The sequence below is a fragment of the Lathyrus oleraceus genome, chromosome 3 (assembly GCF_024323335.1).
Source record: "Lathyrus oleraceus cultivar Zhongwan6 chromosome 3, CAAS_Psat_ZW6_1.0, whole genome shotgun sequence".
Taxonomy (NCBI): domain Eukaryota; kingdom Viridiplantae; phylum Streptophyta; class Magnoliopsida; order Fabales; family Fabaceae; genus Lathyrus; species Lathyrus oleraceus.
The window spans coordinates 193,116,183-193,188,271 of NC_066581.1; the positions used below are offsets into that span (position 1 = coordinate 193,116,183).

General features: G+C 38.2%; 2 protein-coding genes across 2 annotated transcripts; one reads left to right on the forward strand and one right to left on the reverse strand.

Annotated features, from left to right (window-relative positions):
- Positions 1-27,001: 27,001 nt before the first annotated feature.
- On the forward strand, positions 27,002-29,676 carry LOC127126205 (uncharacterized). Its single transcript, XM_051055093.1, has 2 exons — positions 27,002-27,895; positions 29,230-29,676. The coding sequence occupies exons 1-2, from the start codon at positions 27,322-27,324 to the stop codon at positions 29,427-29,429; spliced, it is 774 nt and encodes a 257-aa protein (XP_050911050.1). The 5' UTR covers positions 27,002-27,321; the 3' UTR covers positions 29,430-29,676.
- A 2,378-nt stretch (positions 29,677-32,054) lies between these two features.
- On the reverse strand, positions 32,055-39,269 carry LOC127126206 (uncharacterized). Its single transcript, XM_051055094.1, has 8 exons — positions 38,779-39,269; positions 37,520-37,888; positions 37,184-37,443; positions 35,765-35,906; positions 35,205-35,576; positions 34,945-35,076; positions 34,735-34,863; positions 32,055-34,625 (listed from the first exon to the last, which is right to left on the reverse strand). The coding sequence occupies exons 1-8, from the start codon at positions 38,887-38,889 to the stop codon at positions 32,346-32,348; spliced, it is 3,795 nt and encodes a 1,264-aa protein (XP_050911051.1). The 5' UTR covers positions 38,890-39,269; the 3' UTR covers positions 32,055-32,345.
- Positions 39,270-72,089: the final 32,820 nt, after the last annotated feature.

Sequence of the window (72,089 nt, forward strand, 5' to 3'; positions counted from 1 at the left end):
CTCAACAACTGGCTCTTCACAGTCTTTCATCTTGAGGAACATGATGTCTTCATCTGGAAAATCAAACTTCATCGGCTCATAATCATCAATCGGCTGCTGAGCAAGATAGTCTGACAGAATACTCCCTTTGATGGCTTTCTGGGATGTATACTGGATATCGTACTCTGTCAGTACCATTTGCCAACGAGCCACCCTTCCGGTGAGAGCTGGCTTCTCGAATATGTATTTGACTGGATCCATCTTGGAGATCAGTAGGGTTGTGTGAGACAGCATGTATTGTCTCAATCGCTTAGCAGCCCATGCAAGTGCACAACATGTCTTCTCAAGCATTGAGTATCTCGACTCGCAATCTGTGAACTTCTTACTCAAGTAGTAGATGGCATGTTCTTTCCTACCTGTCTCATCGTGTTGACCGAGAACACAACCCATAGAATTGTCAAGTACTGTCAAGTACATAATCAGCGGTCTCCCTGGGACTGGAGGCATAAGGATAGGAGGATTCTGCAAATACTCTTTTATCTTCTCGAAAGCCCTTTGACAATCTTCATTCCACCTGATAGCCTGATCTTTCCTCAGCAATTTGAAAATTGGCTCACACGTGGTTGTTAGGTGAGAGATGGACCTTGCAATGTAGTTCAACCTCCCTAAGAAACTACAGACTTGCTTCTCTGTTCTTGGCTCAGGCATTTCCTGTATTGCTTTCACTTTGTCAGGATCCACCTCAATCCCTATTCCGCTAACAATAAAACCCAGCAATTTTCCCGATCTCACCCCGAAAGTGCACTTGTTCGGATTAAGTCTCAGTTTGAATTTCCTTAACCGTTCAAACAATTTCTGCAAATTCACCAAATGTTCTTCTTCTGTCTGAGATTTGGCAATCATATCGTCCACATAAACCTCGATTTCATGATGAATCATATCATGGAACAGAGTCACCATAGCTCGTTGATATGTTGCTCCGGCATTTTTCAGACCAAACGGCATCACCTTGTAGCAGAAGGTGCCCCATGGGGTTATGAAAGTTGTCTTTTCCATGTCCTCTGGTGCCATCTTGATTTGGTTATAGCCAGAAAAGCCATCCATGAAGGAGAATACCGAGAACTGAGCTGTATTATCCACCAAAACGTCGATGTAAGGTAATGGGAAATCATCTTTAGGGCTAGCTCTGTTCAGATCCCGGTAGTCGACACACATCCGTACCTTTCCATCCTTCTTAGGTACTGGGACGATGTTTGCAACCCATGGCGGATAATTGGTGACTGCTAGAAACCCTGCATCCAACTGCTTTTGCACTTCTTCCTTTATCTTGACAGCCATCTCTGGTCTTGTTCTTATGAGCTTCTGCTTGACCGGAGGACAACCTTCTTTGAGAGGCAAGCGGTGTACCACGATGTCTGTGTCCAGCCCGGGCATGTCCTGATAAGACCAGGTGAAGATGTCAACGTATTCTTGCAACAATTCAATCAGCCCTTTCTTCACATCATCTCCCAAAGCAGCCCTTATCTTGATTTCTCTCTTGGCGTCCTCGGTGCCGAGATTAATCACTTCAATAGGCTCTTGATACGGTTGAATAACCCTTTCTTCCTGTTTTAAGAACCTGGCAAGTTCTTCAGGGAGTTCACAATCTTCATCACCCTCTTTTTCATCTTGAAAGATTGGATTTTCAAAGTCGAAGCGAGCCATAGCAGAACCATTATCAATAGGATCCAGTGACGTGCATCTGCATGAGCGATGGTATGTGCTTATGAGTGTGAAAGAAAAAAGTGGAAACTAAACAAAACATTGCCATTTTTTTTATTTTGAAAAACTGCAAATATAGAAAGACAGGGAACAAAATATTTGAATGCAAAAAGACGTCCTTTATTTATGATAAAAAATGCAAGTGTCACATAAATGAGCCCTACAATGAGTCATTACGCCCTGGGCGGAACGTAAGACTTGGACATGCATGAATAAACAAAGAAAATTACTCCTTCAGAAAAGTGACTTGGACAATCTCCTCAGAAGACCAATTGTTGATGACTTCACCCGGGATCCTCGGACGCACCCAGTTGTCGATGTCACAATCACTATCCCCATCTTCATTGTTGACCGCAGAGACCTCACTGGGAATCACAAAATTAACAGGAACAACATCTGCGAATTCATCAGTAGCATCTTCAAACACTTCTTCCTCAACCCCTTCCACAGACTCTTGGACAGACAAATCTTCAACCTGGAGGATACCTTTGTCGAGCAAGGCCTGGATACCCTGATGTAGCTTCAAACAACCTCCACTCTAAGTGGCACAATCCAAACAATCCTTCCCACAACCGGGGAAAACATCGGCCTTCAGCAAGCATCCTTTGATATCCAACAATGGAGTCTTCAACTTCAACACATCCTTAATGGACTTGGCTTTTCCTTCCATCATATTAATGTTTGCACCACCATGCTGCGGCATGGGATTGTTGACGACATTAGGAGCCGGTGCAAGGTTAATGGCTTTTGAATCTATGAGGTCCTGAACTACGTGCTTAAAAGCTTTGCAGTTCTCAATGTTATGGCCAGGTGCCCCAAAGTGGAAGCTATACCTAGCGTTGGCGTCGTAACCCACCGGAAGTCTACCAACAGGAGGAGCCAGAGTGCGCAATTGCACAAGTTGTAGTTGTTGAAGACTAGAAAGCAACTGAGCGTACGACATTGGAAGGGTGTCGAAACGCCGGTCCATCATCCTTTGCCTTTGTTGATAGGCGGGTCTGTTACCCGGTTGTTGCTGCTGTTGGTACTGAGCTGGTTGAGGTTGTGGTTGTTGTTGTTGTGGTGCTGCAGCTGGAATGGTCACAGCCGCAACATACGGTCGTTGATGATAATTCTGGAAACTGTTCCTTCTAACACCTTTGTTCTGATAGGAAGTCAAAGAATTCACTCCCCCCTCTCTCTGCTTATGCCCTCCAATGAACGACTTTTTTACCCCTGATGAAGATCCAACTCCATTTTGGATCTTGCAGGTCTTCAGGTAATTCTCCACCCTCTCTCCGGTAGAGACCACATCAGCAAAGTTGGAGGCATTGCACCCCACCAGACGCTCCAGATAAGGCCCAGGGAGCGTATTTATGAACATGTTGGCCATTTCCTTTTCCAACATAGGAGGCTGAACACAGGAAGCTATCTCCCTCCAACGTTGAGCGTATTCCCTGAAGCAATCATTGCTTTTAAGAGACAGATTCTGAAGTTGAGTTCTGTCCGGAGCCATGTCTGCATTATACTGATACTGCTTTACGAAAGCCTTTGCCAAATCCCTCCAGCAGCGGATATGGGCTTTGTCCAGCCTCATATACCATTCCAAGGATGCCCCAGCTAGGCTATCCTGGAAAAAGTACATAAGTAGCTTCTCATCATCAGAGTATGCAACCATTTTACGGAAATAGGCTTGCACGTGAGTTTTGGGGAAAGAGCTGCCATTGTATTTGTCAAATACCGGGACTTTGAATTTCGGTGGCACTCTCACACCTGGGACCAGCCCCAAGTCAGCAACATCTACTCCCAGAGGATTCTGTCCTTCCACAGCTTTCAGCCTCTCCTCTAATCTTCTAAACATGGGGTCCATGCCATGGCCCATGCCAAAGTCTTCCTGAAGTAGGGGGAATTGATCATCCTGATCATCATGGACGAGTTGTTGATCAAGGTTGACATGTGGGATCGGGATAGGCCCCGGTCCATTGGGACCATTAGCCTCTCCAACTGGAGGATCATCCAATGTCTCTGGTTGAGTAGCGACGAGATTCCTCTGCATCATCTGTCTGAGCTCTTGCTGTCCCTGAGCCACCCCTTGAACCACATCCATGAATTGGGTCATGCGGATCCTCATCTCAGCGAGCTCTGCTTGTACACCTTCCATTGCTCTCTGTTGATTCCTTCGGGTACCGTATCGGTGAATGCCTGAGTCAGCTATCCTGCTAGTGGAACACCAAACAACTGAGAACACTGTGGCGGTACCTGTTATGCAAGAGATGCTGACGGATATGCCAATGCAATGACATGTTTATCAGTTCCAAAGGGTATTCTAACCCCTTGATTCCAGTCTCACATTTGATAAACGGTGTAAGAAGAAAACCCCGACTAGAATCAAGAAGAAGATATAAACCCCCTAGAAATGGATAAACATGTGTTAAATGATGTGAATGCAGAATGATGTGATGCAATGATGTGAATGCAATGCAGTGGCATGGAAATCAAGATTGCTGTATCTGCTTGAACATCTGTCGGGTTGCACTGTCTGAAGAGAAAACCCACTGAAGAATATAATATAAAATCAGATCTCTGCTCCAGAAAACCGGGTTGGTCGGAGGTTAAGGTTTCCTGAATTTAGCCCGCCCCTCACTGGTAGGTTCTAAGAACAGAAGTTTGTCAACTTCGGCCCTTCAGTCGCGAATAATACGTTTACCACTGGAGGTTTGGCATTATTACGGGACAAAAGACCTCCACTGACTCCCCTCAACAGGACATCCTAAAGCAAGTTCCCAGTCTCGGGGTCCTCGGATTGAGCAGCGAGAATGCGCCCACCAGAGCTAACATAATCACGTCTCGGAGGAGAGGCCTCGACTGAGTTCTCGGGAAATGGTCACCAGAGTCGACGATTTCTAGAGGAACATCCTGCCGTTACGGAACACCCGTAGGACATAATATATCCAAAAGAAACCTCGTCTAGGTGTGGTTCTTCATGAACGACTTAACGTAGCAACACACCACGCAAGCCTCATGATTATCCACTCTAAAACCTGTGTGTACACTTAAGCCTGGGTAATGGGCTTATCTCTCATAGAACACCCCATCCCAACAAACAAACAAACAGATCCAACAGATATAACAGATGCATGCAAGCAGGTAAGCAAATAAATGTACAAAAGCATGAACACCCAATAAACAAGAAATCACACAAGCTAGGAGGGACTCGCTTAGGGAAGATGGACCAGCAAGAGGTCAACTTCTTAGTTTCCCCAGCAGAGTCGCCAGCTGTCGTAACCTGAAAAATACATTGCGCGAAAAAACAACCGGCGAAAGAAAATGACAGAAGAGTCGCCACCGTGCGTTATTTATCCCAAAGGAGGGAAAGGAAACGCTCGAAGTAAACCTGAAAAAGGAAAGGACAAGACGGGGTCTCGCAACCAAATCTTGGGTTCGGGAGTCAGTTATGCGAAGGGAAGGTATTAGCACCCCTACGCATCCGTAGTACTCTACGGGATCCACTTTTGTAGTTCTTGTCTAAAGGGTGTGAGTTTATCTTGTGTTGTTTACCAAAAAAAAAGGTTAAATGAAAATGACTCGCGCGGATGTCGCATCCACTGCATACGTATCTCATCTGAATATGAGAATCAGAGTCTTCGTAGCTCGGCTGACCTATGGGTTGGGGGGATGTGTGCTCGCTAAGACATCGCGTCTTATGCCTACGTATCTCATCTGGAATGAGAATCAGAGCAAGCCGTAGTTCGGCTAACTACGGGGTTATGGAGTGGGTTTTGGACGAACGACATTACTACGCAATCTACCGGATGCTCGACCTTTGGAGACTTACTCACCTGTAGTAGAAGGAGTAAACGTGTGTTTAGGAGAAGAAGAATCAATGAAGGGTTAGGGTTTGGTGAACTCATGCAAAAAGGCAGTCCTTGACGAAGGAACCTGTAAAAAAAAAACACAAAAACATTGCCTCCTATCGAGGTCTTCCAGCTAGGAAAGCAGTAAAATGCGGGAAAAATGTAAAAGTACCACGTGGATAAAGATCCGAAGTAACAGCAGTTAGAGGAATGGCAAACCGAGGGATCCTTCCAAGCTAAACACCATCAAAGAAAGTGAGTCAGTACAGGTAATCGGAATGAAACCTCCAGGGGGTATCCCACAAATAAAGTGGAAAACCACACAAGTTATCCCTGAAAAAGTCATGTGAGCCCTCACAAAAACTCAACAAAAGGGTTAGTGAAACACGATAAGCATTTTTTTCATGGATAACAATATGGTTTCAGAAACCTCAAACCCTGTGGCATACACTTCAGAAATTAAACGATTAAGCATTCAAGGCATTATTTATACATTCATACATAATTATGACCCGTGGGCAAAGACCTAATGAAATTCATCCATCATACCTCAAACATTCAGATGATCCAAATTAAGAGCATAAAGGTAATGGGAATAAGGGCAAACCTGATTGGAGAGCTTGATTGAAATTAAGTGGCACCCGTGAGGTTTACAAAACAATCTTTAGGGTTTATGTGAGGCAGAGGTGATTCTGTGCAGTTGAGTTCCCTTCAGGGTTTGGAGGCTGCTCTGAGTTCTCTGTCAGGTTTTTCTCCAGGTTTTGTCCAGGGTTTTGTTTCAAGGAAACCCCAGAGTATTTTGCTTCTCTTCCTTTTTCTCAAGTGAAGCCTTGGTATTTATAGACTGAATTTCATGGCTTTGTGGGCTCAAATGAGAGAGACCCAAGTCCAAAAATTTTTGTTATATTTATTTATTTATTTATTTTTTTATTATTTTTTTTATTTATTTTTTTTTTTTTATTTTTATTTTTATTTTTATTTTTATTTTTTTATTTTTTTTTTTTATTTTTTTTTTTTTTTTTTTTTATTTTTTTTTTTTTTATTTTTTATAAATAAAGCTTCTTGGATCTAATTTTGATTGACATGATGAAATGCAATGTATCTAATGTTAAATGACCTAAAAATGAATGCATGCATGAGGTGTAAAGCGTATGCTTCTAGGAAAAATGAAGGGTAAATTTTGGGGTATTACACTCACAAAACTTCTTAATATGTTGAGTTGAAATCACCTCCACCATTCGTTCTAAGGATCAACCTTTATCCACTTTGATTTTCAGCATTCACTTTGAACTTCTGGAACTCAGCAAACACCTCATGTTTGAACTTAATGAGTCTTACCCATGTCATTATTGTGAACTCTTCCATAAATTACACAAAGTACTTGTTCCCTCCAAGTGAAGGTACCTCAATGGACCACATACATCATAATGCACCACACCCAAAGCATGAGTTGCTATTTGATGTATTTCTAATAAGAATGAAAGTATTGGTTGCTTACCTTTCATGCATACATCACATGATTTCTCTGGTGCCACAATCTTAGGAATTCCGTGTACCATATTGTAGCAGTAAATTCATGACAATTAAGCTATGGATAAACTTAACGTCAATAAAACCAGAGTCACCACCGCGCTTTTATTGTTTCCAAAGGAAAGGGAAAAGTACGAACAAAACCCAAAGATAAGAAGTTTTCAAATCAAAACTAATAAAATGCCAGAGATTACAGGTAAGGGGGTTGGTTACACAGAGGGAGGGTGTTAGTACCTAAAGTGTCCTAGGTACTCCTAGGGAGCCCTTTTTTATGTGTGCATGTGTTTTTGGTATAAAAGATTTTTGCAATAAATAGAGTGTGGGGATGAGAAAAGAATTCATTAATTATATTTTTTGTGTTTGACAAGACCTTCGGACTTGTGCCTACGTACCAACATAAAAATGAGGGATCAAAACCTCGTAGTTCGTGGTATCAATTTCAAAATAAGTGGATTGCTTTTAATCAAAAGTTAAGTTGAAAAGAGGCACAAAGGGCCCAAAAGTTTGAATGGGTGTTAGTTCTTTTTGTGTTTTTGAAATTTTAAGTCAATATGATTAGATTCATTTACAAGTTTGATTTAAGAAAGGAGTTTAAAAAGTGTAATGGCATAAGGCCAAAGTTTCTAATTTGCAATAAAGTATATATTTTGAAATCACAAGCCAAAGAAGATTTTTGAAAAGGGGGAGAGATTTTGAAATTTAAGAAGTGGGAGGAGATGAAAAGACTAATCTTAAGCATAAAATTAAAAGTTAAGAGTTGAAAAGATCTGATCAATGGGATGCAATCCAACAGACAAGAATGTCATATAGAAAACCCAATTTCCCTTTGGACTTTGAATCAAGCAATATCAATAAGCAATTAGCAACATGAAGAGTAAAGCATCAAATAAAGATGGCCACATTCAAGCAAGCAACTCCATAGCTGACAGTTTTCTTTGTCTTCTCATGTATTAGATGGAATACTCCTTGATCAACTCAAAATAAGGCATTAGACACAGGTTCAAAGTAACAGTTGCATCAAGACCATGTAGCAGATGAATTCATGTTGACCCCAATACTTACATCAGATGAAAGTTCATAATCACAATAACTTGGTTTCAGAAATGTTGGCATTGGCCAAGTTCTTTTGCATAGGGGATGTTACCTAATTCTAATTCCAAAAGCTCAGATCAAATCCAACAGTCCCCACGAACATTTTTTAGGATTTTTGTTGTTTATTAAGTATTTTAAGGTCCTAAGACCACAAACACAAACAAATATACACAATCACAATATATGACTCAAATGAGCAAACTGAAAATCACCTAAACATAAACAGGTTAAATGATATGTAAATGACAAATGAAATGGTAAATGGCTTGAATTTAAATTGCATAAAGTAAATGACTTGAAAAATAAAAGCACTATTAATAAAAGTTAGTCAAATGTTAGTTGATTAGATGTTAGTGGTGTTTTGCTTTTCAATTGATTAAGTCATTCTTTGGAGAACACTCAACCCTCTATTCACAAGCATGGATCCTTGAACCAAGACATCTTCCAAAGGAAGGAAAAAAGGCCAAGTTTCCACACAATACCATGAAAGGGGGGAGACTTACAATCTCACTTACTATAATGCTATGCCTTTAGGGTCAAATTTAGCTCTATGTTAAGCAATCGTAATTGGACTTATGTAGAAGTCACAACTATCTGAGGTCGGGCAATAGAAATTTTGGTGTTAATTCATGTTAGAGATATGGTATGATGAACCAAACTCCTAAAACATACCACACACAAAAATAAAAGAGGTCAAAGGATGGATATATCTCATCCATACTTGTATTGGTTCATCGAACACAAGGTTATTAATGAACCAATTAGCCTTAGGACATTGAGACTTCATTGGTCAATGGAGAGGATGGGAGAGAATGGGATTGAAGATGAAAAGGGAAGGGAGATGAGAGAAACACAAATTGGTCATGGGAGGAATTTCATCAAATTAAAAGCATTCATTCATTTTGGGAGATGAAATGTACATTTCATCAATCCTCTAAATCAAATGATTTTAACTTAACAATAGTCAAATTAACCTTGACCAAGGCCCAAACAAGTAGTCAAACATCACAAGTCAATCAAAACGGCTCAGCATAATTTCTACACAATTAATCAATTAAAAATCAAATTAAAAATGCATTTAAATTAAATTTAGTTTGGTCAAAACCTAAAACCTCTTCAAAACACCAAATAAATGGCCACAAGATTTATCCTAGGTCAAACAAGGTCAAAGGACCTTAGACAAAAAATTTCATAATTTTTGAAAAGTCAGAAGTATTTTTAAACAATTAAAAATATGCACAAAAATAATTAAATCATGAAAAACATCAAAATCAATCCAAAAAATAATTTTAATTAAAAAAATGAAAGAGGGAAATATTTATAGATTTTTGGTGAAAGTCCCATATTTTTTGGATTAAAAATGAAATTAATATGAATTAATCAAAATAAATGGATTAAACATAAAAATCAAAAAATCAAAAAAAAACAAGGGTCATCAAATCTCCCTCATTAATTGATGTGGAAGATCTGATGACCAAGCGCGCGCTTCCACCAAACTCAGCAGTCAATGCGTGCACACGCATGGTAATCACTTTGGACGCGTGAGATTAGAACATGAGAACCAAATCAGATGGCCTGGATTGATCCAGCGCACCACCGGAGCCCTAGCTCCGGTGATCACCATCGTTGTGGTTCAGGCTCAACTCCATGAAAAACGAAAAGTGAATACACTAATTTGAAGGAAAAGTGCTCAGGAGCACGAATCTGGCCTCAATTTTCTCCAATTCTAAGTATATAAAAAGATACAAGGATTTGAATTTTGAGGATCATGAACTGAGTTGCTTCGATTTGACCTCGAAGAAACTCAATCTTCTTGCCTTCAATGGAGCTTTAAACTTGCTCGATCTTGATTCTAATTGTGCTTGGTCTTGCTGCAGATGCTTATTGGAATTTGGAAGTGATTAGGATCAAGAAAAGGTCTGGACTCTTGGAGTTTCAATCTCAAAATAGATGGAGATTTGAAACTCGATTTTCAAAAGAAAACCTTCAAGATTATCCTTTAATGGAGAGGGTTTGGATTGCAGGTTCAAAGCTTGGGCATGAGGTGCTTAATTCTGAGCAATGAGGGTCTTATTTATAGCCAAGGAGATTCATTTCCACACACTTCCAATTTTGGAAAAAAATGAGTAATTCCTTTGCATGCTTGCATGGGCATGTGATAGGTCCGTCAAGTGATGTAATCAGGTCCAAAAATGAGTAAGGATCATGCTGAATTCATGTCATGTGGCCATGCAATTGTGTATGAAATGTGGAAGTGAAAATCATCCAAATGGTATCTCACATTGCACCCATGCGCAAGTCCTTCATCCTCTGGTCAAATGAGATGATCTTGGACTTTTTGGAAAGGTGAGATCAAGGAGAACAGCTTTCATGTTAAATACTTTTCATTTGAACCTTGGATAATGATGAATTTTTAGGTGGAAGTTTGGGAAATCAAACATATTTGAAAATTTTCTAAGTCCCAAGTCAAATGTTCACTTCCTCCACCTTGAATAACTTTTTCTATGGACGTAAAATGAAAATAGTTCCTTCATAAAAGTTGTATCTATTTAAAACCTATTCAATTTGGTCACACATTTGACCTAATTTGAATTTGGCATGAGGCAGTTATGCATTTTAGAAGTTGAGGAAAATCACTTGTTCAATAGTATTGACCCAAAATGACCTATAATGTTTCCTCTTGACACATGCATTTTCCAGTTGAATTTGAGCTTCTTCCAAGCATCAAAGTTGAATTAGACATATTTAATTTGATCATGGAATTTTAATGGCTTTCATATCATAATAAATGAGTAAGTTATGGTCTTGGGAAGTTGACCTTCAAACTAGGGTTCAGACAAAATGACCTATAATCTTTCACCATAAAAAATGACTTTACAAGAAAAACTAGCTCTTGACTTAAACATGAAAGTTGTTTGGAATGCCATTTTGAGTAACTTTTATCTTGGAATCATTTTCATATGACAAAAATTGTAGGAGATAGGGTCTAGGGAACCCCAGTTTTGACCAGTTGACTTTCTCTGGTCAACCACCATGAACCATCTTGGTAGCTTGACATTCTCTTGACTTTTGGGACTCATAGAGGATCATATATGTGTAGGATTATGTAATGAAGTATACCTTGATATATTTGATCAATTTTTAAAGAAACTTGTTGAAGAAGTCACACAAGATACCCAGATGAATTAGGGTTTCCAAGGCAAACAAACTTCAAACTCTTGATGATTTCTTGATCAAAATGACATGTGAAGATCACGGGGATCCATATATGATGTCTAGAAAAAATGTGAACCATTTCTTGATTCAACTCCTTGCATTGAGGGTCTTAAACCCTAGATATGAGCTTGATAGAACATGGGTGAACACACACACTACCTACAAAGAAACAAAGATATACATAGACATATTTTTTGCATTTTTTTTTAGTAAATAATGAAAAACAAAGTATGATATAATCAAATTTTCTTGGTGACCTCTCCGAATGTAAACCTAATGGATAAAGGGGTAAGGAGGATGCCAAGGTGTGATCCCAATGCTAATGCATATGATGAGATAGCATGAGGGGTCTTAGGGTCAAAATTGGGGTCTTACACATATTCTTTGAACTCAGATGCCCTAAGCTTTTGTAGTTCATATACTCTAATCTCTTGTGCCACAACTCACTTTCCCCTTCAGTACTTCTTGCACTAAGGCATTGAGTTTCTGTTGTTGCAACATTCACTTTGAATGTTCTGTTTCTTCTCAGTTCATACTGCATAATCAGCTTTTGATTACAATCATATAACTTCAAGAGATTGTCCTTCATGGTTACTGAAAATCCTTTTTTAATCAGCTGACCTACACTCATTAGATTGTTAGTCATGCCAGGAATATACCATACATCCTTGATCACTACAGTTTTGCCATTATTCAACTTAACTCTAACATTTCCCATTCCTTTAGCATGCAGATACTCATTATCATCACATCTAATCTTGGTCCTTTTACTATAGTCAAAATCAATCAGTCATTGCTTGTTTCAAGTTAGGTGATTTGAGTAGCCAATGTCCATATATCACTAGTCTACCATTGATCCACCTACATTCTTCGGTGTCATCAATAGCACGGGTTCATCATCATAATCTACTCTAGCTATGTTGGCTTCTTCACCCTTGCTAACCTTGTTTGACCAGCAATTAGCAGCAAAATGACCAAACTTGTTGAAACTATAGCACTTAACTTTTCTCTTGCCAAACTTCTCCTTTTCTTCTGAACATTCTGATGTTTCTTATCATAATTTGAGAGTTTTGACTTCTAAACACCACCATCATACTTCTTCTTGTTCTCTATCTATGTTTGCTTCTGGTTCTTCTGGCCAGAAGAAGCTTTCAGAGTCTGGGCTTTCAGAGCCTGTTCCAACTCTTATTCAGAGTTTCTTTCAGTCAGACGCAACTCTTATGCCTCTAAACTAATATGAAGCTCTTCAATTCTCATGGTGCTAGTATCTTTAGAGTGTTCTATGGATATAACTATGTAATCAAACTGAGGAGTAAGTGATCTCAATACCGTTTCCGTCGTTTATCTTTGTTCTTGTGCAAAACACCCAACTTTCACCAACACTTGAGTTTTTCAAACCCTGAGAATCAAGATTTGTGATTCTCTCCGATTTCGAGCTTCAATTCAACAAAAATTTCAGAACTGAAATCAATCACACACATCACTACACTCGTGTTTCTCTGTGAATCGAATTAGGTTCTGATACCAATTGTTGGAGTTCAACAATGAACCTCCATTAACAATGTACAAGAACTAGAGAAGATGAGATGAAGAATGAGAGAGAGAGAGAGTCTTTTAACTAACTTTTTCTTAAAATGGAAGAATCATTACAATATGTAACTAACTATTGGTTTATATACTAACCAAGTTCTCCTGCACTAAATGCAACTGAAATTAAACTCAAATACAACTTCAAATGAAACCAAATATATTTTTAAATGAATTATATTAATTTTTGGTATCGGATTTTTGGTATCGGATGAATATCCATTATTAGGAGTGTTTAATATTTTTCTTCCAATATTTAATACATAGGCATACGCTATGGTTGAGAAAAGTAAAGTTGCACATCAACACTTAAAATGTGGTGGGTGTCATAAAAAGTTCCACAACAACACTTAAAATGTTGTGAGCTTCATAAAAAAAACTATACATATTAAAGTAGTTTTCCACTAGTATAAGCATAGTTTTTCTTCCTCTTCAATTAAAAATGATTTTTTTTCAAAAATTAATTGAATTTAATTACACAACAACGCTTAAATTGTGGTGTGCCCAAATCAAATTCTGAGTTACCTCTAGTTTTAGTTGGATACACATGTAACTGATTTAAAATTTTAATATTTAGCCTCCTAGTGTTTATGAAAAACCTAGCAAAATTTAGTCATATTTGGAAGTATATTTAAGGTCTAAATTAGTTTGTGAACAAAGACTTATAATCAAATCCCATTAAATTAAACGATAACACAACCATAATAATACAATAAATAATTCAGAGTTGGATAACTCTACTCTCGATTGTATGTGCATTAATTATTCAATTCTATTGTATATTGTAGATATTTACAATTGTGTATAAATTTTCTACTTTTTATATAGATATGTATAATTATGTATAAATTTTGGAATAAGTATAGCTTACAACACACCTGAATCACAAATTCTTTCCTTGGGACTATGCATATGACATACTCACGTGATTTAAGGTTGTCCAACTTTAATAAAATGTTCGAAATTTTCTTTGGTTAAGGCACTCGTTTTTCAATTTTATATTTATTATGAATAAGTATATTTTGTTTGTTTTCGATCACATTTTCTTTTAATTTAGTTTATTTAAATAACAATTTTATTCATAATTTTTATTTTTTAAAAGAAATCAAATAATGGATATTAGAAAATAAATCTTTTGAAAATAACAATGTCAAAACCCTATCGTGTAATTTGAATTCTCAATTATATTTTTCATTATTAAATACAAATATAGTTGAACAAGAGTTACAACTCAAGTCAAAATATGCTCTAGTTAAACAAACTTTGAGGAGGAGGAGGTCTTGACATGTCACTCAAAGTAAGATAATATGGATTTTTAAGCAAGTGAGAAAATATCCTCAATGACACGCTAATATTGTTCCAATCACGAATAAGAATATAAAATTTTGAACGTGGATCGACTATCGAAACTTGAACAAGGCTAATCCAATAGAAGATTTCCCTTTGTCTCATTTGGTGTGGTGGTAGATAATGTCATTAGTGTTAAAGAACATTTAGGCATAAAAGAGAAATGGTCACTCTCTTTCATGACACGATGCATAAGAGAAAGAAGTTTACGTGGATGACATGATTTCCAAGTCCCAAAATGAAGAAGACCATGTCATATAACCTTATAAAATTATTTGTATGGTTGATAAAAATTAGGCTCAAAGTGAACCCTGTTAAATGTAACTTTGGTGTTAGGTCAGGAAGACTTCTAAGATTCATTGTAAAATTTTGTTCCTTGGGGAATAGATGTTGGACCAGATGTCCGGGACAACTTGTCCAACTTGTCATGCCAGAATAAACGCTTTATGATAACAATAATAATTCAAGGTAAAAGCAATAAATAATACAAGAGAATTGGTAACCCAGTTCGGTGTAAAAAATACCTATATTTTGAGAGCACTCTACCCAAGAAAAAAAATCCACTCTTTTAATAGAATTAGTAAAAAGTGTCTTAGATGAACAAGCCCCTTGTTCAAGCCCTTATTCTTAATTCTACCCTCAACGTATTTCTATTTAGATTTTCCCTTAAATATGAGAACCCCCTCACTTCTCTTAATCACCAATCCCAAGTGATCAACATCAATAAACGCAATGATGAATGTTGAATTACGATTCAACTAAATAAACCATTTATTATGCCTTATGATATGAATTAAGCAATAGTATGGTGTACAGTTAACACAAATAAAATACTCAACAAAAACTTTGGCACAAAGATTTTAATCCTAGCGCACACGCCTTCAAACATGAGGTGAGAGACTAGTTAAATAGCAATGCCATTTTGGACTTTTTCTACTTGAATATTTGATCTGATCTCGTCCAAAATAATAGTTGATATTTTTGGATTTAATTTGTTCCACAAAAATCTCCAACGAAAGATGTGATTTGTTTTAAATTCAAATTCAAATTTAAATCTCCATTTAAATTGATTTGTTTTTTAAACAGTTGTCAAACAAATCGCACAAACATTGTTAAACGATCTGCAACAAATCTAATTGAATCAATCAGAAAATAATACACATAACACCTACAAAATTGGTCTGCTGACAAGGACCATATGTTCCAAACATGCTAGGACTTCTATTCCCACATGTGTCCTTCTTCATAAAAGCAGTTGGGACCAGATATGCCACAACAGCTAGAACATCAATTCCAACATGTGTCAATGCCATTTTGTTTTGCATAATGTAGCCAATCCAAAAAGGACCAACAACCTCCCTCTTTGGCATATTTTGGCAAAACAATATTCTTCAAAAACATCCAAGATGTGCAACACAAGTTGAAAATTAAGCACACCACACAGAGAGCAAATAGTAGCAGCAATAGTACACATCAAAGCGAACATACAACAGTAGCATAAGTCATAAGATATGTGATTTCTAACATCAGCCAATCAAACACACAATGATGCTCACATAAACAGTTAATGCATACAATCATTCAAGATCAGTTAGTCATGCATGCACACACCGTTACTAGTCAGTAGTCAAGATTCAGAAGTTACGGCTAACACACAAAGAAATCAGCACACACAATCACACAGAGTTAAGGACTATATACTTCAGCATGTATGCACACATTCAATTACAACATTAGTTAATACCAGTCACACCAGTCAGTACTAAGCACAACATAGCCAATCAGCAAATATCAGCACTCATACACCAACTCACAAGGCCAATAGTTAGTTTGTAGTCACATCACTCCACTACACACCAACACACCATCACTCCTCATTTTTGCTATAATTTGGCAAAGGTATGATCTATAAGAATCAGCCAGTCAGTACAAATGTCAGTATGTTAGCACATACATAGATCAGGAGTAGACAAACACCAACCAATATCACAGATATTGAACATGATGCTAGAGCATCAAAACTTACTTGATGTCAATACATATAAGTACCAGCATTAGCTAAAGTTATTAATGAACCACATGAATAAGCCAAAGATTAAAAGGCCACGTAGAATAACTTTAGCTTGATGAGATTACTAGTAGCTACATCTTGAAGACATCAAACTTCAGAGTTGGGCTCTTCTTCTTCACTTGAGGATTCTGAGTTGTTAGCTTCTCCAGCACTAGTAGATTGTTCTTCCTCTTCATCTTCACTGAGTTGTCTAATTTGGATCGAATCAAAATTTGTACATGATTCAAATAAATTTCAATTTTCAAAAATCATGTTTAATTCTATTTGATTTAATGCTAACCAAACTTTGAACATGATGTGAATCAAATCCATTTGCCTAAAAATCAAGTCAGTTTTATGTCATTTGATCTGAACCAGTATTTGTGTTTGATTCAAATCAGAAGGCATTTGATTTGAATCATATTTCCTCTTATTCGAATCAACTAGCACATTTTTCAAAAATTAGGTATTTCTTTCATTCCACCTCATTTTGCTCATTTGATTCAAATCATATTTTTCTTGATTCAAATCTAACTACCTTTTTTCAACCATTTTGTGTGCTTTATCTCAAGCAGATATAAATCATTTATGTCACCATCCTACTCACAAAATTTATCATTATGTTAAGATTTTTCAGTGTGATTTTGTGTGAAAATCAATATCCTTTATTTTGAGTGTTCAAAGTCTTGCTACGAATTTCTCACATCTTCAGCTTCAATTGAGTTCATATCTTGATAGCGAGAGTTCTGAGATTAATTGAAGGAGATGCATACTTGAAACTAATTGTTCTTGGAGATATTGTTGAGTTTTAGGGTTGTTAGTAAGAACAAGAGATTGTCAATGGTGGTGACAAATTCCATTGAAAAAAAGTAGGTTCTTCTCTCTAGCATTGCTTTAATAGTTGTGTGGAAGGCTATAGATAAGGCAAAGTTCTTCTCGGATCTTCAGAAAATTTTACTGTTCAAGAATCGGTAGAATCAAGGAGTTGATAGCTACACACAAAGGCTTGGAGCAGAAGTGGTGTTATTGGAAGGTCAAGAAACATATTTGAGTAAAAAAAATTGTAGAAGAGTTTGGCAAGTTTGCTAGATACAGGTCAAGATCCAAATTAGAAGATTTATTTTATCAACTTTAATTATGGATTGGTGATTGTATGAGCTCTTGGAAATATTTATCAAATAAAAAGGAACTGTGTAGGTTCTAATGGGAAACCATTGAAGAGTGCATGTAGGCCAAGCGAGGATGAACGCTGAAGCGCTCTAAATCTCGGTGTCATCTCTCTAACTCTTACTCTTGAATTTAATTTCATAATGATTACATGTTTAGGTTTTTCAATTCCTTTGTATTATATAGTTTTGTCTTGATGTCGATTTATTATGTGAAGCTTTAGGTTTTGTTGGAATTGGACAACTAGTCAAGCTAGTATTGTGATTGATACATCTGAAAACTAATTGAATTTAGGATTTCACATATTGAATCATTGTGTACACTTCTTATGACTACATAACTTGAATCAATTCATAACAAGCGTTTCATTGTTATAATCTTAGATATTTTTGAAACGAACTGTGTTAGCTTAATCATATTCATCTATATAATTTTCATTTTTGCATCAAACTTTCCGCTCGCAACTAATTTTTGAAACACTTTGATTTTGGAAAATGGCGATTACATTTTTTAATTTGGGTCTATTCAACACTTTATACCATTTTTCTACTTCCATATTTACACCTAACAGAAGACATGGAGCTCATGTTTCAAAAATTTAATGAATTCATAAGGCACTAAAAAATCCAAATTTTAGAAATAAAGTAATAAAAGATCAATTGTCGTTCCAAGTTGCTTCCAATGCGGAAAGAAATGGCACATAAAGCTAGAACGTCCACAAAACCAAAGAAAATCTAGAAGATATAGAAGACCGCAAAAAGGATCATAGAGAGCTTACATTAGTGGGACGACAATGACATGGAGTACTCCTCTGATGAATCTGGAAAGAAAAAAAAGAAAAAAAACTCACTTATGTCCCATGAAAAAAAAACAAAGAAAATAAGGTAAATAATTTAACCTTTGAATTTACTTATAATGAGTTATTCATCATCTATAAAAATCTAGATATTAAATCGAGTAAATTAGCAAACATTATTTTTGTCTCTAAGTCCATTATTTCTTCTCTTAAAAAAAGAAAATAAAAATCTATTAGAATAAATATATTGTCTGATATAAAATCCAAGTATTTCAATTCAAAACTCTCATTCTTCTTCTTCTTATGGAATCCTGACAAACATATCAAGTGTGAAAATGTAACCTTTTAGAAAATAAAATCGATTACTTACATAACACACCTGATAAGTTTAGCAAATGAAGAAATAACTTGAATCTCATTTTAGATAATCAAAGACAATCTATAATAAAGTTGGTCTAGGTTATGAGTCTAAAAATAATGCTAAGAGATTTAGTAATATTTGTCATGCTAATATGACTTCTAAATATAATACGCTTAGATGTAATTATTGTAATAAAAGTACCATATTTTGTTTTGTTAGGAAAAAAGTCTTGAAAGTAAAATTGTCTATCCTCATTCTTATTTCTATAAATAATATCATGAAAATAAAAATATATACATTTCATCTTACTTCAATGATCATAATTCTAGTCGAAAACCTTGATACTATTAGATTTTATTAGATTTAATTCATATTTAAATTGTATTATTTTCTTAGCCCTAAGTTTGTTAGAGGGTATTTTAGTATTTTATTATATTCTAGTAACCCTAGTTTTAGCTTATAAATAGGGTGACAATCATTGTAACTTTAATCATGTTTTGTAGTCGTCATTCTCTGAATAGAATATTCATCTTTCAAGAGGCAAGGCTTTCAGAAATGTGAGATGGAGTACGGTGTCTATGTTCAGCATACTTCTGAAGGAAATATTCATTCATCAATGTGTTGATGTAAATGTGTTTGAGAAGATTGCAGATTCAACGACAGCAAAGGCTGCGTGGGACACACTGGTTAGATGTTATGGTGGTGACGCATCAGTGAAGAAGGTGAAGCTTCAGTCCTTGAGAAAGCAATATGAGAATCTCAACATGAAGAATAATGAGAAAGTTTCTGAATACATCTCTAGAGTGATTCTGATCACTAATGAGATGAAAGCGTGTGGAGAAACTCTTTCTGAAGAAACAATCATGGAGAAGGTATTGAGATCCTTTACCTCTCAATTTGATTACATTGTGGTAGCAATAGAACATTCCAAAGATCTGAGCACCATGAGAATTGAAGAGCTGCAGAGCAGTCTAGAAGCGCAAGAGTTGCGTTTGATTGAGAGAACTTCTGAAAGGGAAGTAGAGCAGCAGGCTCTGAAAGCAACTTCTGATAGGAGGTATCAGAAGCAGTCAGAAGCCAGGAGAAGATCTGATGGTGGTCAGAAGTCAGAAAGCTCAACCTCTGATAGACAAAAGAATGCTCAGAAGGGAAAAGAGAAGTATGACAAGAAGAAAATCCAATGTTACTGCTGTAAGAAGTTTGGTCATTTTGCTAGAGACTGTTGGTCAAACAAGGAGAGAAAATCAGAAGAAGCAAATATAGCCAGAAGTTCTGATGACGAATCTGTGCTATTGATGGCCTCTGAATCTGATGATATGGATCTGATAGACTGGTGGTATATGGACACTGGCTGCTCAAATCATCTTACTGGAAACAAGAAATGGCTGGTTGACTTTGACTCTGAAAAGAGGACAAAGATCAGATGTGCTGATGACAAATATCTTAATGCAGAAGGTATGGGAAATGTCAGAGTGATTCTGAACAATGGGAAAACAGCATTGATTCAGAACGTGTGGTATGTACCTGGCATCAGAAGCAATCTGATGAGTGTGGGACAATTAATTGAGAAAGGTTTTTCAGTTACCATGAAGGACAATCTTCTGAAGTTGTATGACTGCAATCAGAAGTTGATTATGGAGTCAGAACAGGGAAGGAATAGAACATTCAAGGTGAATGTCAGAACTGCAGACTCAGAATGTCTTAGTGCAACAAGTGCTGAGAAGGAGAGTGAGCTGTGGCACAGAAGATTTGGTCATTTGAATTTCAGAAGCTTAAAACATCTGAATTCAAAGAAGTTGGTACATGGAATTCCTGCAATTAAGAAGCCTGAAAAGTCATGCAAAGTTTGCATGGAAGGAAAACAACCACGATTGCCATTTGCGTCAGAAACTGCTCCAAGAGCAAAACATGCCTTGGGAGTTGTACATTCTGATGTGTGTGGTCCATTTCCAGTAGCATCGATTGGAGGGAATAAATACTTTGTGTTATTTGTTGATGAACTCACAAGAATGACATGGGTATCCCTTATTAAGTTTAAACACGAGGTGTTTGATGAATTCAAGAAGTTCAGAATGAAGGCTGAGAATCAGAGTGGTCAGAAGTTGAAGATTCTTAGAACTGACGGTGGAGGTGAGTATAACTCCAAAGAGTTCCAGAAGTTCTGTGAGGAGAATGGAATTGAGCATGAGGTTACTGCTCCTTATACCCCTCAACACAATGGTCTTACTGAAAGAAGAAACCGCACTTTGCTTGATATGGTGAGAAGCATGCTAAAGGAGAAGAAGCTTCCTCAGAAGCTCTGGGGAGAAGCTGTTGCCACTGCAACGTATGTACTCAACCGATGTCCTACGAAGAAGTTGAAGGAAATAGTTTCAATACAGAAGTGGACTGGAGATAAGCAAAGTGTTAGTCATCTGAAGGTGTTTGGTTCTGTTTGCTATAAACATGTTCCAGAAGCCAGAAGACAGAAGCTGGATGATAGAAGCAAAGTGATGATTCTGATAGGGTACCACAGTACAGGTGCATACAAGCTCTATTGTCCAGAAACCAATAAAATTGAATTCAGCAGAGATGTGATTGTGAAGGAATCAGAAGTTTGGAATTGGGATAAGTCTCAATCTGATTCTGATGTTAGAACTTCTGAAGAAAGGTCAGAGTTCAGAATTTCTGAGGTTGGAGTAAACTCTGACGTTGATTCTGACTCTGATGTTCCAGACTTTAATGTTTCAGACTCTGATGATCCAGACTCTGATGACCCAGACTCTGATGGTAATCCAGATTCTGGTGGCAATTCAGACTTTGGAAATATGCCAGAACCTTCAGATGGTCAAAGCTCTGGAGGAAGTCAACCATCTGAAGGTAGAAACTCTGAAGTTGAAGACTCTGAACAAGTTCAGAGACCACAAAGAGTCAGAAACATCCCCAGAAGATATGCAGAATTTGACATGCTGCAAGACACTGAAGTAGACTCTGAAGGAGAAGTTATTCAGTGTGCCATGTTAGTAGACTCTGAACCCATAAGTACAGAAGAGGCTCTTAAGCAGAAGCTCTGGCTGAAGGCCATGAAAGAAGAACTTGATGCTATAGAGAGAAACAAGACTTGGAAGCTGACAGAACTTCCAAAAGACAAGAAAGCCATCAGCGTCAGATGGGTTTTCAAGCAGAAGTTAAAGCCAGATGGTTCAATTGGCAAACATAAAGCAAGGTTGGTAGCCAGAGGATTTCTACAGAAACCTGGGCTGGATTACTCTGAAGTGTTTGCACCTGTAGCAAGACATGAAACAATCAGAATGGTGATTGCAATAGCTGCTAACAGGAATTGGCCTCTGATGCATTTAGATGTAAAATCTGCATTTCTGAACGGTCCATTAGAAGAAGAAGTTTACGTGTCACAACCTCCTGGATTTGTGAAAAAGAATCAGGAAGGGATGGTGTACAGATTATACAAAGCTCTATATGGATTGAAACAAGCGCCCAGAGCTTGGAATCTGAAGATTGATTCATTTTTCAAGAGGCAAGGCTTTCAGAAATGTGAGATGGAGTACGGTGTCTATGTTCAGCATACTTCTGAAGGAAATATGACTCTGGTATGTTTATATGTTGATGATATACTGCTGACTGGAAGTTCTGAACAGGAGATAGCCAAGTTCAAGAAAGTTCTGATGAATGAATTCGAAATGACTGATCTAGGCAAAATGACATACTTTCTAGGGATGGAATTCAGATACTCTGAGAAAGGTATTATTTTGCATCAGCTCAAGTATGAATTAGAACTTCTGAAGAGATTTGAATTAGAGAATTGTAAGATTGCTGTCACACCTTCTGATACAAATCAGAAGCTGGATTCTGACTCTGATGGAAAGGATGTGGACGCTACAACCTTCAAACAGTTAGTTGGTTCTCTGAGGTATTTGTGCAATACCAGACCTGATATTTGCTATTCAGTTGGGATGGTTAGTAGGTTCATGAGTAAACCTAAGTGGTCCCATTACCAAGCTGCAGTCAGGATTCTGAGGTATATCAAGGGAACTCTGAAGTATGGAGTATTATTTCCTTCTGGAAGAAAGGATGAGTCAGAACTTCTGAGTTATTCAGATTCTGATTGGTGTGGAGACAGAGTTGACAGAAGAAGTACGTCTGGGTACTTATTCAAATTTCTGGGAGGTCCCATTTCTTGGTGTTCCAAGAAGCAACCTGTTGTGGCGTTGTCAACTTGTGAAGCTGAATATATTGCAGGTGCTGTTACTGCATGCCAAGCTGTGTGGATTCTGAATCTATTGCAGGATCTGAAGATTAAAGTAAACAAACCTCTGAAGCTGATGATTGACAACAAGTCTGCAATCAATCTTGCCAGAAACCCAGTGTTGCATGGGAGAAGCAAGCACATTGAGACCAAGTATCATTTTCTGAGACATCAAGTTCAGAGGGGAGTGTTAGAAGTTGTACACTGCAGCACTCAGAAGCAGTTGGCAGATGTTCTGACGAAAGCTATCAAGACTGACCAATTTCTCATATTAAGGGATGGAATTGGTGTTACAAGTTTTGATGGAATATGAATTAAGGGATGGTATTAGATTTTATTAGATTTAATTCATATTTAAATTGTATTATTTTCTTAGCCCTAAGTTTGTTAGAGGGTATTTTAGTATTTTATTATATTCTAGTAACCCTAGTTTTAGCTTATAAATAGGGTGACAATCATTGTAACTTTAATCATGTTTTGTAGCCGTCATTCTCTGAATAGAATATTCATCTTTCATTCTACCTTTGCACCAACAGATACAATATGCATTTCACTAATGCAAGAGGAACTAAAATGATTTGGGTACCAAATATCAAAAACGAAAAATTTGTGATGCATATATCTTTGATAGTGTGAACTCAAAATGTCATATTAATAGTGTCTGTTCAAATCATATGATTAAATATATAAATATTTTCTCTTATTTTATTCCTACGAAAGGAGAAGTCAGTTCTTACTCTAACAATAACGATAAATATATTGGATATGCAACTACGGGTAAGAATACTAAACTTATCGATAAAATATTTTGATTATTGAAATTTTATAATACAATTTACTTAGCGAAAATGCAAACATATTATAACATAAATGATTAATTAATTCATATGAGAGAAAAAAAACATAAAATACTATTTTTTTTAAAATAAAAACTCATATATTGTTAAAAAGAAACATTACAAAAAGAAAGGCAAAGCCTAAGACCCATAAAAAAGAATAGAATCTAAAAGAAGTCATTCCTAGTCTATCTTGTATAAAATCATTCTTAATCCAATAGGAACGGACAAAAATGGTGAGGGAGTTACAAGTGAGACCCAAGTTGGCCATGAAATCCGCACAAGTGTTCCTATAAGTGTGTGATATGAAAAGATGTATATGTGCAAATTAGGATATACAACTAAACCATTGCTTTTTGAGTTGCCAAGGTAACAAGTAGTACTTGTGGAAAGCTTGAACAACATTGACCTATTCCGTTTCAATCCACAACTTAGACCAACCTCTATCCATGGCTATCTTAGTGGCAGTGATGACTGCATTGAACTCTGCAAGATAAGAGGATGTCCAATGAACTTATTAGAAAAGTCAAGAACAATGTTGCATGATTGTTTCGGAAGATTCCACCACAACCAGCAGAAAGAAGAGCATGGTTGTATGCACCATCACAGTTACATTTTAACCAATCAATAGAAGGGAGGTGCCAAAAAATCTCTGATATTTAAGGAGCTCTATGAGGTTTGACATAAATGCTAAAAGCTTTGAGGATTATGAAGTCGTCCAAAGAAGAAGAAGAAGTGGTCGTGGAGTTGGTCCTTGTTATCAAAAGTTGAGCTTTGATCTTATTGATAGCTTACATGATACTAGGAGTTTTACCTATGAACCTTCCAAAATACCTAGTTTTCCATAGGTTACTTAAGATGTAAGTTATAGCTTCATTGAGAATAAAAAAGCATTATCTTGATCCGTTAGTGATTCATACTGACCACCGGTCTTCTAACTGCTGAGAGAAGTTAGATATGTTGATAGATTTGTAGAACCAAAGTCATACCTTTTTGGAAGAAGGACCATTGAAGAAAAGATTCTTATATGTTTCTACATTCTTCTTGAATAGGATACACCTAGAGGTAATGCAACAACCTCTATGACTCAACTTGTCATTAGTTAGGATTTTATCCATCGTTAGTTTTCAAATGAACATTGATTTCGAAGGTGGGATATATTTGCACTAGATTATTTTGGCCTAAGGTAATGGGATTGAAGGGGCTATAAATTAATAAGAATTTTCAAAAGTAAGATTACTAGAGTGTAAAAGAGGCTAAATGATAGTGTCATCATAGTTTTTATTGATTAAGAGACCCTGGTGAATTCTTTGATGTGGAAAGGGAAATAGGGAGTTCCATACATTGAGAAAAAAACCAGGTACCATCAACAATAAAGTCCTCTACTCTAGAAAAAAAAAGAGGGATATCATGGTTTCTAAGCATATCTTGATTTGTTTCCAATATGAGAGGGGGGCAACACCAAGCATCCTTCTAGAAAAGAATAGAAGTGCCTTTGTCTAAAGCTCGGGAAGAATGGCTTTTTAAATTGTGCATCTCATTTTTTATGGTTGACCATAATGATGAAAAAATATGATATCTAATGGTGACATAAGACTTGAACACTCTACTCTTGAGAATGTGAGCCCAAGCTTCATTCATGGTTAACAATCGCATCCCAACTTCAAGTTAGCCGTCTCATTGAGCTTAAGAAGAGATCTCAATTCTAAGCCTCCATGGATTTAGGGATTGCACATTTTATTTCGAACAACAAAGACAAGCTTCTTCTTGTTGATTGTCTCACTTCAGATGAAATTTCTAGCAATTTTCTCAATATCCATAAGCATGACAATTACCTTTAAAAATATACTAAATATAAATGTCAACTTATGTAATTTTACCTTTAAAATTATACCAAATTTACATTCACACGCATAAAATTTTAAACAAATGATAAAATATTATTTTTATTTTTATATAGATAAAAAAACTTATTATTTTGTGGAATAAAAAAACTATTTAATTCATTTATAAATATATAAATATATAATGAGTTTAAGAGAAAATGAGTTGTATATTGTCTGAGTAAAATATTTTTATACTGACAATTAATAACTGACATATATTTCTTTAAATTACAAAACTATTTTAAAAATATTTACATCACATGATGAGTTCTTTTAACTAATCGTCTTTCCCAACAATAATACCAAAATAATCATCTTTCTCCAATATTTTTCAAAATACTCATGTTTCAAACAAAAAATATTTCATACTCAGAGTTCAAGCCAATTGGATTCATGCCCCTATTTAATATTTTGGAAGACAAGTCAGACGAATTGGCACCTCCACTAGGGCAAGTCAGTCCAAATAGTGTCTACTATTTATTCTTCAAATGGGCGTCAATGATTATATGCACTTTCAATAAATGAATGTCTATCTGAAATCAAATAGAGGTTGGATTGTAGAGCAACGTGTGTTTTGAGATTCCTGAGAAAGAAACTCCAACCACCACCAGTCTCACCTTCAACCAGAGCGAAGGCAATTATAAAGATATTATTATTGTCGTCTTGTGTCACTGCCATAAATAATGTTCCCTTGAATTTCCCGTACAACCATGTTCCGTCAATTTGAATAATAGGTTTGCAGAACGCAAAACCTTTGATGTATGGTTGAAATGTCCAAAAGAGTTGATAAAATATTATATTTCCACTAAGACGAGTTTGTCATGCGTATATGCCGACAGTGTCTCCATAATTGCAACAGTTCCGGGAGCATATGTCTGAAGTGCCACCAAATATTGTGCAAGTTCTTTGTACAAAGCCTCTCAAATTTTGTATACTTGTTCAACGGTCTTTCTCCTCACAATCCATGTTTTCTTGTACTAGGGAGTATAATTGTATTGTATAGTAATATGGAAGATTATTGTACTCATATTCAATGACGAATCCTCGCTTACCGAGAGACAAAAAAATGTAGCATATTATTTGAGAGCTTTGTTTATGATGATCATGTAGAAGATTGATGATAGTGACACTTTGAGGTGAACCCATACAGCAACATGGATATCAAACTCAATTACAACATCGTGTTAATGCAAACACAAGACCTCGTAAAATTATGAGAATTATTTATGGATGATGGTGATGATGATGCTCCATGAACGTCGTATTAAACACATATTAAACACCTTAGATGAATCAATGGAGACTTATACTTAAGAGGGCACTATGGAATCGGTTGTCACTCAGGTGACTTGTTATCATTAAATATATTCCAACATATACTCTAATTTAAATTAAATAATATTAATATTTAATAATTTTTCCCTTCTTCCATTCTAACCTATCCAGTTTAAACTGCTTCATCCTCTGCTTCTCCCACCACCGCTGCCATAACTGACTCTGACTTCAAAATCACTTTTCAAATTTCAACAACCTTTAACTTCTACTTCTATTAACACAGCCAAAAATTAGGGTTTTATTTTTCCCAATTCTTCGTCTTTCAAATCCCACCTCCACCGTAAAACCCTGTCATTTCAACCATGAATTCATCTTCATTAGGTTCCTTCATTCTCACACCATCGCCACCCTGTAAACTCCACAATCCCCGTTTTCAAACCAAACCTCATGTCAATTTCCACCATCCCCTGAAACCAAAATTCAATTTTTCCACTTCTCTTAAAGCCACCGAATCATCATCAAACACCAACACTCCAGTTTCAATCCCTGAAGAAGACGCATCTTATGTCGCCGTTGAAGAGTTCATCGACAAGGACTGGTCAGTTCTTGACTATACTGGACCAAACACTGACCGCATTATATCATCCGGTAAAATTGATGAGAATTCAAGGGTTTTGGTTTCAACTGGCTCTGAAGAGTTTGTTGATTGTTTGGTTGATTCTTCTAAATTCAAGTCTTTGCTTGTTCTTCATGACTCGCTTTTGATATTGGCTCTTCTTATTGAGAAATATGATAATGTTATGTGTTGGCAAGGAGAGGTTACTATTGTTCCTGAGAAATGGGCTCCTTTTGATGCTGTGTTTCTTTATTTTTTGCCTGCGTTGCCATTCAAACTTGAGGATATTCTTGGCTCTTTGGCTCTAAAGTGTTCACCTGGTGAGTTTTTACTCTTGGCATAGACAATGGTTTATTCTTGTTTGTATCCGTTTCATTGCATATTAGCTATCAAGCACAAATTCTGATAGTGTCAAACACATAGAACACTTGTCTGAATTTCAATATGGTTAACCATTTTAGATGTTTGTGAGATTTGTCCAAAAACTGTATAAGGTGTTGAAGCCAGTGTTGTCGATTGGCGGTCTATGGCAGAAAAACAAACAATATGGCCGATATTTACCATTGTAGCAAGCCCAAAACTCGCCATGTATATCCGCCATAGTGGCCATGGCGCTGCCATTTGATAACACTGGTTGAAACAAAGAAAAAAAGAACAAATTTTTTTAACCATGTGACTGAATTGTCTGAAATATGTAGTATGAGTGTCATGCGGGTGTCAGACACCAACTCCTTTAGTGTTGAAGCAAAGAAAAAACTGTATTTTTTTAAGGCACTTGTCTGACTTTTTTTATACTTTCTTTTATACTTTTTTGACTTTTCTAATACATGTAATACAAGTTTCGGACACCGACCCGTGCTGGACATTATGATACGTCTACTTTAGGTGTCCGTGTCCGTGCTTCATAGCATATTAGAAGTGCTGTAAAAACTCGATTGGAAAATAGCATTTTGTTCAAATTCTGTTACAATAGCAATGTTATAGTTGCTTCTTTTCACGACATTTTGTACTATACTAAATAGTATATCACGGAACATCGCAGAATAATATGTGATTTGTTCGATTTCTGCTATATTGTAACACTATAGCTGCCATTTAACAACATTTGGATGGTAGAGGAAGTGATAAAGCTTGTTTTCAATTTTATATATTAGGCCAGTTTTGATAACCATTTCAAGAATCAGCGGTGTAAAATGAAGTATCGCTTGAAAGAATTTTGAATTACCGTTTTTAGGTAAAAGTTTTAGTTGAAATTAGCCCCTACCTATCATTTTCATAAGCTCTTGTTGAACTTCTTCGTAGATTGTACAATCTTACAAAGACTTTTTTTCGGAGATTTAAACTTATTTAAGTAGAATTTATCATAGAATAGAAAATCAATCTTAACACAAGGTTTTAAGTTGTTGATGTGGTCGCACTGCAACACTTGACATTGTAGAGAGTTGTGGTTAATGTAGCTCAGTAGCAACCATGGAGTCAATAAACCTTGATGTCGCAGCCTAAATTGTAGTTAAAATAGTCTTAAATGGATCATTATGTATATAATATGAACTTCATTCATAGGTAATGTGTTTCTTTCGTGCTTGCAAGATGATTTCAAACACGCACTTGCAAGATGATTTCTTCTTTTTAAGTTTTGTTTTGATGTGTGTAGGTGGAAGGGTGATAATCAGTCATCCTCAAGGGAGAGAAATACTGAAACAGCAACGACAACAGTACCCGGAAGTAGTAGTTTCTGACCTTCCTGACAAAGCACATTTACAAAGTGTTGCAGCTGCTTATTCCTTTGATGTGGCTGAATTTGTGGATGAACCTGGCTTTTACTTGGCTGTTTTGATCTGCTCTAGGACTTAAAATCCATTTGTATGGCCCTCTGGAAGTTATTTTTCCTAAAATCTAAAATTTTGAGACTACTTTTTTATGTAACATTTTGCCTTTCAACTTGGATGATGCCACAAGCTTCATACCAGTATTGCATATTGCAAATTATGCTCTTCGTTTTCCATAGAGGATCTAATAAACAAGAGCGACTATTAGAGTGGATCACCAACATTGTCTAAACAAAATCTGGTAGTAACTATAGGAGTACTATTCTCTATTATCTTCTTTTTCATTCTTAATTTTATTTTTTCAATTACTTATTTCATATAAATTGAATTAACACAAAAACATATTTAAGAAATTGTGGTCAATACATATAAAAATATGATTTCATAACTGTCACATCTATCTTGATTGGACCCTTTATTGTGTAACGGTGAAATGTAGTTCTTAAATCTTCATCCGTCTTCAGATTAAACTTGTTGAACTTCACCCTCTCTTAGTTATTAGCCGAAGGTGAATGAGATTCGATCTTAACCACACTTTAAGAAATTCTCCAATTTTGATTTCAAATCTAAAAGAAGAATATCATTATGCCAAATTGGAGAGGGAGTTTAATGTCGTTGAAGTACCCAAATACAATAAATTAATATGTTTATATTAATAACATTTAAAACATATTTCTACAAATTTTAGAGACATTCTGAAAATTGAAAGTTTGACTCAATTAAGTGCAAATGAGTTTATTTGGATCTTGAAATATGGATTAACATTTTTACTTACGGAAACACAAAAAATAGAATTTGTTTGGATATTAAATTTTAGATATATCCCAGAATTTATTTTTTAACTGAGAAAATTATAAATCTATTTTTATAAAAGTAATGTTATATATACATTAAAACATTTGCAACTTTGCTAACATTCTTCAGATCTTCAAGTGTAGGTGCATAATCATGATGTTGATCTATTTCCTTGCAATCTTTGAAGATAGTCTTAAACTTTGAAACAATTGACAAGATAAGATATGTTGAATTCCATTTTATTGGACAATCAACAATAAGCTTCATATCTTTCAAATATTTTTGCTCAACAATATCACAAAAAGATTATTTTTCAAATTCAATTTTTATAAATAAGTCAATCATTCACTTCCAAATTTATTATAAATATTTGCAGGAAATTTTTATTTAAAAAGATTAATCTTTTTTTCTTCTTTTGGATACTATTGTTTAGATCATCAAGCATGTAATTGTTTATAATTATTATGTCTTTTAAGATTTTACAAAAATTGATTATGTACACTTAATTAAAAAGATTTTTCTTTTTTTCTTTTTTAAAAACTATTATTTTAATATCATCAAACATGATTGTTTATAATTTTTATATATTTTTTAAAATTTTACAAAAATTAATTCTGCACATTTAGTTTATAAATTAAATAATATATAAGATGGTTTGATATTTCTAATAGGCTTTTTTATCTGAGATTAATTACTATACACTATCAGTGTAAAAAGTTTTACACCGTCGATTAATCACCATCATCCGTTTGTATTATTTTATATATTTTTAAAATAAAAGTCAAAATTTTTTTAATATCCGACGTCTATGATTAACTGACGGTGTAAAATCCTTTTACACTTTCGGTGTATTTTAATTAAACTCTTTCTATAATCCTTAAACTAACCTATTTAAATTAATAGGCTTTTTAAAATATCTGAGTTTAACATTTTTATCAAACGAGTTAGGTCGGGCCGAGCTTTAAGTGGGTCAGGTCATAGGCTCCTAACGGACAATCTAGCCTATTCACATCCCTAATGTGAACTCATTGACTCATTGAAACATATGTTCACGAATAGCAAATTTCAATTTATTTGTAAATTGTTTTCTAACGACTACATGAAGATCATCTGATTTAACATCCATATATATAGTAGTCTCATGGACAACATCAGAGTGTATCATAACTACAATCAATAATAACAAACGACAATTAAAATTAAAATTCAACGTCAAAACATCCAGATTTTAATTTCCAAACACACTATAACTAAATCTAAATTTCAAAATCATGACGCAATATACATATTTCATCAAACTAAACCAGATGATCTCAAGATCATCTCTAGTAATGATTAATGAAATACATATACATTACTTGAATTTTCAAATTCATTTTCCCACTTAGATTTCCAAATCTTGTAATCCGGACAAGATCCAAAGATTAATTTGTCCAGAGATTAATTTCCAAACTTTATTTAACAAAAATGAGGGTACCACTCTAATGAAGTGATTTTGTATACACATCCGAATTTTGAAATCTGGACCATGCAGAGTGCATTTTGAAATTCCTCTCGTGTGTGTGATCACATAGTGTAGTCAACACCACCCTTCCATAAAACCATTAGGCAATTCCATAAGGACCAATGAGCACTCGGCGCGCTTGGAGAAAAATTCACATGAAAGGATATATTCCTGGGTGCTATTCAAATTAAATAATTTACTTTATGTTTGAATAGCACCCTATCAATTCCAGTGATCTAAGTCTCAATTCAGTTGCTGGAATACTATTCCACGGAAGAAAAATCATTAACCTAGGTCAATAAATCACTTCAAAATAAAGAAAACTGCTTTTTGTTTCAACAACACAAAAAGTGCAAAGTAAGCAAATCGTTCACTGAAACTTTGGGGTAATTATATCTTTCACACATAATAAAGAAAAACTCCTTCAAAATACCAACACTCTCAATCTTTCTCTACAAAGAAGAAAAAATTCGGCACAAATTGGGCAACAATTAACTAATAAAGCAATATGCTAAAGTTGAAAATTGCTAAAAGAAGCTTATTGTTTACCGAATTACTGAGTATTCAAACCTCAATTTATCATATATGAAGTTAGGGACTGGATTCAGCAACAGCCACCTTCTACTTCTCACTTTTATCATTTTAAAAAATTGAAAACCTTAAGTTATTACTTGCAGCAAACAAACTGTATTCCTCCATGGTGGTGGTCTCTTTCTTATTGCAAGTATGGACCTTTTCGGCATGATCCGCTGAACTTTTGGGGCTAAAATCACCAACACCATCGCCATTTGAAGATGCATGAGTCGACTTACAACCTGTTGAGAGGGCAACAGGCCCGCCAAAATGAAACAGGGAAAAGTCACCATTATTCTCTTGTGACTTGGCGGAACGATCGTGTTTAAATTCTCCATTGAATGCTGGTTTTTTCAAATTGTTTCCAGATGAAACAATCCTTTCTGCAATAGATCCGCTAATATGCTCCTGCAAGGAAGCTGGCTTGGAAACTCGTGTCCACTCCTCTGAATTTAAGACATTAGCTCTGGCAACTGGCTGATAAACTGGAATGGCAGGGTTAAACGAGGGGGGTTGTTGCTGCAAGGAACCATACTGCAAACAAAAGCGTGGGTCTTCATTTAAGCCATATCCAAGAGGGCCAGCAAACAAGTAATGATTTGGGTATGGGAATGGCATCAAACCATTTGTTGGAGCTGCTGGCCATGAAACTGGATTTTGATGGAAATAACTCATTGTTGAAGGAGCTTGAAATGACGGAAATTGAATATTTTGGTTCGACACCGGGGGAAGCATGCTTTGAGGTTGAGTACTCACATTAGTGGTGGAAAACCCATTATCAAAATTTTGGGAAATTTCCACAAAACTCTCAAATGCATCACTTCTTCCATCCAAAGATGGGCCAATAAGTGAATTTGAACTTCTGGATAGACTCTCGCCATTTGCAGTCTGGTTATTCTCCATGGCAGTTTCATGACAATCAGACAGCACGTTCTCCACACATGCTGAATTATCTCTAACTTCAGATCGTTGGCTAACATCTTCAGAATCTGATGTGGTTGAGGATTCTTGATTTTCAGGGTTTGATGACGTATTATTGTCACCCTCACTTAGACATGATGAGCAGCTGTCAGAACTAAAAGTGCTACTTTGGGTAGGATCAGAAGAATTGTTCAAGACAGAGCCTCCAGTTGCGCATATTCCTGATTCCTCAGAAGCAATTTCCTTAGAGCTACAAGAACCTTCACCTTTAACCTGAAAATCATTTTGACAGCCTGCATCCGTTCTAATTAAATGCTTTGAATTACAGTCATTATAATCATTTTCACCGGAATCAACAACTTCCCCAATAGATGACTTGATAAGATCAGGCTGAGCTTCTTGAACTTCAGTGGACCTCAAAATAACACCAGAGTCTGAATTACTATGGTGGTGTTTCTTCAGAGACTCCGTAGGCTCCCAAACCTTTTTAGATTGAAACAAATCCCTGCTGGGATAGTTCCCCAAAATGACTTTGCTTTTGTTTCTTCCATTATTCTCATGCATATAGTCTACTTGATTATACTTACTACCTCGATAAAACTGCTTAGCAGATTCATATTGACTGGCAGGTTTTGACTCCCGACTAACTCTTGTCACAGGAGAATGTTGCTCAACTCTCATCTTATATTCACTATTTGGACTACAGCTGCAAGAATGAATATCACATCTGTCATTCATCCGGTTCTTGGAATTGTAAAATTTCTCGCCATACTTTGGACTAACATTTCGACCATTGGACTTTGCAGGAACACTTATCCTGGATTGCCTATTCAATCCATTAACTACCCTCGATGATGTCAACAGACTCTCTCCATAATGTCTTGATTCGGTTTTACCAACCATCCCACCATTGTCAGAAACAGTGGCATATTGGCGTCTGTCAGACCACTTGATAGGCATATCATCCTGTGGAAATTCTTTCCTGTATCTCAGTCTTTGATGAGAAAGCATTGATTGTTCAACCATAGACTGCTGACCTGTCTCGTCATTTGTATTGGAATTTTCTTCATCACAATCATCATCAGAGAGATGTTGTGTTCTCGAAGTATCATTCTCACTGGAGAGTTCTTTATCTTGGATATTAGCAGAATCATCGCTATGATTGACTTCATCTGTTTCAACAACTGAATTCCCGCCACTAATAAGATTATTTTGATCCATATCAGTACCTGCAGCTAATTCTTCTTTTGAGATTTCTGAAGAACCGATAATATCTGTTGATTCAGAACATGTTTTTTCTCTGTCTTTTTCCTTTCCTTTTAGTCTTTCCTTCCTCCGAAGTTTTTTCTCCCTTTCCTTTGTTCTTCTCCTCTCTTTACGTTCTTCTTCTTCACGTTTTTCTTTTTCTTCTTCTTCAAGAAGTTTCATCTGTAGACAACCATATAATTAGGATTCAGTAAGTGTCATTGAACATATAAACAGGAGTTTTTTTTAATTAATCCCAAAAGTTCTTTTCCAAAATCATAATAACTAAGACCTGCTTTTCTAATGTAATGATTTCTTTGCATGCTACATGCACTCGTTCCTCGAGCAATTTTAGTGCAAGACAGACAAATATGCTGTGTGCATTTTGGCGAGCTGTTCCTTCTCTGAAAGCTTTTTCAACCTGAAAAGATAACAGAGTCAGTGGCTTATCAAGACAGAATGACAGAGAGCCACGAGAAAATTAAATTAATGCTAAACATACCTGCTCTTTAAAAATAACAGTAGCAGCATCTAGCAGAAATTCTCGAGCCAGTTCAGGGCTTTTTGCGTGCTTTTGGGGACGAGAGCATTCTCCATCAAGATCATTTCCATCCTTATCAACTGAATCATCATCCTAGAAGCCATATATTATATAATATGTGAAACTTTGTCTGACAGATTCTTCGTGAATTACTTATCAAAATTACACTAATCAGGGGTAATAAGCAAGGAAGTTTATTTCCTTACTGAAACTTGTATTACCTCTTCCTCTTCAGCCTCTTCAGCATGCTCAAAGAATCTTCGGATACTTTCCCCTTTCGTAATTGTGACATAACCATCTCCTACAATTAGTCTGCAATGTACACACTGCTGACCTTTCAATGAGTGAGCCTTAACACAAAGTTCAGAACATCGTCCATCTAATCTCCAAGCTCGGAGAGTGATGAAACATGCACTCAAGCCACCAAGATCAAGGCTGCTGGCTTTGGCACATCCGTTCAATCCAACACTTTTAAATTCCAAAATGTCAGATTTTCCTTCACTTGTGCCCACAGCCCACTCAAAATGATGGTAGGTTCCCAAAGTATCTGGAAATGTCTGACGCCAATCAGCTTGAACCGAGTCGTCAGATACCTGATAAAAGCAAATTGATGAATGTTGATGTTAGGTAGAATATCTACTCAAATTCTCGATGGTAGTTTTACTAAAAAAACTATTCTCATAAGAATGATACTTTTGTAGACTCTTAGCCTAAAATCTCAACTAAAACTGATTTTACGGGATATAATATAAAGCAGCATAAAAAAATGTGTATGTCAAACCTCATACTGAAAAGCCGAGTCAGCAACACAAAACCAGCTGCTGCAACGAGGTTCTCTGCGCATGCGTTTCAGTTCCTTTAGTTCCTTGAATTCTCTAATAACATTTCTTCTACAATCTCGGCAAAATCTCTTGCTATCAAACCTGATAGATAAATAGTAAATTATTAGTAAAGATGAAAGCGTAAAACATGCTTAAATCAAGTTTCAATGGATGAGAAAATAAACTAAATCAAGCTTGGCATAAAGGAACAGCACTGCCTTTATATAATTGAACGAGAAATAAAGCAAAATGCTGGAAAGTAGTTGGCTAAAGAATCAAAATGAATCCATTTCTCTAATGACATGAAGACCCACTCTGTGCTACTGAAAGAAAGTGGCACCAGAGACAATGTAGGAAATCTCAAGTAAAACAGGACAGAACATAAAAGCATTGCTTTATTTCTTTGATGCTCTAAAATCCTCCCAAAATTAATTACCAACTGCATCTCAACAAGGATAATAGCTTGTCTGCTAATTTATCTTCTAAAAAACTGCATGACAACAACTCTTGGATAGCATAGTCCTCTTTTATGTGTCTGTCCATGTTTACAGTCAACAAAGTTCATTAAATATGTAACTCAACAAAATCATATTATCTTACTTTAAGTCAAAAGTGCTTATACATCCAATTCACATGTTCCCCATCTGCACTCTCATAAGTGAAAACTGAACTATCACAGTCTGAATCATTTGGGTAATATTTTTCTTATAATGCATTATCTAATGTAACAATCCTAGGCAAAAATCAAGATGGCTATCATTAGATGAGTTCAGACAAGTAATGTGATAGTAGATCCAGACCTATGTCAGATCACTGGCAGACTTAATTAGCATCTCTCCCCCTACAGTCTATCCGAGGTATTGTTTTAATTTGTTAACTTAAGTATCCATGACCGGTAAAATATTTCCTATACATCCGACAGAATTGTGTAAATATTAACTTTTCCAACCATATTACTCTACATTTCCTGTTTCGGGATAATATTGCTGAACAATTTTTCAGTTCAATGCCTATGATAGAGTTCCATGTTTATATTTTAGCATCAAAACCCAAACCAGCCACCACATTATCCTAGAATTCAGAAGATAGTTGATTACAGGTCACTTGCATATGAATGGTAACAAAAACAGCACCCAAATAATTTTCTCAATTTTCTGTCTGACACTTTTGGGACACAAAATAGATAACTCGGATCCCAATCATGATATTCAGAAAATTTAAAACGTTTCAGAGACAGGTGACAGATTCTCATTCTTTGTATATCAGGTTCAACTGCATGACCTATTCTACTCAAGTATCAGAATCTGTGTTTCTATCCCTCATAACAGCCTTCACTTGTCTAATGCATAATACAGTATAAGAAATATACAAATAGACACCTGAACATAAGTCTCTCCATAAAATCTTCTTCCTTCATCCTTAGAAGAGAAAATCGAGTCTCCTCTCCAAGCGCTGACCAAAAGTCTACCAGTGTATCACATGAAAGTCTGGCAGTGTGCAAGGCGCATGTTTCTCTTGTTCCGTGTCCTCTGCCATAACTCACAATGCCTTGGCTAATCCAACCTCGGCCTGCCCCACCACAGGCATCAGGATAAAGCAGTTCTCTTTCCCGCTCCCTAGCACGTGCGCCATCAAAGACCTAACAAGAGATGTGTTTAACCACCAAAGAGGGAAAAAGAATTGTGTGAGGATCCAATGTAATGTGCTTCACTTACAGTTTGCAATCCTTTTAGAGACTTTGAATACAAATAACAGGTCATTAGCGTTAATGAGCCCTCGCGCGTTGTGGTCAAACCTCCCCAAGGATGGATAGATGGATCTAGAATTTCATCTTGGCACCCTTTTATAAAGCTTGGTCCACCATTAGTTTGCTTTTTCAAAGCTCCAAGTTTGTTACAAGGATATTGAACACTCACCCCTTCTTGCTGCAAAGATTTCCCATACATAACAATTTGCAAAAATCCTTCGAGAAGCAATCCATTGCATCTGGAGCAGTACATATTTTTACGAGCATGCTCAAAAAGGGATTGCTTGTCAATCCTAAGGAGTTCTTGCCGAGCTTGTAGTGACAATTCAATCCAAAACTGTATCAAAATAACATAAGTATATCAGAAGTTGCAATTTGATCAAAGAACAACATAATATATGCAACATGACCCGGTCAAAAACAATTCATTGTTATTTAATATCAATTCTCCATTGGTATCTAAATTTATAAAATGGTAACTTCCAAAATACAAGCCTGGCTCCCAATGTTGTTAAATAGTCAGTATAGCTGCACTATACCACTATAGTGCGGCGGAATATGGACAATCAGCTACTGTTCTGCGATAATCTATTTGGTATGAAAAGTTGTCAAATAACCGCTATGGCGCCGCTATAGCACTATTGCATAGCAAAATTTAAATAATCCACTGTTCGCAATTGAGAACATTGGACTATCCAATGTATTCAACACTAACTCGTGTCCGGCGCTGATACGGCACAATCAGTCCAAAGATTGTTTACTTAACTATAGATAAATCAATTACTCAGCTGACAGTATCATTAATATCAACCCTGACGGGCTGAAGACATTTGCAAAAACAGTGAATATAGCTCCGCAGAAATCTAAATACAAAATGCTACTAGAAAAGTACATGTGCAACACCAGGATTTTTTACTCCATAGCCTGTAGTACAGGCACTGGTACGAAGATTAACTGAAATACATTAATGAAACATGAATATACACATTGTGTATATGAATGCTACATAAAAACCCTCAGAAAGAAATCGGAAAATTGGTTCAACACTGTAGGATCCAATACAAACGCAGAAAAATCAAAAACCATAATCAGTATCACCATTTACACAATAATCAATAAAATTTACAAAACAGTGATCTGGCAGCAATCTTAAACTAAAATGAAATAAATACATATTTGTAAAATTAAAAATTTTAAAAAAAAATTAAAAAAGTAATAGAACGATACCTTCTGAAGCTGATTGTAGCTAACGTCGCCACAATTGTTAGACCAAAATTCGTTAACCGAAAGTGAATTGTTAGGCGTAGATGCGGCAGGAGTGAATTGTGGCATTTTCATAGTGTGTGATGTTTCATTAAGCGGTATCAATTGTAACGGAGTCTGCGAAATTTGATATCAATCTATAGGAAAGTAAATAAGTATAAGAAATTAATAAATTGAAACCGTGAAGAGGAAGTAGATCGGAATGGTGATTGGCGGAGACGGAGACGATCGAGAAGGTTCAAGAATTGTGTGAGGTAAGGGTTTTTGGTGGATGACGAGCGGAGAAGGAAGACGATGAGATTTGGAGGTGTGTGCGAGCGAGCGAGCGAGAGCGACTGCGTGTGTGAATGAATGAATATATATATTTGTGGAGAAAATGAGGATTTGGTGTATTGGTAAGGGAAATCGAAATGGAAATGCCAGTGGTTGCTCGATTTGTGAGGTGCTGTTAAAATTTACGAGGAAACTAAGCCCATTATTTTTTCTTTATATTCTTGCTAAATACTTAGCCCTATGTCAAAAACAAATTAATCAATAAAACAAAAAAAAATAATAATAACAATAATATTAAAATAATAATAATAATAATAATAATAATGCAATGAACCATAAATGTGTCGTGAAATAATGAACTAGAGTTATTATTCGGTGAAGTTAATCACTCACGATGATGTGGGATGAACGTATAATGATAGCACTCCAACGCTTAAGACAATAACAAAATGAGGAGTAAAATGAGTTATGGATTAGAGAAAATAACTCAAGTCTTACGAGGAATTTCTTATATATGAATGGAGGTTATGGATGTTCCTTGTCATTTCGGCATGGAATGCAAGAGGTCCGCTGATGACTTTTAATGGTAAGTTACAGCCCATGGCGTGGATCCAGTGTGGAGTTCTAGAGCAATGTTACCTTGTGCCTTCCATGCTTTGGTGAAGTGACCGGTGATTGTACCTCCTTATTTTAGGTCAATGGTCGGCCCATAAATAGTTGCCTCTAACACTTGCTGTGGCGCGACAATGGGAAGTCTTTGAGAAAATTGGGTCGGGCTTACCGTTTCGGGCCCATTGCATAGAAAAGTGGGAAAGATTTGGGAGTCGTTGTAAGTGAACTTAGAAACAGGCTCATTAAATGCTAGTCTCGTTATTAAAATATCTTGCAGGATCACTCTTACATGTGGCCATAGTTTCTTAGACTAAGGTGTGGAGCTCCCCTCTAGGATGCTCACGTGTACTCAAGTGTCGTTACAATATCGAGGAAAATCCAATTGTTGTTTTTCATTTTCTTGTTTTCTTTTATCTTGGACCATTGACTTACCTGCTTCACCCTGATATATAAAGGTCACTCCATCTTCCTAATCATGTTTCCACTCTTTGTGCAAATTGTAAATCATTTCTTCAGCTCAGGTGATTCTTGTTTTATCTGACTTTATTTTCATCTCTGGTCCTACATTTTCTCGATTCATCGTACCCTAAAAGGTGTCATTTGTTTTAATTATTTTCTCAAGCTTCAGCTTTTTCAAATAGCATTTCTCTCCTTGTACCACTTGTTACTTTTCCATTCCTTATTTTAATCATGGCTAATATGGGAGACGACCCGAAAAATATTATAGACATCTCTAGTGATGTGAGTGATGTTTCATCTTGCATTGAAATAGTAAATCTGTAAATGCCAAATGTCACACCTTTAGAAGTTAATCAATCTATTGTAAACCTTATTGCTCTCAACGACAATTTTGGCTTTGGTGGGGGTTCTATCTAAGATGCAGCAAACCCTCAAATTCCCATCCTAACAGGAATATAAATGGTTATGTTGGTCTTGTCACTAAGGAGACTGACCATTCTTCTCTTTAGCTTGTTGAGGCCCACCGGGATGAATCAGGAACTCGCCTCTTTATTAATTCACTTAGAGATATAAATGGTTATGAATATAGTATTAAAGAGGTTAGAGACCACCTCAACTTTTGGATCCATTCCCTAATTCATGACAAGTATTATCATTTTCTTGCCATTTGCAAAGACATAGTTCGAAAGGATCGTAAATGTAATGACATGCCTACCAATACTTCTCAGTATCAGTGGGTGCAAGCGGAGTTAGTGGGAACGGTTTCCTTCTTTGGCAACACTCAGAATTTGGAGGATGCTTATAGAGATGTGGGTCATGTTAGCATAGAATTCTCGATGTGATGAGTTCAAAAAAGAGAATATGATGCTAAAATAATACTTAGTTAAACATGAGGATATGTGATTATGTGTGTGACAAGAGTAATGTTCTACCATGATGTCGAGTTTGACACACTGACCCAGGTTTTTAGACTTAGCATATTTCTTAAATTATGAGAATGATTCTCCTCATAAATCGACAAGTTAAGCCATCAACCGTGATGATTGAGACAAGATAAAAGGATCAGATTGGATAATTATTTTTTAATATTATCCATATATCAAAGATACGTGGAAACAAGTTAGAAGGTTGGAAACTACGCAGAGGGTTATGTGTCGAGTGCTGAAGACATAGTCGTTATAGACAGTTATTTCTATACTAGTATATATAGTGGTTTTAGAGTTAGGAATATGGTATCAATATCATTATAAAATCTCCATAGAACTCAAAGTATTCAAGTCAGAGCGAGAAACGAGTTTACGAGAAATATGTATGATTTTGTACACCAGCGTTCATTTATTTAATCAAAATAACTATGTTGTCTTTTTCTTTACTTTGTTTTATCTTTTATTACTTTTCCCAACTCATTTCATATTGGATTCCGACATAGTCAAAACCTTTAATTTCTTTTCACCTTCAAACTCTTTTCTTGTTGCTTTATTAAACACTTAATTTTAAACTTATAACAATATTCAAACACTTTTTCTTTATAAATTATTCACAAAATGCCTTAGGATTTTCTAGTTTGATCTTGCAAGTAATTATTCAAAACTAAGTGATTGTTTACCAAAATCATCGATAAACATGTGCGTCCTCTAATTTGTCTTTTTCTCATGTCGTCCCCAGCAAAAGGATATGTAGCTCCTTTGAGTGGTGCTCCATAACTTTTTACAAATGTTTGTTTTCCAGGTTAAGATTCAAGTTGTCCATCAATAACTTCAAGGAGAAGTTGTTGAACAACTTGAGAATTCCCTCCTCTTAAGTACACCTAGTAACATGTGCCTTTGTCAAAGTGTTCCACTCCTGGTTTGAGTATCAGGGAAAGGTGGCAACCTTAAAGTTATTCTTCCATCTCTTCAATGTGATGTGCATGTCAGCCAATAGAGATCAGGGACAAGGGTTGTTCTCGGTTCTGCAGTCGTTTAAGATGTATGATGTTTACCTCGAGAGTTGGAAAAACTTCAAGGACCATTAATTTTTTGTGAGCCACGGAATCAAGAGGATCATTCTTCTTTTTGCATCATTTTAAAAGGCAATTATTCCTTTCGAACCCCCTTTGTTCGAGCCAGTGAAATATAAAAACAAGATTCATAAATGTTGGGACCAACACCATTTTTTCCATGCTTCAAAAACATGACTCTTTGTCCTCAGAAAAGAGTATTTGACATACTGCCCCACAATAAAAACAGTTAGGATAGTTTAGGTTATAAATAAAGAGATATCCCTTTAGACGTACTGCCTGTTAGTGTAAGCCCTAGAGGCCAATAATTTTGGTACTTGTATCGAATTATTTATTAATAAAAGGTTTTTTCTTTATTATGTTTGTTTAATAAAGTCCCGAGAATAGCTAGTCCGTTTAATGTATCAAGTGTGATTAATCATGAGATCCCATTAAACATAAGGACATTATTCTTAAAGTATCTGTAGTCAAGCTTTGTTGTAAAGTGGGATAACATTAAAGCATTAAGATTATTATGTATATAGACTGATGATCACATCTCATGGTTCATGGATATAGAGTTATCAAGTCTTAAACATAGGTATCAATATTAAGAGTAATATTTATACTGGATTGACCCGCTATGAGAATACTATATAGAATGTTATGCAAAGTGTCATAAGTTATTCTCATGGTGATAGTGATGTATACCACCCTTCGACCTGAAACCACTATGTACCCTAGATGTAAAGTCGAGTGCCTTATTGCTGATCAAACGTTGTCCGTAACTGGATGACCATAAAGACAGTTGATGGGTACTCCACTAAGCATGCTGAGGGACATGAGTGACCTAAATGGAATTTGTCCATCCTGCGTAACAGGATAAATGTCTACGGGCCCAATATTGAATTGGACAAGGATGACACGGTTTATGCCTTGTGCTCAATATAGACATATGGGCAAAAGGGTAATTATACACATAAGTATTATCACAAAAGGATTTGTCAGATCACATGAAATTTTCATGTCTTGGGTAGTAGTGATGTGTTGCTAGATCCTGCTCATTGTTTGTTATGTTAAATACGTGATTTAATATAATTGTCAATGCCGCGAAAACCTACAGGGTCACACACAAAAGGACAGATTGATGAGAGATAGAGTAACTAAGGAACACCGTAAGGTACGGTGCACTTAAGTGAATTGTAGAATATAGTAAGGTACAGTGTACTTAAGTAGAATACGAAATATGATAAGGTACCACGCGCTTAAGTGATTTTGGCATATTATAAGATATGGGCCACGTACACTTAAGTGGGCTTTTTAGCTTGCAGACCACACAAGTGGTTCTATAAATAGAACCCTTGTGCAGAAGCATTTGTGGAGTTGTAATTTCGTTTCTCTCTCTCTCTCTCTCTCTTTCTCTCTCTCTCTCTCTCTCTCTCTCTCTCTCTCTCTCTCTCTCTCTCTCTCTCTCTCTCTCTCTCTCTCTCACACACACACACACACACACACACACACACTCAAAGCCTTCATTCGTAGCAGCTAGCACTGAGATTGAAGGAATCCGTACGTGTGGACTGAGTAGAGGCGTTGTCACCGTTCAACGTTCGTGATCGCTCCATAGATCTGCATCAAAGATTTCAATTGCCACAAGAGGTAACAATTATATCACTGATCATGCCCATTCCTAAGGATCACTAAAGGAGTTTTTTTTTAAATTCCGCTGTATTTTGGATCGCCCATCTCCTTCAGTGGTATCAGAGCCACTTACAAAACCATTCATCTGATAGCTGTTTATTTTCTGTATTAATACAATTAAAAGACAGAATGAATCAAAGAATAAACAATTAATTAAATTTGGCATCATGTGTGTATGATTTGGATGATTGATGTTGACTATGCTTCGGAATCCGACGTTAGTATGGTGAAGCAGCGATACATCGATCGTCCACAGGTTACACAATTGAGATCGATCAAGTTATATATATGATATAAGTAATCTTGATGAAAAATATGGTATATATGATATATTGTTTCTGTTTTGATTATTCAAACACTTAATAGTTGTTTTCCTTTGAGCGATCAATGGTCATTTGCTTTTTGATCCGACATTAGTATGGTGAAGCAATGACGTGTTGATCAATCATACTGAATTAACAATCGAGGTGTGTTTGACGGTCTGAAATTGGTGCATTAGAGTTAATGATGGCACAAGGGTTGTGTTGTCAAAGAGTTATGCGATTAGGGTTGTGATTGCGCAAGAGTTATGCTTTAAAGTATCAAGTATTGATGCGAAAAACGACGTCGATTTCAAATGAATTGTTCATTAAAATTTTGCGTTGGGGAGCTTCCCCTAACAACCCTGCAACGGGGCGTTGCCCCCTTGACCCCCGTCCGCTGACCGGGCAGCGGACCCCCCGCTAACTCTGCGTAGTGTGATCGGTCGTCGAAATTTAATTTGGTTTTAATTAATTAACAGAATTTAAATTAATAATAATAATGTGTTTATTAATGTCTTCTAGTGATCGGTTATGACTTTAGTTTTCCTTTATTTTGTTTTGGGATTTTAAAATACGGCCTGCGTGTCGTGCCTCTCTTTTAATCTCTTAATGTAACTTTTTTTCTCATCTCACTCCCTCGTATGTAAAACAAGTTTCTTTTATATAATGTAATATTATGAAGAAAGAGAAGAATACAATATCAAAGGAGGACAACCTCGAAGATCTTGCTTGGAGAAGCTTAGATTGTTATTAGGTTAGCTTAGATTCTCTCATTGGCTTGGGAGAACAATTGCGCTAGGGGTCATAACTATTTCATTATGTATGTTGATGCATGTGAATGTATGTTGATGCATGTGAGAGATGGTTTATATGATAAATAAGCCGGTGAGATCAGAATAATTGCAAATTCCCTCAAATTAAATATTAAGTTTATGCTTTCCAAGTTTTAGCACTCATCAAGACTAGTATCGAATAATGTAGGTTTCGCCTACGCGAGGTGCATTTTCTATATTGGTAAGGTGTGATCGGATAATTGTAATATCCAATTGCTAAAACAATGGGTCAAACTTAACTAAACAAAATATAATAAGATTATATATGTTTAGAAGTAAGAGTTGGAAATGATCCATGTGATGGATTGGAATAAGGAGTTATTCACCCAACTAAAATATTCGAGAGTTGTATTAGATACAATTGGAAGGAGTTCCTACCTAAATAACCTAGTTTTGTGTAATCCGCCTACACGGGCCTTAAACAAAGTGAAATGTGGATCTCGACCCACTAGAAAATCTTTCAATGGGATGTTCCGAATCAAACGGTGAGGGTCATTTGTTTTAAGTAAAATAGTGGAAGCATATTTAATTAAAGGCCTAATTAAAATGTTATTGATACTTATATTTTTATTATTTTCATGTAGATTACCATGACAACAGACACCTCTAACAATATTTTGTGATCAATCCTTGACAAGGAAAAATTGTCTGGGACAAATTTTCTAGATTGGCACCAAAACCAGAGGATTGTCCTCAAACATGATAGAAAGTTGTATGTCTTGGAGAAACCTATTTCTGAGGAGGAACCTCCTAGTTCTGCACCTAAGGCGGAAAGAGATGCTTATAAGAAGCATGTCGATTATGCCAATGAAACTGCTTGCCTCATGCTAGCTACCATGAAATCAGAGTTGCAAAAGCAACATGAGAACATGGCATTGTTCGATATGATCGAACACCTGAAGATGCTCTATCAAGAGCAAGCAAGGCATGAAAGGTTTGAAGTTTCAAAAGCCTTTTTTCAAGGCAAGTTAGCTGAGGGAGCCCTTTTAGGTCCCCATGTGCTCAAGATGATTGGGTATGTGGAGAACCTTGAGAGGTTGGGTTTTCCCCTCGGAAAGGAACTTGCGACTGATTAGATCTTGCAATCGTTGCCAGATAGATTCAGTCAATTTGTCCTTAATTTCAATATGAATGATATAGACAAATCTCTTCCTGAACTGCTAGCCATGTTAAGAACTGCTAAGCAGAATCTGAAGTCAAAAGGGAAGTCCATTCTGATGATCGAAAATGGAAAGAGACAAAACAAAAGACCCACCAAGCAGGGTGATAAAGGGAAATGCAAGAAAGTTGCCAAACCCAAACCCATTGCTCCTGCTTTGAAGCCTAGTGGAGGCATAGCAAAGGAAGGCACATGCTTCCATTGTGGTAAGACCAGACACTGGAAGAGAAACTGCCCAAAGTACCTAGAAGATAAGAAGAATGGAGTAGAGACTTCAACTTCAGGTATTTTTGTTATTGAAATTAATTTATCTACTTCTGCATCATGGGTATTAGATACTGGATGCAGTTCTCACATTTGTACCAATGTGCAGGGGCTAAAAAGGAGTAGAGATTTGGCAAAAGGTGAAGTTGACCTACGAGTTGGCAATGGAGCAAAGGTTGTTGCTTTAGCCGTAGGAATTTATGTATTGATTTTACCTAGTGATTTAATAATTCTGTTAGAGAATTGTTATTATGTACCTACAATTAGCAGGAATATTATTTCCATTTCTTGTTTGTACAAGTTTGGTTTTTCATTTATAATAAAGAACAATTATTGCTCAATTTATTTGAATGATATATTCCATGCTACTGCACAAATGAACAATGGACTATATGTCCTTGATCTTGAAATGCCTATTTATAACATTAATACTAAAAGGATGAAACCTAATGAGTTAAATCCAACTTACCTTTGGCATTATCGATTAGGCCACATAAATGAGAAACGCATTTCCAAACTCCATAAAGATGGACTCTTGGACTCTTTTGATTATGAATCATATGAGACATGAAAATCTTGTTTAATTGGAAAGATGACAAAGTCTCCATTCATAGGAAAAGGTGAAAGAGCTAATGATCTTTTGGCCCTCATACATACCGATGTATGTGGACCATTGAACATACCAGCCATAGGAGGTTTTCAGTACTTCATCATATTTACTGATGATTTTAGTAGATATGGTTATGTGTATTTAATGAAACACAAATTAGAGTCCTTTGAAAAGTTCAAGGAATTCAAGAATGAAGTACAAAACCAACTAGGTAAGAATATTAAAACTCTTCGATCGGATCGAGGTGGTGAGTATTTAAGCCTAGAGTTTGATGACCATCTGAAAGAGTGTGGGATCCTATCCCAAATTACTCCTCCTGGAACACCCCAATAGAACGGTGTATCTGAGAGAAGAAATCGAACCTTGTTAGACATGGTCCGATCCGTGATGAGTCACGCCGATCTTCCAAACTCCTTTTGGGGACATGCACTATCGACAACAACTTACACACTTTACTGTGTTCCATCCAAAAAGGTTGAGAAGACACCATATGAGATATGGAATGGTAAGAAACCACATATGTCTTACATGAAGATTTGGGGTTGCGAATTTTATGTGAAACGACAAATTTCAACTAAGCTTGAGCCCAAATTTGACAAATGCTTATTTATGGGGTATCCTAAAGAAACAAGAGGGTATTACTTCTACAATCCTTCTGAGGGCAAAGTGTTTGTCGCTCGAACTAGAGTTTTCCTAGAAAAGGATTTCATTTCCAAAGAAATCAGCGGGAGGAAAGTAGAGCTTGAAGAAATTTAAGAATCACAAAGCATTGATACACCTTTGGAGGAATTAGAGCAGGAAACACAAGTAGTTATGGAAGAGTAACCTGCTCAAGTAGAACAAGACCAGCGTAGGTCAAGCAGGATACGTCACTTACCTGAGAGATATGGATATCTCATAACTGATCAAGGTGATGTATTGCTCATGGATCAAAATGAGCCAGTGACCTACCAAGAGGCCATAACTGCTCCAGAGTATGAGAATTGGCTAGAAGCCATGAAATCTGAAATGGATTCCATGTACACAAACCAAGTTTGGACCTTGGTAGAGCCTCCTGTAGGAGTTAACCTTATAGGATGCAAGTGGGTCTTCAAAAAGAAGACTGACATAGATGGTAAGGTACATACCTATAAGGCAAGACTGGTTGCAAAAGGATATAAACAAATTCATGAGGTTGACTATGATGAAACCTTTTCACTAGTTGCAATGCTTAAATCTGTTCAGATTTTACTTGCTATCGCTGCATATCATGATTATGAAATATGGCAGATGGATGTCAAAACTGCTTTCCTTAATGGGAATCTTCTTGAGGATGTGTACATGACACATCCTGAAGGATTTGACATACCAGAAGAAGCCCAAAAGATATGTAAGTTACAAAGATCAATCTATGGATTGAAGCAAGCTTCCAGAAGCTGGAATCTTCGTTTTGATGAAACAGTTAAACGATATGGATTCATCAAGAACGAAGATTAGCCTTGTGTCTACAAGAACGTTAGTGGGAGCATGATCATTTTCCTGGTATTATATGTAGATGACATATTACTCATTGGAAACGATGTCCCTACCCTGCAACAAGTAAAGTCTTAGTTGGGGAAATGCTTTTCTATGAAGGACCTAGGTGAAGCAGCCTATATATTAGGAATTAGGATCTATAGAGATAGATCAGAAAAACTGCTTGGCCTAAGTCAGAGTACATACATAGATAAAGTGCTGAGACGCTTTAATATGCATGATTCCAAGAAAGGATTCATACCTATGCAACATGGCTTGTGTCTATCAAAAACACAATCCCCTTCAACTAAGGAAGAAAGGGATCGCATAAATAAAATTCCATATTGTCGCATCGCGCGAAAAATCGGCGGGAAAAGAAAGAACAACAGAGCCGCCACCGTGCGTTATTTATCCCAAAAGAGGGAAAGGAAACGCTCAGAGTAAACCTGGGAAAAGAACATGGTCTCGCGACCAAAGAGAATGGGTTCGGGAGTCGGTTATGCGAAGGGAAGGTATTAGCACCCCTACGCATCCGTAGTACTCTACGGGATCCACGCACAAAAGGAAGGAATATTGGTTGCTAAACACTGCTCACACTCACACACACTGGCTGAAAGAAAAGAAAGAGACTGACTGAAACTGACTCGGCAGGATATCGTATCCTGGGCCTACTTAGTCCATCAGGCATAGACATCAGAGTCGAAGTAGTTCGGACTGGGGAAACGACACATGCTCGCTAGGATATCGCATCCTATGCATACGTATCTTCTCGGACGAGAGAAGAATCAGAGCATTCGTAGCTCGGCTGACACGCACACAAACAAACAAAGGCAAAGGCAAACGTGGAGCCCGACTGCCAATCACTGGACTTACATTGACATCCGAACCTAAACACACGCACACTGGAACCCGAATGCCGCTCGATGGACTTACATCAGCTTCCAAGCACACAACAACACAACAAGTTGATAGGGAGTCGGGGACTCGAGCCTATAACTGTCAAGCACACACTCAAACAGACAGACAACAAATTGCTAAGGAGTCAGGCACTCGAGCCTAGCAACTGTCAAACAACACACACAAAAAGAAAAAAGGGCGCCCGGAGAGATCAGCTCAATCTCCTGCCTACATACTTCATCTGGTGTGAAGATCAGGGCGATGTAGTTCCCCTACGGAGGGACAAGGATCTAGCCTAACCAGATAACAGAGGGAGACACAACTAGGGAGACTACGACTCGAGCCTAGATGTTGTCATGCAAAATCAACCCTAAGTTATGGCTTCTAGCTAAATGGCACAAGGGCCAACCTATCCTAAGTATGGCTCACACAGGAAGCAAGCCACACACACTTAACTTGCACAGGAAGCAAGTCAAGCAAAACCTAACTTGCACAGGAAGCAAGTCTAAACTAATCCTAACTTGCACAGGAAGCAAGTCAAACTATCCTAACTTGCACAGGAAGCAAGTCAAACTATCCTAACTTGCACAGGAAGCAAGTCAAACAATCCTACAAGCACAGATAGCACACGCTATACACAAACAAGTGGCTCAAACAAGGGTTAGGTTTTAGTCAAGGGGTCATATCAACCTCAACAAACAAACCTCTGGAACTGGGTGAATGTGCTCTTAACCTTGCCATTGAGAGACTAAGGTGAAGCAGATGAAAGGTGAGTGAAGATAAGACTTCACAGCTCTTATCCCTGGCTAGGGAGAGCTCAAGACAAGAATGTGTGGGTTCAGAAAGTGGGAACCCTTCTACACATTTAGAACTGACTCAACTGTACAGTTGTACAAGATCTTGGGTTTGTATCTGCAATGCATCAACACAGTGGTGTGAGCAAGGCAGATGACACACTGAATAGTGGGGGATAGATTGCATATCCCTACCTTCCACCAATTGCCTCTTCACTTAGGAGGACTTTGACTCTATGCAAGGACAAAAGTAAACAATCACAAACATTGCCTCTTAAGGAAGACTTCAGACAGTTGCCTGGCCAAGTAACAGGCCAGGTCTTCCAGACTACATGAAGTAAAGGAGACATACCTCAATGCAAATTGCTTATACAAGCAAAGCAAAGCAAAAAGTTCACAAGGAACTAAAAAGCAACTAAAGTACCTGAAACAGTCAAGCAGATGTTAGTATACAACTTCAAACAAAGTAAAAGGAAACAGAGGTCAACAGTTAATCAAAGGCACATGGAGGTGCAAGGCACAAGGCTTAAGGTATGTGAGCCAAGCCACCTACAAAACAAATAGGTTAGGCAATGATATTTGAGCAAACTCAATCAAAAAGAATTGGTCTTAATGGCCGTTTGATGGTCAACCTGAAAACACAAGCTCAAAGATGAGTAACAGGACCGCTAGGACAAGCCTAGGGTCAAAAATGAATGAGAAAGTCCAAACAGCAAGGGGTAAGTATCCAAAATCATGTTCAAACCATTAGGAAACAAAACCAATTGGGTTCACATTCATATCAATCACTATCATCATTTCATGAACAAATTAGGTCAAAGTGTGACAAACAGAAACTCATAGAAGTCAACAGCAAGACTTAACTCAAAAGTAATCTAAACATTTTCCAAAAATCACCAAATAAATCATGATCAAACCTAACACATATCATGGTAAGCATGTCAAATTTCATCCCATTTGGATGAGAGGAAGGCAGTCAATGAAAATCATGAAGTCAAACCAAATTCAAGCATGCACAAAGAAAGTCAACAAGCATGGGTCAACTTCAAAAAATCATAAGTCAAGAATGGTGTATGATAAATGAATGGGACTAAAGCCATGGCAAAGATGAGGATGTCTAGTTATCTCATGCAAAATTTCATGTCCATCCAATAAAGTATGAGAATTTCACAAATGAAATGGGAACATGTGTCACACAAAGTCAACATTTGACTAGGCAGGGAGGAAAAATCTCAAACAAATGGAAAATAGTTCAATTAAATCCAAGAAAATTCACAAGTCAACTAGACATACAAGAGTAAGTTCATGCAAAATTTGGGGTCATTTGGATGTAAGGAAGCATGTGAACAAAATTAGGGAAAATGCATGATCATGGTATGGCACCAAATGTAACACATGACTTCAAAAAATCATAACTCTCAATCCACAAATGATAAATACACAAAGTCTATATGGAAACAAAGGTCAAAGTGTCTAGTTTCATCACAAAAAATTTCAAAGGCAATGGATATAACATGACAATTTCACAAAAGGAATGGTAAGATGTATCATTTATGCACACATGTTGGGAAAATAATTACCATAAAAAATCCAGCCAATGGAAAAATCATTAAAAATCACAATAAAAAAACTAGACACATTTGTGATCATGAGGAAAAAATTTCAGGATTTTTGGAATTAAATTGAAAGAGAAATTAATTTTGCAAGTTGGGGAACAATTGGATGAAATGTGAGCAAATGGCATGGAGAATTGGTCAACATGTGGTCAACCGAGTGGCACTATTGTAATTTGGCAATTCACTAATTGAAACGGCGTCGTTTCAGGGCGCCCCATGAAATGTTTTTATTGGCGCATGGCCAAACAGTGGTATGCATACATAAAAATGCAAAAAATCTGGGCATTGCAAATGAAAATCCTAGGGTTTAAGAACAACATCAACAACCTTCATCCCTAATTCATGTTATTTCCCAGAAAATCCCAGAAAGTGAAATTGCACACACACACGTGTTCAGCATGGCTAGGGGATCAATAATCCAATGTCAATTTTCCATATAGCACAAACATACGCATGAATCGAGCATAGAAAGTATGAACATCAAATTTTGATTATGAACAAAAAGTCCCAGAAATGGATGAGCAGCATATCATTAGAGCCATTAGGGCATGGTGAAAGCAAATCCATAATTATTTTTCAGTGTAACACAACATGGCAGTAGAATCGAGCAAAAAAGAAAATGTGCATAAAACTTATTTTCCAAATTTCTTGCAAGTTAATCAACCAATTCATGTGAGACAAAGTGTAACTTCTTCAGCAAGCTAAGACCTATGCTAATCATGTGGTGGTTTGGCAAGAGAAGGCAATCGAAATCTTACCAATAATGGTGCAAGCTGATGATGCAGTGACTATTTGGCCAAGGCAAGCTCGAACAGATGGTGATTTGGACTTCTAATGGTGAATGGTGAAGGTAGCTTGTCTCAAGAATGCTTAACTTTGCTCCAATCTAGCTCCACCATGGTTGATGCTTGGTGAAAACAGTTGAGGAAAAAGCTGTTACAGCAAGAACACAAGGCTTGCTATGGTCTCCAAATGCTGCTTGTATGATTGCTGAACCAAGGCTTGCTTGAATGTTTGAAGGATTTGGCCAGAAAAGTTCTTATGGCAAGATGCAAGATGAGAGTGTGAGAGGTTTTCTGTGGTTTGATGTGTTTGCAAGGTTTTGATGACAGGAGATGGTGTTTTGCCTGCTGCTAGGTAGTTATGACAGGTTTTGTGGGATGCAGGGCAAGGGTCTTGGTATGGTCTGCTACTAGTGGTGTAATGTGATGAAGATGATGGTGAAAAGGCAAATGGCTAGGCTTTGGTTTTGTTAGAAGCTTGACTGATTGTTTGAAGAGGCAAGCAAAAGTGAGGTTTTGAGTGAATGAGGGCCAAGTTCATAGAGACTTTTGGACAGGAAATTGGGAAGTGTGGTTTTATGCTGGTTTGTGGTGCAAGGCAGGATTACAAGGCTTGTGGTAGGGTGCTCATGACAGGAAATGCAAGTGGCAAGGCTTTGTTTTTGCAAGCTTGGACAAGTTTGGTAAATGCCAAAAGCATGGTCAAATGCAGGTTTTTTAGGTTGAGTACTTTTTTCTGCAATGTGTTTTTTATGGTTGTTAATTTTTGTTTCAAGTGGCAGAAAAAAAAGGATCAAAAAGCCCTGCTGTTAGAAGTTTGTTCTTGGTACAAGGCCATGTTGCAACTTTGGTGCTACTGTTGTTGCTGCAGTTGGGTGGCGTGAGAGCAAGGGTTAAGGTTTAGGCTTTTGGTCTTTTACAGCAAAAACTGGAATATGCAGGATGTATAGTGTGATGGTTACAGCTAGGTTGCTTCTGTTTTGTTTTTGACAGGATCCTTGGAATGCAAATAGCAGGGCTAACCTTGGTTCTTGCAGGGTTTTGGTGTTCTTATGTTCTTTCTGCTGTTGGCCATTGGCAGGATTTCATTCTCTTTTTGAAGTTTTTCAGCTCTTGGTTCAAATGGCCCCAAAATCAATTTCTACAGCATCCCCCTTTTCTGTTATGCAGCAGTTTTGTCTTTTAAGATCACAGCCTCTCCTCATCCCTAAAACCTGCTATGTGACATGGTACCAGTCTGGTATGGAAGTATTGTTTTGAGAAAAATGCCAAGGTTTTCTATCTCCTGCTGCAGTATTGTGTGCTTGTGTGTTGCAGATTAGCAGGGCCTATGAGATGGTGCTTGAGGGAGTCAGTTGTATTTTGCTACTGCTAATGCTATTCCTTTGACAGCAGAAAAAGATGGATGAAAAGTCTGCTACTAGCTTGCTTTTTGGTGGGATTTCAAAAAATGAAATGGTAAAGTGAGACTTGGGAGAAAATTGAGAGGTTGGTTAAAAGTGAAGGTAGGTTGTGCAATTGTTGGTTAGGTTGGCTCCTTTTTCACAAAGATCAAAAATGCCATGCTTTTCTTCTGCTGCAGGGTATGGTGACAGGATTGTGAAGGCAAGGCAAGGTTCCTTGAAATCAGCATGTCTTCACCAATTGCCTTGGCCAAAGAAAAGGTTTTGTCCTACTGCCCTTGCTACTACTGTCATGACAGAAAAAAAAGGCCTGAATTCTGCTGCATAGTACATGGCATGGTATAGTTGTTCTTTTAGTTGCACAGCAGGGTGAGGCTTTGAGAGAGAGTGTGATCTGCTGCTACTCATGACAAACAAAAATGCCATGCTGTTGCTGTGTGGTTTTGACAGAAAATGGTGATGATTTTGCTGTCATGGTACAAAGCATGACCATGTGGGATATGGTTGTTGTAAACATGTACTTTGGCCAATGTTTAAGTAAGCCAGCAAGGCTTTCTTTTTGTGGTTTTATGCTGCTAAATGGAGCTTCAAAATGGCAGCAAATGGTGGTTTAGATTTCTGTTTCCATAGTACAAATCATGGTATGGTGGAATGTATGGACAAGCATGGTTGAATTTGTACTTTCCTTACAATTCAAGCAACCAAGTATGGATTCATGATGAGTGCAAGTACTGCATATTTTGACTTTGCAAACACATTCTAAATGACATTTATGAGCTTTTCCAATTGGCCAAATGTTGAAAAATGTTTAAATCAAAAAGTCAACTCTTGGTCAAACTTTCATTTAAATGAAAAAGGTCAAAATATGCTATTTTGATTGGTGAAGTTTTGGCTCATGAAATTTATATTTTTGGAAAGAGGATGAAAAATGTGGTTTGTAGGAAAAAACCCCACCAAATTTGGCCGAACGGTTTGGGAGATATGGCCCTTTGAAGTTCAAGATTTTCTGAAATCGATTCGATCATAACTTGCCAACCACACATGGGAATTGAGAGTTCTAGGACTTTTTGGAAATGGGAGAACAAGATCTTCAACTTTCATGTTGGGAAAAAATTCATTTGAGGCTTGTATCACAATGTAAGTTTGAGGATCAAGACTTTCCATTTATGGCAGTTTTCAGTTACAGGCCCAGTTTCCATTTTGGGAAATTTATGATCTGGCTTCAAATTCTTCCATGATGGTGTTTGGCATGATGTATGATGACTATTTGGACATGAATGAACTCTCACAAACCAATTCCAATCATCAAATCACTGATTAAATGGACAGTTGACCAACAGTTGACTTTTTTTGACTTTTGACTGTCTGTGTGTGAACTGATGACCTCTGAGCCCTCAACCCTTGACCAAAATACTTCAAATAGACCTCCAAACCATGTGAACTTGTTGGACAAACCCCAAGGCCTTGATTCACTAAGAAATTCCTTTGCTTGCTTGGTTGACTGATCAGGAGATTAGTTTGACCTAATTTCTGATTGCTTGCTCTTGAGGCAACTGAGGGATAATGCAAATGATATGCAATGGACCAGGATATGCTATGACCTAGTATGAAAATGTATGTACAATGATAGGTGCAAATTTGAGGTGCTACAGCTGCCCCTATTCAATCAGCTGGGAACCCGAATGGATGATAGCGACGGCTGTCAGACTTTCAGGGTAAACAGGGATTGAATACCAAAGAACCGTAGAATTTGCACAATACAGGGATCCGCCAATGGAAACGTCCACTGGGATTTGATACTTATTATTGGGCATTTTGTTTTGTTTTTTTTTTTTTTTTGGTTTTCAAAGGGTATGGTCACATCCAGACATCACAACGATGGTGAATGGGAATAGAAATCACAACTAGATGCCAACGGACAACTAGGAAAAACTCAGCGTTTACCGGGACCAACGGAGAGGTAACCAGACGCTATTGAATAACTGGGAGGGATACAACCATACGTCAACGGACGAAATGGGAAAAACTCAAGACCAACGGAGAGGTAACCAAACATTAATGAATGAATGGAAGGGATACAACCATACGTCAACGGACGAAATGGGAAAAACTCAACGTTTACCAAGACCAACGGAGAGGTAACCAACTGGGGACGACCAGGAAAAACTCGACGTTTATCGAAACCAACGGAGAGGTAACCAGACATTAATGAATGACTGGGGAGACTCGACCAGACATCAACGGATGAATGGGAGAAAACTCGACGTTTACAGACATCGGAAGATGATGTTTACAGACACCAAAAGGATCGACCAGACATTTACAGATGAATGGGAATACTCGACGTTTACAGACATCGAAAGATGATGTTTACAGACACCAAAAAGATCGACCAGACATTTACAGATGAATGGGATGACTCGACGTTTACAGACATCGAAAGATGATGTTTACAGACACCAAAAAGATCGACCAGACATTTACAGATGAATGGGAATACTCGACGTTTACAGACATCGAAAGATGATGTTTACAGACACCAAAAAGATCGACCAGACATTTACAGATGAATGGGAATGAGGGAAACACAACCAGACGTCAACGGACGACTGGGAAAAACTCGTCGTTTATCGAAACCAACGGAGAGGTAACTCTGCATGGAGAGGGGTACAACTAGACATCATCGGATAACTAGGAAAAACTCGACGTTTATCGAAACCAACGGAGAGGTAACTCTGCATGGAGAGGGGTACAACTAGACATCATCGGATAACTAGGAAAAACTCGACGTTTATCGAAACCAACGGAGAGGTAACTCTGCATGGAGAGGGGTACAACTAGACATCATCGGATAACTAGGAAAAACTCGACGTTTATCGAAACCAACGGAGAGGTAACTCTGCATGGAGAGGGGTACAACTAGACATCATCGGATAACTAGGAAAAACTCGACGTTTATCGAAACCAACGGAGAGGTAACTCTTCTTCGGTCTGAATACCGAAAAATTGGCCTTGTGCCATGAGTACATCGACCTGATCGTCGGAAACTCCTTCGGTCTGAATACCGGGAAATCATAAGTACATATTATCTATAGCCGTCAAAACGTAGATAATACACTCGCATGGAAGATTATCCATAACCGGGTTGTAGGTTGTTAAATGAATAATCGACCGAAAAGAAAGGCATCTGGGTACCAGACTAGGTATGCAAAAGATGACCAATCAAAAGAGGATAAAGCTGCTAACTTGGAGCAAGTATCCAAAAAGAAAGTGAAGACCCAATGGGGACAATACTGCTTGATCAAAGCAAGTATCCAAAGGGGAAAGAATATCAATATCACAAACCGGGTACTGATAACTGCAAAGAGGGGATTACATCTACCGGTTTGTAGGCAGAAAACCACAGAAAGGTAACCAGTCATCGATAGGATGAGCACAAACGGTTAACTTCAACAAGGGGTGAAAGTGGGATTTTACAACTACCAGCTTGTAGGTAGAAAACCACAAAGATAGGACTTATAACTACCGGTTTGTAGGTAGAGGCCACTAAATTCCGCTGAGGATGAAATGAATGAGTGCCGGTTAGTGAGCGACCATTCATTTATGCCCCAGGGCAGCACAAGAGATAGTCAACAAGAAGCCAATTTAGGATCGATCCAAAAAGGCAGACTGAATCAAGACTCATCCTAATGAGGAAAGAACTCAATTGGGAAAACCCATCCCATTAGGGAGGGAACGGAAGCAACCGTCATCCACGAGGATGTATCTCAGTGGGGAAATGGCAGGAAAAGATTGGCACTTTCTGCTTAAGGGGTAGACTCTACATGGAGAGATCAGACACACCCATATTTGCTTAAGGAAGAAGGCCCAAGCTGGCAAGACACTAACAATCGGGAGTAACACTGATGGGGATACCCACTCGACCGAGGAATCACTTGTTCGGAAAACACCAACCTCTCGACCATGTTGATGAACCCAATTCTGAAGACGATCCAATGGCGCGATGCTAAACTCTTTCCAACAACCCAATCTCGGCTGGTCGCCACGGCCTAGGGCTAATGGATATGCTTGCAATGTTGATGCATGAGTTTTTTCTTGCTTTACACAATGCCCCATGATTATGGAAATGCTATGTACTAATGATGCGATATGCTATGCTTATCTAAATGATGAATGCGTAAACACACGTCTCCTTCAGAGACAACACCGGGGAACTCCAGGAACTGTGCTAGGGAATGGTAAATCGGCTTCACTGGGAGGAAGACTCAACCAATCTTCAGATAGGATAAATCCTGCTTTGGAGAACGTCTGTTACTCTGCTATGGATAACCCACGCGATCCATGAGTAGAATCAACTCAGCTGGGGATGCAGATATCAGTCTACTACAGAAACCCGTCCAATCCACTGGTAGGATGAACTCTGCTGGAGAAATAAATGCTACTCCATTAGGGACGACCCAACCAATCCATATGTAAGAGAATCACTGCTGGAGATGTATTTCATGAGACCCGCTCCGCTCGGGGAACTTGCTGAGGAAAACCACACCATTCTGCTGAGGAGAACAATCCTAGTGGAGAGAACAACCATAGTGGTGAGAGTAACAACTCTGTCGAGGATGATAGCACGTCATATCATACTGGAGATGAATTCCCACAAACCTGCTTGGGATAAGCACTCACGGCCACACTGGAGATGATAGCATCACAAAACCAATTGTTGGGGAACACACCAACAGTCTACTGATAAACTCCACTGGGGTGCTCCCGGGGAAAATAACTGCCAGGCGCTCAGCGGGGATTCTCAACTGGGGAAATCTGCAATCACAGGACTGCTGGGGAGAAGCAATCCTTAGATCTGTTGGGGAAAGGAGGTACTGTCCACAAGTATCTCTGCAGGGGAAATAACTCTGATAGCTTCAATACTGGCTTGGGCTGGGGACGTGATAACCTTCAGGCTTGCTGAGGAGACAACGATCTCGAATCTGCCAGGGAGATCACACTCTCAATCCTCTGGGGAGATACAGCTTATTTGACGGGGATGTCGGTCGACTCGTCGAACACTGGTATCCGTCATCCACCCATAGTGTTGACCTTTCCACTTTTTTAAGAACTCCCAGACTCTTCTGGACTTTTCTGCTCCATCATCTTGTATTCCCAACTCGTCCGTACTTCACGGAGGTTGAACTCTTGGGACTCATACATACTTTCCAATCATCAGACTTTGAAGAGTCTTCTTGATTAACTTTCCAGGATCGTCGTTTGTAATCCTTCACCGTCTTTTCACGGTTCATCTATCCCTTGCCCCTGGTTGGACTCTGAGGGGATCTCTTGTCAAAAGGGTTCATATTACAACTGGCAAGTGAATGAAGATGTCTAACAACACCTGCACAAGAGATCGTCAGATAAAAACGTGCCCCAGGTATGCCCCAGGTGTTCTGATATTTCAACACTTAGGTCACTCAGACTTCCAAGTAAGATTTCCAGATTTCAATCTCACAAGCATGCATCAGAAGGGACCTCTATGTTTCAAAAGGCAAATATTCTTATCAAAATGAATAGATGTTTTCGTAATCAAAACAGTAATGACACAAAAACAAAATTTACTTGATCGAACACACGCTTTATTTGACTGGAATAAAAGATGGCTCACAATTGAGCAACACACAGGAAGCAAACCCTGGAAAGAGGTGATTGCACATAAAAGAAAAAATCTATCCTAATGGCAACGTGAAACTGCGATCTCATCGGGTTCCAACTCAGTTACACCTCATATGTCCTCAGGACTTTCCGCACCTTCTGTCTTCTGAACAAGACGCTTCTGATCGGTCTCTGTCGGAGATTATCCAAGTCATCATGAGCACAAATGATTATGCTAGACGCAGTTGTTCGTTTCATTCCCTCTTTTGCCTGGACCGCCCTTTCGGGTTTCAGTCCACCGGGATACCCTTTTTTGCCCAAGTCGCCCTTACGGGTTTTCAACTTGCCGGGTGTACAGTTCTTTTCTTTTATTTTTATCCCTAACTTTTGCCCGAACCTTTCTCTTTTTCTTGGTTCGCCGGGATGCCCATTTTTTGCCTGGACTCTTTATTCTTTTCTTTTTTGTCCAGCGGGTTTCTTTCACGAAGTATTTTCTAACTGCGTCCGCATTCACAGGGAATGGAAAAAATCGTCGTCATTCGTGGTCGTAAACAACAAGATTCTGTCAGATGGGACCCTCTTGACCACGAATGGACATTCATAACTGTTCGTCCATTTTCCCCACAATCGTCTTGAGGAGGAAGGATCCTTTTCAGCCAACTCTTCCACGTGGTACGCTCGAGGTCACACTTCTTGGTTAACAACATGCTTCGTTTACTGGGTACAACTCCCCCATGCCAGGTAACTGCCAGCCCTCTTTCTTCAGCTGGATTCAACGTGTCATTCTGAGTCCTTATCCATTCAGTCTTCTCTGATTTCTCATATTTCTGTGAGGAAGACACTGCCCCAGGTAGATACACATCCCTAGGTTCAATATCCAGGATACAGACTTTATGTTCAGCCACCATTGTTGGTGCAACCAACTGTGATCCGGGAAGCACTACCTTGTTCACCTCATCTCCTTCCCCCTCAGACATCGGAATCCGTTCGGATTCGGGGTCAGACCCCTCCTCCGGGATCAGTCACTCCCAATCTTTCGATTTGAGTACCTCGAGATGTCCTCATCAGGGACCTCAAACTTCCTTGGTTGATGACCTTCCACGGGTTGCTACTAGCTTTTCCAACACATACCTAGCCAAATCCATTTTGGATATCCACGAAGTGGTATGAATCAGCATACACTGTCTCAGTCGGCGAGCAGCCTATGCCGAAGTACATCAAGTTTTTTCGAACAGTGAGTGTATTGTTTTGCAGTCGATAAACTTTTTGCTTAGGTAAATTGCATACTCTTTTCGACAAGACTAGTCATGCTGACTCAATACGCACCTCGTAGACCCCTCAAGGGTTATCAAGTACCGAATTAACAGTTATATCTTTTTGGGAAGCATCGGAATCAGAAGTCCCTGCAATTTACCCTCTTTTTTTTTTTTTTTTTTTTTTTTTTTTAGCAGGATCGACCTCGATTCCTCTGATTCGCTCTCAACAAGCCTCGGTAGCTTGATGGGCAACACTCCATAAGTGTACTGATTCAGACTCAAAAGTATGAGTTATCTCAACCGGTCAAACAACTTGCCCCAAGTCTACCGGATGCCCCTGTTTTGCTTGGGACTTTGTCATCATGTCATCAACATGGCATTTGCTTTCACGATGACTCATATCACGAAACAAAGTCACCGTAGACCTCTGATACGTGGCACCGGCCTCATGTGACGGAACGACATTAACTTGGAACAAGAAGGTGCCCCTTGCGCGATGGACCTGGTTTACTTCATATCATCTGGCAACAATTCAATCTGGTCTTGGCCAAGAAGCCATCCACGAAGATAAACACTGAGACCTGAGCCATATAATCAACCAATACCTCATTGTGATGTACCGGGAATGCATCTTTCTGATTAGCTCTGCTCGCATCTTGATAGTCTATTCACACCTTCTCTCTTTCTCATCCTTTGTCGGCCTCAGCTTTTGCTTTCTAACCTCGGCGGAGCTTGGAGTAACAATCTTGAATCGCTCCTCGTGCGGTTGAATCACCTTCTCCTCTTGTTTCAATGACCTGGCTAATTCCAGCAAATCACAATCTTCTTCGCCTTTTTCCTCTGGCATGATAGGTCGAATTGTCGAAGTCATACAGAGGTGTAACCAAATCGTTATCGGTGAGATCAGGAGAGTAATCCCTTTGGAACGAGACAAAATCAAAAGGAAAGAGAATGAAAAAAAAACGTTGCCATTTTTACTTTTTTTTTTCTTTTTTTTTTTTTAAAAAAAAATTGCAAAATTAAATGAAAAACAGGGAACACCGCTTTTAATTACAAAAACATCCATTCATTACTGATGCAAAATGTTGCATAATGAAACACATGAGATGGCCCTTACAATGGACCATTACGTTTCGGGCAAAACGTATGGCTTTCATGCAAACAAAAATTGAAAACAGAAATGCTACTCTTCAGAATGAGTGACAGTGATGCTTTTGGAGGCCTTCCAGTTGCCTGGTACGCACGACTTTATCCACAACTCGAGTTCGCGGTCGCTGTCAACATCTTCAACCACTGAACGGGCATGACCAGGATCCAACATTCCTGCACTGACGAAGGCGTACAGTGGACGACATCCTCTGTCTGGTCTAGATGACTCCAAATCCGGCTGATAACCGACTCCAAACATGTCTGCTTTTGCCACGATGTCAATGATCCTTCCCCAGCCTTGGGTCTCTTGGTTCTTCACCACCTCCAGAGCTTGTTTATAAGAAGAAATGGACAACTTCTTCTTTTTCTCGGCAGCAAGGGCGTTCTCTACCTGGATGGTTTCAACTGTCAGACTGGGTGCTCTGCATCTTACATCGTCCATTTCTACTTCCTTCATCTTCTGGGTCGTGTCTTTCATCAATACACCTCCCTCTATGGTGACGACCGCACAAGAATTATTACTAACAGGGAAAACTCCATCCTGCTTCAGAGGTTTTGGGACCACAACCATCGGAACCTCTAGCTGATCCTCCTTAGTCATCTCCAATCCTTTCTTGGCCTTCTTCACCATCTTGACTTTTACAGGACCCTTTCTGGGCACAGGGTTGACATCTCCCTTCATAATCTGGGCCAAGTTAATGGTCTCGGAGTCCACCATGTCCTGGACGATATGCTTAAAAGCTCTACAGCCCTCAATGTTGTGTCCGGGTGCCCCAGAGTGAAACTCGCACTTGGCATTCTCATCATAGTTTGGTGGCCTCTTCTGCTGTTCTGTGGGAATCAATATCCTTGGCCGTACTAAAGCAAGATCCATCAACCTTTGGAACAGAAGGGCGTAAGTCACGGGTGGTTTCTCAAACTGACGATCCTCTTTCTTCTTCTTCACCTGGCTCTTAGCTCCCGGTGTCTTCTGTTGAAGTGGCTGTTGTTGCTGTTGAGCAGGTGATTTGCTGACAGGAGTGGATACGGTGGCAGCGTAAGGATGATAACGATCTTTACTACGTTCTTTCTTTGCAGGCACACCAACTGGCTCAACTTCCCTCTTGAATGGACCACTGTCGGAGGATTTCCTTGCTACAGTACCAGAAGGTTTGTTCACTTCGGAGGACGGAGCCTTCCCCTGAACCTTCTCTACTATCAGCCATTTCTCAATCTTCTCCAATCTCTCAGACATGGCTTTCTGCCCCAAGGCAAGTCCTTGCACAACATTGAACAACTCCCTCATCATCTCTTTCAGTTCAAGGATATCGGCGTTGGGAAGATCCATCAGCTTGGATTTGTTGACCCCCAGCAGGTTATCTGAACAGACGAGCTATGCGCACCGGTTGAATACTGAAACCTCAAAACAGCAAATGGGTTAGTATGACTCACACATGCAATGTCTGTCCGTACCAGGAATATTCAGTCCTCTTTTTTTCTGGTTTCATCGAGACAGATAAAATTTCATCAACAACATTTTGACATCTGGATGTCTCTCAACCGGGGTTTTTTAATCTAAGAGTAATGGACCCTGAGTACGGACAGGCATGAGTTGAATGCAGATGAATGCGAGATGATATGATGCAAATGCATGAATGCAGGCCCTTGTGCCACCAAGTCAACTGTAGACCCTCTGCTTTTCTGAATCAGTCAATCTGTGGGATCAAGTCACCATAAATCCAACTTGGGGGGGGTTCCGAAATAAACGGAACCGGAGATTATATCACTTATCTTTACAGGAACAACCACTAAACGGGTGACAAACGGATCCTCTGAGCAAGTACTCTCAACTCAGCCCGGGGATCCGAAATAAACGGAACCCGCTGATAAACCATGGACAGAACTCTGGCGTCCCAGAAATAAATGCCCATAATCCATAGTCACCATCAGTACCAAGAGTCACCAACAAGTCACCAACAATCAGCAACTGTACCTGTAATGATCAAACCCTCCCCACTCACGGGTGTTATCTAGGCCAGGGTAAAGTCGAAGAGAAACGCAGCATAAATAACCTTTCGCAGAATACCATCATATACACACCTGAAGTATGTAACGACAATATCCCACCAGGGTCTGAACTGCTCGTGATATCAATGTTCCGCTAAGTGGCGTCATACCACCCGCTTCCCATGAATCACTCTATTCCTAGGTTTCCTAGATTTCACTCATAGCCTGGGTATTGGGCCTTTTACCTCAAGTAACTCCCACCCCCAAACAGAGAAACACAGACAGCACAGCCAGGTGAACAGATGAATATGAATGCAAACATTAATGCAACCATAAATGCAAACAATAGACAATGAATGCAAGCAGTAAATAATGAATGCAATAAATAAACACAGCACAAAGCAACCAAAATCCTAACCTAGAGAGCGCTAGGAGAGACTCGCTCAGGGAAGATGGACCAGCAGAGGTCAACTTCTCTATTATCCCCAGCAGAGTCGCCAGCTGTCGCATCGCGCGAAAAATCGGCGGGAAAAGAAAGAACAACAGAGCCGCCACCGTGCGTTATTTATCCCAAAAGAGGGAAAGGAAACGCTCAGAGTAAACCTGGGAAAAGAACATGGTCTCGCGACCAAAGAGAATGGGTTCGGGAGTCGGTTATGCGAAGGGAAGGTATTAGCACCCCTACGCATCCGTAGTACTCTACGGGATCCACGCACAAAAGGAAGGAATATTGGTTGCTAAACACTGCTCACACTCACACACACTGGCTGAAAGAAAAGAAAGAGACTGACTGAAACTGACTCGGCAGGATATCGTATCCTGGGCCTACTTAGTCCATCAGGCATAGACATCAGAGTCGAAGTAGTTCGGACTGGGGAAACGACACATGCTCGCTAGGATATCGCATCCTATGCATACGTATCTTCTCGGACGAGAGAAGAATCAGAGCATTCGTAGCTCGGCTGACACGCACACAAACAAACAAAGGCAAAGGCAAACGTGGAGCCCGACTGCCAATCACTGGACTTACATTGACATCCGAACCTAAACACACGCACACTGGAACCCGAATGCCGCTCGATGGACTTACATCAGCTTCCAAGCACACAACAACACAACAAGTTGATAGGGAGTCGGGGACTCGAGCCTATAACTGTCAAGCACACACTCAAACAGACAGACAACAAATTGCTAAGGAGTCAGGCACTCGAGCCTAGCAACTGTCAAACAACACACACAAAAAGAAAAAAGGGCGCCCGGAGAGATCAGCTCAATCTCCTGCCTACATACTTCATCTGGTGTGAAGATCAGGGCGATGTAGTTCCCCTACGGAGGGACAAGGATCTAGCCTAACCAGATAACAGAGGGAGACACAACTAGGGAGACTACGACTCGAGCCTAGATGTTGTCATGCAAAATCAACCCTAAGTTATGGCTTCTAGCTAAATGGCACAAGGGCCAACCTATCCTAAGTATGGCTCACACAGGAAGCAAGCCACACACACTTAACTTGCACAGGAAGCAAGTCAAGCAAAACCTAACTTGCACAGGAAGCAAGTCTAAACTAATCCTAACTTGCACAGGAAGCAAGTCAAACTATCCTAACTTGCACAGGAAGCAAGTCAAACTATCCTAACTTGCACAGGAAGCAAGTCAAACAATCCTACAAGCACAGATAGCACACGCTATACACAAACAAGTGGCTCAAACAAGGGTTAGGTTTTAGTCAAGGGGTCATATCAACCTCAACAAACAAACCTCTAGAACTGGGTGAATGTGCTCTTAACCTTGCCATTGAGAGACTAAGGTGAAGCAGATGAAAGGTGAGTGAAGATAAGACTTCACAGCTCTTATCCCTGGCTAGGGAGAGCTCAAGACAAGAATGTGTGGGTTCAGAAAGTGGGAACCCTTCTACACATTTAGAACTGACTCAACTGTACAGTTGTACAAGATCTTGGGTTTGTATCTGCAATGCATCAACACAGTGGTGTGAGCAAGGCAGATGACACACTGAATAGTGGGGGATAGATTGCATATCCCTACCTTCCACCAATTGCCTCTTCACTTAGGAGGACTTTGACTCTATGCAAGGACAAAAGTAAACAATCACAAACATTGCCTCTTAAGGAAGACTTCAGACAGTTGCCTGGCCAAGTAACAGGCCAGGTCTTCCAGACTACATGAAGTAAAGGAGACATACCTCAATGCAAATTGCTTATACAAGCAAAGCAAAGCAAAAAGTTCACAAGGAACTAAAAAGCAACTAAAGTACCTGAAACAGTCAAGCAGATGTTAGTATACAACTTCAAACAAAGTAAAAGGAAACAGAGGTCAACAGTTAATCAGAGGCACATGGAGGTGCAAGGCACAAGGCTTAAGGTATGTGAGCCAAGCCACCTACAAAACAAATAGGTTAGGCAATGATATTTGAGCAAACTCAATCAAAAAGAATTGGTCTTAATGGCCGTTTGATGGTCAACCTGAAAACACAAGCTCAAAGATGAGTAACAGGACCGCTAGGACAAGCCTAGGGTCAAAAATGAATGAGAAAGTCCAAACAGCAAGGGGTAAGTATCCAAAATCATGTTCAAACCATTAGGAAACAAAACCAATTGGGTTCACATTCATATCAATCACTATCATCATTTCATGAACAAATTAGGTCAAAGTGTGACAAACAGAAACTCATAGAAGTCAACAGCAAGACTTAACTCAAAAGCAATCTAAACATTTTCCAAAAATCACCAAATAAATCATGATCAAACCTAACACATATCATGGTAAGCATGTCAAATTTCATCCCATTTGGATGAGAGGAAGGCAGTCAATGAAAATCATGAAGTCAAACCAAATTCAAGCATGCACAAAGAAAGTCAACAAGCATGGGTCAACTTCAAAAAATCATAAGTCAAGAATGGTGTATGATAAATGAATGGGACTAAAGCCATGGCAAATATGAGGATGTCTAGTTATCTCATGCAAAATTTCATGTCCATCCAATAAAGTATGAGAATTTCACAAATGAAATGGGAACATGTGTCACACAAAGTCAACATTTGACTAGGCAGGGAGGAAAAATCTCAAACAAATGGAAAATAGTTCAATTAAATCCAAGAAAATTCACAAGTCAACTAGACATACAAGAGTAAGTTCATGCAAAATTTGGGGTCATTTGGATGTAAGGAAGCATGTGAACAAAATTAGGGAAAATGCATGATCATGGTATGGCACCAAATGTAACACATGACTTCAAAAAATCATAACTCTCAATCCACAAATGATAAATACACAAAGTCTATATGGAAACAAAGGTCAAAGTGTCTAGTTTCATCACAAAAAATTTCAAAGGCAATGGATATAACATGACAATTTCACAAAAGGAATGGTAAGATGTATCATTTATGCACACATGTTGGGAAAATAATTACCATAAAAAATCCAGCCAATGGAAAAATCATTAAAAATCACAATAAAAAAACTAGACACATTTGTGATCATGAGGAAAAAATTTCAGGATTTTTGGAATTAAATTGAAAGAGAAATTAATTTTGCAAGTTGGGGAACAATTGGATGAAATGTGAGCAAATGGCATGGAGAATTGGTCAACATGTGGTCAACCGAGTGGCACTATTGTAATTTGGCAATTCACTAATTGAAACGGCGTCGTTTCAGGGCGCCCCATGAAATGTTTTTATTGGCGCATGGCCAAACAGTGGTATGCATACATAAAAATGCAAAAAATCTGGGCATTGCAAATGAAAATCCTAGGGTTTAAGAACAACATCAACAACCTTCATCCCTAATTCATGTTATTTCCCAGAAAATCCCAGAAAGTGAAATTGCACACACACACGTGTTCAGCATGGCTAGGGGATCAATAATCCAATGTCAATTTTCCATATAGCACAAACATACGCATGAATCGAGCATAGAAAGTATGAACATCAAATTTTGATTATGAACAAAAAGTCCCAGAAATGGATGAGCAGCATATCATTAGAGCCATTAGGGCATGGTGAAAGCAAATCCATAATTATTTTTCAGTGTAACACAACATGGCAGTAGAATCGAGCAAAAAAGAAAATGTGCATAAAACTTATTTTCCAAATTTCTTGCAAGTTAATCAACCAATTCATGTGAGACAAAGTGTAACTTCTTCAGCAAGCTAAGACCTATGCTAATCATGTGGTGGTTTGGCAAGAGAAGGCAATCGAAATCTTACCAATAATGGTGCAAGCTGATGATGCAGTGACTATTTGGCCAAGGCAAGCTCGAACAGATGGTGATTTGGACTTCTAATGGTGAATGGTGAAGGTAGCTTGTCTCAAGAATGCTTAACTTTGCTCCAATCTAGCTCCACCATGGTTGATGCTTGGTGAAAACAGTTGAGGAAAAAGCTGTTACAGCAAGAACACAAGGCTTGCTATGGTCTCCAAATGCTGCTTGTATGATTGCTGAACCAAGGCTTGCTTGAATGTTTGAAGGATTTGGCCAGAAAAGTTCTTATGGCAAGATGCAAGATGAGAGTGTGAGAGGTTTTCTGTGGTTTGATGTGTTTGCAAGGTTTTGATGACAGGAGATGGTGTTTTGCCTGCTGCTAGGTAGTTATGACAGGTTTTGTGGGATGCAGGGCAAGGGTCTTGGTATGGTCTGCTACTAGTGGTGTAATGTGATGAAGATGATGGTGAAAAGGCAAATGGCTAGGCTTTGGTTTTGTTAGAAGCTTGACTGATTGTTTGAAGAGGCAAGCAAAAGTGAGGTTTTGAGTGAATGAGGGCCAAGTTCATAGAGACTTTTGGACAGGAAATTGGGAAGTGTGGTTTTATGCTGGTTTGTGGTGCAAGGCAGGATTACAAGGCTTGTGGTAGGGTGCTCATGACAGGAAATGCAAGTGGCAAGGCTTTGTTTTTGCAAGCTTGGACAAGTTTGGTAAATGCCAAAAGCATGGTCAAATGCAGGTTTTTTAGGTTGAGTACTTTTTTCTGCAATGTGTTTTTTATGGTTGTTAATTTTTGTTTCAAGTGGCAGAAAAAAAAGGATCAAAAAGCCCTGCTGTTAGAAGTTTGTTCTTGGTACAAGGCCATGTTGCAACTTTGGTGCTACTGTTGTTGCTGCAGTTGGGTGGCGTGAGAGCAAGGGTTAAGGTTTAGGCTTTTGGTCTTTTACAGCAAAAACTGGAATATGCAGGATGTATAGTGTGATGGTTACAGCTAGGTTGCTTCTGTTTTGTTTTTGACAGGATCCTTGGAATGCAAATAGCAGGGCTAACCTTGGTTCTTGCAGGGTTTTGGTGTTCTTATGTTCTTTCTGCTGTTGGCCATTGGCAGGATTTCATTCTCTTTTTGAAGTTTTTCAGCTCTTGGTTCAAATGGCCCCAAAATCAATTTCTACAGCATCCCCCTTTTCTGTTATGCAGCAGTTTTGTCTTTTAAGATCACAGCCTCTCCTCATCCCTAAAACCTGCTATGTGACATGGTACCAGTCTGGTATGGAAGTATTGTTTTGAGAAAAATGCCAAGGTTTTCTATCTCCTGCTGCAGTATTGTGTGCTTGTGTGTTGCAGATTAGCAGGGCCTATGAGATGGTGCTTGAGGGAGTCAGTTGTATTTTGCTACTGCTAATGCTATTCCTTTGACAGCAGAAAAAGATGGATGAAAAGTCTGCTACTAGCTTGCTTTTTGGTGGGATTTCAAAAAATGAAATGGTAAAGTGAGACTTGGGAGAAAATTGAGAGGTTGGTTAAAAGTGAAGGTAGGTTGTGCAATTGTTGGTTAGGTTGGCTCCTTTTTCACAAAGATCAAAAATGCCATGCTTTTCTTCTGCTGCAGGGTATGGTGACAGGATTGTGAAGGCAAGGCAAGGTTCCTTGAAATCAGCATGTCTTCACCAATTGCCTTGGCCAAAGAAAAGGTTTTGTCCTACTGCCCTTGCTACTACTGTCATGACAGAAAAAAAAGGCCTGAATTCTGCTGCATAGTACATGGCATGGTATAGTTGTTCTTTTAGTTGCACAGCAGGGTGAGGCTTTGAGAGAGAGTGTGATCTGCTGCTACTCATGACAAACAAAAATGCCATGCTGTTGCTGTGTGGTTTTGACAGAAAATGGTGATGATTTTGCTGTCATGGTACAAAGCATGACCATGTGGGATATGGTTGTTGTAAACATGTACTTTGGCCAATGTTTAAGTAAGCCAGCAAGGCTTTCTTTTTGTGGTTTTATGCTGCTAAATGGAGCTTCAAAATGGCAGCAAATGGTGGTTTAGATTTCTGTTTCCATAGTACAAATCATGGTATGGTGGAATGTATGGACAAGCATGGTTGAATTTGTACTTTCCTTACAATTCAAGCAACCAAGTATGGATTCATGATGAGTGCAAGTACTGCATATTTTGACTTTGCAAACACATTCTAAATGACATTTATGAGCTTTTCCAATTGGCCAAATGTTGAAAAATGTTTAAATCAAAAAGTCAACTCTTGGTCAAACTTTCATTTAAATGAAAAAGGTCAAAATATGCTATTTTGATTGGTGAAGTTTTGGCTCATGAAATTTATATTTTTGGAAAGAGGATGAAAAATGTGGTTTGTAGGAAAAAACCCCACCAAATTTGGCCGAACGGTTTGGGAGATATGGCCCTTTGAAGTTCAAGATTTTCTGAAATCGATTCGATCATAACTTGCCAACCACACATGGGAATTGAGAGTTCTAGGACTTTTTGGAAATGGGAGAACAAGATCTTCAACTTTCATGTTGGGCAAAAATTCATTTGAGGCTTGTATCACAATGTAAGTTTGAGGATCAAGACTTTCCATTTATGGCAGTTTTCAGTTACAGGCCCAGTTTCCATTTTGGGAAATTTATGATCTGGCTTCAAATTCTTCCATGATGGTGTTTGGCATGATGTATGATGACTATTTGGACATGAATGAACTCTCACAAACCAATTCCAATCATCAAATCACTGATTAAATGGACAGTTGACCAACAGTTGACTTTTTTTGACTTTTGACTGTCTGTGTGTGAACTGATGACCTCTGAGCCCTCAACCCTTGACCAAAATACTTCAAATAGACCTCCAAACCATGTGAACTTGTTGGACAAACCCCAAGGCCTTGATTCACTGAGAAATTCCTTTGCTTGCTTGGTTGACTGATCAGGAGATTAGTTTGACCTAATTTCTGATTGCTTGCTCTTGAGGCAACTGAGGGATAATGCAAATGATATGCAATGGACCAGGATATGCTATGACCTAGTATGAAAATGTATGTACAATGATAGGTGCAAATTTGAGGTGCTACACATATGCATTTGCAATAGGATCTATCATGTATGCCATGTTATGTACTCGATCCGATGTCTCGTTTCCTTTAAGTGCAACAAGTAGGTACCAATCTGATCCCGATGATACTCATTGAGTAGCTGTCAAGAATATCCTTAAGTATTTGAGAAGGACTAAGGACTCATTCTTGATATATGGAGGTCAGGAAGAGCTTGTTGTAATTGGATACACCGATGCTAGCTTCCAGACAGATAAGGATGACTTTAGATTGCAATCTGGTTATGTGTTTTGCTTAAACAGTGGCATCGTGAGCTGGAAAAGTTCAAAGCAAGATACAGTTGTCGATTCTACAACCGAGGCCGAGTATATTGCTGCCTCAAGTGAAGCAAAGGAAGTTGTTTGTATCAAAAAGTTCATTAGTGAACTTGGCATAGTTCCTAGCATTGTGGATCCCATTGGTCTCTATTCTAATAACAATGGTGCTATCGCACAAGCTAAGGAGCCTAGATCTCACAAACGATCCAAACACATACTTAGGCGTTATCACCTCATTCGATAGATAATAGATAGAGGAGATGTGAAAATATGCAGAGTACCTACACTTGACAATATTGCTGACCCGCTGACAAAGCCTCTTGCACAACAAAAGCATGATGGACATACTAGATCTATGGGCATTATTGTTATGCCTGATTGGCTCTAGTGCTAGTGGGAGATTGTTGGTGTAAGCCCTAGAGGCCAATAATTTTGGTACTTGTATTGAATTATTTATTAATAAAAGGCTTTTTATTTA

Bases quoted from the DNA above. Each gene is read 5' to 3' on its own strand.
- LOC127126205 (XM_051055093.1), top strand. From the start codon at position 27,322: ATGAATTCATCTTCATTAGGTTCCTTCATTCTCACACCATCGCCACCC. The intron at 27,896-29,229 runs GTGAGTTTTTAC...TGATGTGTGTAG, and splicing joins GGCTCTAAAGTGTTCACCTG to GTGGAAGGGTGATAATCAGT.
- LOC127126206 (XM_051055094.1), bottom strand. From the start codon at position 38,889: ATGAAAATGCCACAATTCACTCCTGCCGCATCTACGCCTAACAATTCA. The intron at 37,444-37,519 runs GTAAGTGAAGCA...ATCTCTTGTTAG, and splicing joins CTCTAAAAGGATTGCAAACT to GTCTTTGATGGCGCACGTGC. The intron at 35,907-37,183 runs GTGTCTATTTGT...TTTATCTATCAG, and splicing joins ATGGAGAGACTTATGTTCAG to GTTTGATAGCAAGAGATTTT.